The 72,089-nt window shown below is 39.0% G+C and overlaps 2 protein-coding genes across 2 annotated transcripts; one reads left to right on the top strand and one right to left on the bottom strand.

Annotated features, from left to right (window-relative positions):
• Positions 1-27,422: 27,422 nt before the first annotated feature.
• On the top strand, positions 27,423-27,848 carry LOC141620508 (uncharacterized). Its single transcript, XM_074437360.1, has one exon. It carries the CDS (start codon positions 27,423-27,425, stop codon positions 27,846-27,848), a length of 426 nt encoding a protein of 141 aa, XP_074293461.1.
• An 8,162-nt stretch (positions 27,849-36,010) lies between these two features.
• LOC141620506 (uncharacterized) lies at positions 36,011-42,885 on the bottom strand. Its single transcript, XM_074437359.1, has 9 exons — positions 42,765-42,885; positions 42,600-42,676; positions 41,150-42,224; positions 40,799-40,891; positions 40,635-40,701; positions 39,813-40,344; positions 39,300-39,515; positions 37,227-37,394; positions 36,011-36,250 (listed from the first exon to the last, which is right to left on the bottom strand). Exons 1-9 carry the CDS (start codon positions 42,883-42,885, stop codon positions 36,011-36,013), a joined length of 2,589 nt encoding a protein of 862 aa, XP_074293460.1.
• Between the last annotated feature and the right edge of the window lie 29,204 nt (positions 42,886-72,089).

Raw genomic sequence — 72,089 nt, 5'->3', positions numbered from 1 at the left:
GGTATATATATCGTTCTTGCATTAATCTTCTGCATCTTGCTTAATTTGGATCGAAAAAATTAGGGTTTTCAACCCAATTAATTCGAAAATTTGGGGCTTTTCCCCCAAATGGATTTGCCTTGTAAAATTGATATTAGAAATGGTTAATTGGTAACATAAGGATCATAACCATGTATTTGTTTCGAATTTTCGTTGAGTTTTGAGCATTTGAGTGAAATTGAGACGGTTTCACAGCTAAACCGTAAATTGCTTCGAAAATGGCCTTAGGATTGCCCATTTGCGATGAAACTTGATATTTGGGATCCTTGGATGATGGGTAAACTTCCTACCATCTCGGAATTTTGGTTTGTGACGGCTTTTTCAGGGCACTTTTCTAGGGCATAATCGCGTTTATAACGAAATGCTGCCGAAGTTTCGACTTGAACCCATGACTAGGCTTCAACTTAGGCTTGACTTGACCCTAACTACCACATGAGTGATCGGGTTTGTGAGAATATAGCCAAAGATGGCGAGAAAAGAGCAATTTCAGGGCTTCCGAAGGCTCGAAAATCCATAATCCAGGCTTGTCGTCACGTGACGCGGCCTAAATTTACTTTTACGTTACAGGTGATGAGGCTTCTACTTCTGGGAGAGCTACCATGGAGATAGACACTGATGTTGACCCTTCTCGTGTCATCGAGGAGGCTTTGGAGGAGGCTTTCACCGCCGCGGTGATGGTCGCCGGTGACGAGGTCCACGAGGAGGAGGTCATGAGGAGGAGGAGTCCCCGAGGCGGGCCAACGTGGGACGAGGAGGTCGTTAGCTGAGGGGAGCACCCGCGTGGGCTGAGACTTGGGACAGCAGGCACTTGCTTTGGGCTGCAGAGGGTCACCTGTCCTACAGGACGGTGAAGAGCTTGGTAATCTTGAATTCATCACTCATCACTCATCTTCTTTCATTTCACTTGCTCATATATTTTCCAATTTTCATTCAAAACTAAAGATAGCTTTTGTTTCAAATCACAATAGAGGCCGGAACATCGGTCGTTCTCGGGTTACACAACGGCGATGGAGTGCTACGAGAGGTCAGTTTACCGAGGAGCGCGCCATGATCGAGCGTGGAGCGTTTGGTGCCTTGGTTCGGCCTGGAGGGATATCGCGATGAGGAAGTCCGCGGCTAACCTTAGCCCGGTCCGCGCTTTCTTTGACCACTTCTGGGACACGACTTCCACTTTTCACATGCCTTTCGGTGAGGTGGGAGTCACTCTGGAGGACTACGGTATGATTTCTGGTCTGCCGTGTGGGACCGAGGCGGTGGAGTGGCCGGAAACCGCCATGAGGGCGGACTCGGCCGAGGCTAGGAGGTTGATCGGCTGGAACTTGTCGTCGAAGGTCACATTACGCCCGGTTTGGTGCCCGTTCCTCCTATGTCCGAGACTACTTTGCGGGGAAGACCCCGGCGCTGGTGGTGATTGACGGGATAGAGACGGCTCCTCCTCCTTGTACAGCTGAGCAGAGGGCCCGTTTGTGGCTTTGGTGGTTTTTGTCTTCGATCTACCTCGGAGACAAGGGAGAGAGGCTGTCGACGAAGCTTCTTCCCTTCCTTTCTGACCTGAGCTCCCTAGGACGTTGGGACTGGGTCACTGCTGGTTTTGCGGTCCTCATCCGCTTCATGAGGGCCATGGTTCGTCCAGAGTTGATGGAGAAGGGGACTTCTCCTTGCGCTGTCGGCCCTGGACTACTGCTGGAGGTATGAACCTTCATTTAGACTAAAATCAATTCTTTTCCTTATCAAATTACGAAAGAACGTTATTGACTATCTTGCTTCACAAGCGTGGGTGTACTCCTACTTTCCGAGCCTTTCGCCTAAAAAGACGGAGCCGAAAGAGAAGGCCTATCCCGTCGTGAGGGATTGGGTGATGTGTCGGACGAGGAGCAAGCGTTCCTTTCATGGTGTCTACAGGCGGGACGTGAACGCTCTTCAGCTGGACAGCGTGGGCATCTCACTTATATTTGTTTTGCTTCTTGACTACTTTTTAATCGATCATAAGAATGATTCCTTGTTTGTCTTTTCCAAGTGGGTGCCCAGGCCTTGGGCGGAGTACGCTGGAGCGCCTCCTTTCGTGGCTGAGGTCCTTCGTCCTAGGAGCTCGAGCCGGCTGCTGTTGAGGACGTCGATGGGTCATGTGTGGTACTTGGGCGAGCGCTTGGCTCGTCAGTGCTCTCGGGATGTCTTGACGGTTCCCATCGATCCTCCTAGGACTATGTTCAGGGAGCCTTCTGAGGCTGAGAGGGAGGCTGACTTGGCTGGCGTTGGTGGTGACGCCCTCCTTCTTCCTGGTGAGGACTACTCGACGTTCCTCTACGGGAGGTTGGCGTACTGGCCGGTTGTGGTAAGCATCTTTTTCCTTCTTTATTTTTTGATTTTGGGAGTACGATGAAAGATCATCAAATAACGAGAAACATTTGACTTTGCAGGAGGTTGAGGCGGCGGGCATCGAGCCTCCAGAGTACCCCGAGACCCTCGAGTACGCTGACGCGACTGGGAGGACGACGATCTCCAAGCTGCGTGACTTTGACGTAGCCGTGACGGATCTTTGGCCCGGACGATCGGCAAGATCCGATTCGAGGGTGAGCCTCTAATTTGCGTGATTTTTGTGTAAGAACACATTTGAATGAACTTATTCAATTATTGAGAACTTCTTTTTGAAAATGCAAGTTGCGCCGTCTCGGTTTGTGGCGTTATAGAGGGTGGCCAACCGGCTGCGAGCTACTGCCGTCGAGGCACTTGTCGGCGGTCGAGGTCGTCAGGTATGAACCTTTCGCCTATTTCATTTTTGAACTCTGGTTTTCCGACTTTTCTTGTAATTGCTTGAAATGATTGACATGAGCCAATTTTGTTGTTTGCAGGGGGATCGCGAGCTGGAGCGAGAGTTGGCCCAGTCTCGAGAGGAGACAGCTCGCCTGTTGAGGGAGCTCGAGGTTCGAGACGCCGAGGTTGCTGCTCTCGCGACAATAGTTGCGGAGCTAGAGGGCGACCGACAGTAGTTTTGTTTAGTTGTTGTTTGTATTTTCCACATTTGTACATTTTGGACCTTCGTTTTGAACATTTTGGACTTTGCTTGGAGCTCGAGCCCCCAGTTTGTTGTACATTTCCCTTTTTTAGTTGTATATATGATGTCCTGGGTGCCTTTGCTGCTGGGTTGCGTTGCTTGTATCTGCAGGTTAGCTTTGAACAGGTTTGGTAGATGACGGTTTATGCCGTCATGCTGCCGAAATTTACATAGGAATCACGCAAAACATACATTTGTGTATACATATGGCTTAAATTAGCGCAAAACGAGAGACTCAACAAGGATGCAAAAGTGCAAAAGTGTCAAAATGCAAAAGTGTCAAAATGCAAAACAATTGCTGAAAATGACCGGACGGTAGGGAGGGTTACCCCCCAAAAAATGAAAAAATATAAACCTATAAGTTAGAAATGAAAATGATTAAAAGAAATAAATAAATAAATATAAATGAAATATATATATGTTTTGAAATAAATGACATTAAAATGAAAATTATTTCCTAAAATGAAGATATACAAGTGTGTTAAAATGACGAAAATGCTGATATTGCCTTGAAATGCGTGCCCGCGGAATTAGGAAACACGAAATATGGCAATTTTCACGTATTTACCAAAACAATAACCCGTAGGAATAGGAAATTATTTGCCAAGGAATTTAGGAAAGATCCAACGTGGAAAATCACCGAAACCTTGCTGAGGAAGAGGCGCAGCATGAGCTGCGTCCCTTTGAAGAGGCGCAGCAGGTGCTGCGCCTGTTCCCATGCGTGTCTATTCTGGCAGATTTTAGGAAACAGAGTTTAGTATAAATAGAGACGTTGATAGAGGTTTTATTCACACAATTCTCCCGTCTCTTCTTTGTCTTATTACATAAAACTCTCAATACAATCACTCATCATGAATACTTTGGAAATTCGCCTAAAAGAGTGGACCAATGAGTTTTCCAACACGGAGAAACACAATATGGGTGCCTATAATCTTGGATCATTGTTGAGTTTGAAGCTTGTCAAGGTTTTCAAACCATTCTTAGATGCTTGTCTTGATTATTGGGACCCGAATTATCATGTTTTTGCGTTCCCCGGAGGCGACATTTGCCCATTTCCTGAAGAAATTGCTGCGATCGGTGGGTGGGACCCAGAACACTTGCCTGCCATTCCTTCTACTTCGCAAGGGTATAAGAGCAAATTTAGAGACTTGCTTGGGTTGACAAGACTTGAGGTGGACCGTTTAGTGACCTCAAAGGGAGTGCGAATGTTGGACTTTATTGACCGATTCATTAACAGGGCCGATCCCACCGTTTCTTATGTTGCTAGGCGAAGAGCCTTCGGATTTTGCTTGTTGCATGTATATGTCCTTCAAGGGCATGTTGATGAAGACTTGAGAGGTGATCCCCGTCTCCTGGGCCTAGTTGAGCAAATGGAGCTGCGCAGGAGCCCAGCTTGTTTATGCTTAGGAGAGATCCTTTTGGGCTTGGATAATAGGAAAGCCAACCGCGACCTACCGTACTTGGGAAGTCCCGTTATTTTGCAGGTAAAAGAACATTTTTCTCTTCTCTTTTCGTTTTTTTGCTTTTTTTTGTTCGTTTTTTTTTGTTGTTTTTTTGTTGTTTTGTTTTTTTTGTGATGTCTAATACCCGCTTTTGGTAGGTTTGGCTTATGGAGCGCCTTCGATTGATCGAGCCCCCAGTTCATGTTCCTTCTTATCATGCTCGTTCGATCGCAATGAGGACTAGGTTGTACATGGTGGACTTTACCCGAGTCTGCAATTATTGGGAGAACAAACTGAAGAGTGATGATGTCCCCTTGATTAGGTGGATTGTACCATGGTGGCACCTCAAATCTGTCACTGGAGTATCATCCTTGGATCCTACTCGATCTGTGCGCATTCCTGGCTTGGAATTCATGGTATGCATCTTCCAGGAAAGGTTGATGAGGCAAGTTGGAATGAAGCAGATGATCCCGAAGCTTGACACCGTCCCGCAGACTGCCTTGGCGCTTACTACTGAGAGCCGAAGGGAGTGGGCCATGAAATGGGCTCAAAGAAATGTATGGTTCTTGAACTCTTCTGTTAGCGCCTTATGGGTGTCGGATTCCTATCTGCGATGGTGGAAATCCACTACTCCGGAAGAACGCGAGAGATTGAGGAAACGCGAGCCTGTTGAATACAAGGTGCGCGAGGTGGAAAAGGAGAAGGAGAAGCATCTGACTGAGGGAGAGGAGGAAGCCGGGTTTCGAGTTGTTCATCCTTCGAAGAAACCGAAGACCTCTCCTGTCGTGGACAAAGTGATTGACAAGAATGGGAAGGCTAGGCCTTGAGAAAGACCGTTGGTTATTAAGTCTGAAGTAGCGCAAGAGCGTCCGGCTCGAGGTCGTGACAAGAAATATGACAAGAATGACAAGGGCAAAGAGAAGATGAAGGAATAGCCCAAGTCTTTATTATTATTATTTATTATTATTATTATTATTGTAATAAGAAGGTGGGGTTTTTAGAATCCTAGCCTATTTTATTTTTAATATGATTTTATTATGTGACGTATTATTATTATTAGAAAATGAATGAAATAAAAAAGGTTAGTTGGTTATGAAACCGTTGTGATTTTCTTATTTATTATTCTTGTCGAATTCTAAATGCAATGCAAATATCCTTCTATTTACATTTTGAAATTAATGGGTTGTATCCCGTGAAGGATTGCCTACGTATTCATTAAGAAAATGAAATCAAACCCTTGCGCGTAGTTCGAGTAAATATAAAAGAATAATTGTTCTAAGCAAGAGCTTGTAATGAACTTTAGAAAATAAGCATGAGCTTTTTACTTACTCTTAAGGTGCAAATTTAGTTTATTTGATGATATGAGGATGACAAATTTGTCAAAATGCAATAGCAGAGTGACATTGGCTTATTTTAGCTTGGCCAGGGGCCGTTTATTTAGTGCCACAAGAGCGACACGTGAGGTTACGCGAGGCGCGTTTTTGTTCCTATTCTAGGCATAATACCACTTTAGTTGGTCGAGGTTTGTTGGGTTGGAAAATTCATTCCCATCTAGGTCTGTGATCCTAACCGCACCCCCTGGAAGTATGGACTTGACTAGAAATGGCCCGGCCCAATTAGGTTTGAATTTTCCCCGTGGGTCGAGAGGTAAAAGAGCTCTAACCGATTTGAGTACTAAGTCTCCTTCCTTGATGTTCCTTGGCTTAACCCTTTTGTTGAAAGCTCGTTTGATACATGCTTGATATGTTTGGACATTGTGCAAGGCGCGTAGCCTACGTTCATCCAGGAGGATGAGTTCTTCATATCTATCCCTCTTCCAGCCGGCTTCCGGGATTTGACTTTCGAGTAAGATACGCAATGATGGTATCCTGCTTGGCCAATCTCGATAGTCCTAACTGATGTGCGATGATGCGTGTCTTTTATATAAGGTTTTCACCTCATTTTTACACGCATTTCTGTGCTTTTTATGTAGCATCTGGCTACAAATACCCCCGAATGTTCTACTTTGGTCCGTTTATTGTAATTTGTAGGAATCGACCGAAGAGGAGCTAAATCGAGCCTTAATTGTCCCAATTGTATGCATTCATGGAAAATAAGGAGCTGGAGCTTGGAAATCTAACACTTGGAAGACGCGTTAGCTGAGTTTTGGAAGCAATTCAAGTCCTAACGTACCTATGTAGCTCGATCGAGTGGTTTACTGCTCGATCGAATGCCTTATTTTACTCAAGATTGTTCGATCGAGCAGTTTGAATGGTCGATCGAGGAGTTTATGCAAGTGGTGCTCGATCGAGTGGGTCATTACTACTCGATCGAGTGGTTTGGTGATAATTTGCTCGATCGAGTGGATTACTTCTATTCGATCGAGCGGTTTCATGTGCTACTGTTAATTTCCGCCTAATTATTCATGGGCTTTTATAATTAGTCCATAGATTAGGTTTTAGAGTGGATTTTTAGTATAAGACTGAGGGAGAACACTACGTTACTCCTCTCTCTTCACTTCGTTATTTTTGGGGATCACACTTTGTCACTATTCTTGGATTTTACTCTTCCTCTACACTTTGTTACTCGGATTCGGTATTATCAATCTAGTCTATTTCTCAATTTTATTTACTGCTTAAAATCCTTCTTCTCTTGTTACTATAATTGCTTAATTGAGTTCTTATTAGTTTTATCATCATGTTTAGTCTTAATTATTTGGTTATTGTAATTGTTAATCCGATGATTATGAGTAGCTAATTTCCCTATGCTAAGACTATAGGGGATCCATAATTGAAGGGAGAGTAATCGATTTACTAGGTTAATGCTGGTACCGTTTTTGTTGTTTAAATGCTACAATTAATTGTAATTGCCTAATTGAGCTGACGCAGTTAGACCCTTATTCTTAGTGAACCTTGACCTGGACCGAAAGGTTGGAAGAGGCAGACTAGTGGCGAACAATAGAGTATTGCAGCGAGGACGAAAGTTAAACTGTTTACACTTTAGGGTGAATTAAGGACCGAAAGGTGACGTTCGCTACCCCTTAGACCGCATCTTGCATTGACTGGGACCTAGATTACTCGACCAGATGATTATGGTGAACCGTTTGTCTTAGCTGTTCTCCTTTATCTGTTAAACTCCTTCCTTTTGTTTCTCTTCTCCTTGTCCTCTTTAGTTTAGAAATCACATTTTATAAACCCCCAATTTGGTTACTTTGACGAACTTAAGTTCAGCCGACAAATTCCTACCTCTCTGTGGATTCGACCCGACTTCCCTAGCTATATTAGTTAGAGCCAGTTGGTTATTTTTGACAGGTACGCGACAGACGTGTCATGCGATATCCCCACAAAGCAAAGGGTATCTTGCTTGGCCAATCTCGATAGTTGTCAATCATTTTCTTGAGAATTGTGACAACGTTTTTGTTTGCTGCCTCTACCGCGCCATTAGTCTGTGGTCTATATGGCGAAGAGTGGTGATGCCTAATTTTGTACTTGGCTAGCAATTGCTCAGTCTCAGCTTGGAAATATGATCCATTATCACTAATGATCTCATGGGGGCAACCGTATCGACAGATGATGATGTTGTTCTGTATGAACTTTGCCACGTTTTTAGCCGTGAGGCTAGTGTAAGAAGTCGCTTCTACCCATTTGGTGAAATAGTCGATTGCCACTAGGATGAAACAATGACCTCCTATTCCGGCTGGGGTTATCTTCCCGATTATATCAATTCCCCAGGCAGAAAATGGCCAAGGAGATGTCATCGTATAGAGCAATGAAGGAGGGACATGTTGTACGTTCCCGAAGATTTGGCAGTTGTGGCAATGTCTTACATATTTGATGCAATCGGATTTCATTGTGGTCCAATAGTACCCCAAACGTGTGATTTTCTTTGCCATCATGGGCCCACTCATGTGAGGACCGCATTCTCCATCATGAACTTCTTCCATCACTTTCCGCACCTGTGAATGATCAAGGCAACGTAGGATTACACCAAGAGGTGTTCTTTTGTATAATTCTCCTTGCATGAGAACGTATTAGGAAGCCAGTAGGCGTATAGCACGTTGTCCCCTTTTGTCCATATCGGGTGGATAGGTACCGTTGAGCTTGAAATTTAGGATTGCTTGGAACCAGGGTTCCTGTGTGATTTCCTCTTTATTGGTGATTTGATGGACATAAGCCGGTTCTGACCGTCGTTCGATACATAAAGGCATTTCCACCATGTCATCTGGCATATTGATCAAGATGCGAGTTTTGCAAGAGCATCTGCAAATTGATTTTGTTCCCGAGGTAGGTGTAGATATGTCACGTGATCAAAGAATTGGGCAACTTGGTCTATTCTGGCTTGATAAGGTGCTAAGCTTTCGCTTCGGATTTTCCAAGATCCCGTAACTTGATTGATGATCAGGGATGAATCCCCATGTACTCGGAGGTTTTTAATGCCTAAGCTCACTGCCGCTTGTAGTCCAATGAGACAAGCTTCGTATTCTGCAGCATTGTTTGTCACCTCGAAGTCGAGTTTGACAGAGATTGGTGTATGCTCACCTTCAGGAGAAATGAGCAACACTCCTATTCCAAGTCCTCTTAAGTTTGATGCTCCATCAAAGTAAAGGTCCCAGGAGTCTACATTGGTTTGGAGTATATCCTTGTCTGGAAGTGACCAAGTGTCTATTGTTTGTGCATCATTGATGGGATTTTCTGCGAAGAATTCGGCAACGGCGCTCCCTTTTATAACTTTCAGCGGCACGTATTTGAGGTCGAACTCGGAGAGCATCAAAGTCCATCTCGCTAGACGTCCGTTGAGGACGGGTTTCTCGAAGAGGTATTTGACTGGATCCATTCTGGAGTATATTTTGACGGAGTAGCTAAGCATGTAATGGCGTAGCTTCTTCGTCGCCCACACAAGAGTGAGGCATGTCTTTTCGAGTTGTGAGTATTTGCACTCGTACTCCAAGAACTTCTTACTAAGGTAGTAGATAGACCTTTCTTCTTTTCCTACGGTTTGAGCTAGCATGGCACCCATGGCTGTTTCAGTCACTGTGAGATACATACCAAGAGGTTGATCTCGTTGAGGTGGCATGAGCACTAGTGGTTTAACCAATATCTCCTTGATTCGGTCAAATGCCTTCTGACAGTCATCATCCCACATGGTGTGATCCGTTTTCTTGAGCTTCTTGAAGATAGGTTCACAAATCATGGTAAATTTCGATATGAATTGACTTATATATTGTACTTTACCCAGGAATCCTATGGCTTCTTTTTCTGTTTGAGGTTGTGGCATTTCGATCAAGGCTTTGATTTTGGAAGGGTCTATTTCTATACCTCGTTGGCTAACTACGTATCCCAGGAGTTTGCCAGATGTTACTCCGAATGCGCACTTCTGAGGATTGAGTTTCATGTTGTACTTTCGTAGCCTTGCGAAAAATTTGCGAAGGTTCGCAATATGTCACTAATTTAACCCAAACGGCATGACCGTATAGCAATAGGTTTCCCATTGAGTGACAAAGGAGTGTCCGCCCTTCTCTATCCTTGGACTTGACAATCATGTCGTCTACGTATACCTCAACTTCTTTGTGCATCATGTCGTGTAAGAGTGTAGTTGCGGTGCGTTGATACGTAGCTCCGGCGTTGATTAACCCAAACGGCATGACCGTATAGAAATAGGTTCCCCATTGAGTGACAAAGGCGGTCTTATGCATGTCTTCTATAGCCATCTTGATTTGGTTGTAACCTGCATACCCATCCATGAAGGATAGTAACGCGTGGTCTGTGGTATTGTCCACCAATATGTCGATATGTGGTAGAGGAAAGTCATCTTTAGGACTTGCTTTGTTTAAGTCCCTAAAATCAACACAAACACGGATTCTCCCATCCTTTTTGGGTACAGGTACTATGTTAGCTACCCAGTCAGAATACTCGGAAACTTTGATGAACCCGGCTTTGAATTGCTTATCGACTTCTTCCTTAATCTTGAGAGCCCATTCTGTTCTCATTCGACGAAGCTTCTGTTTCACAGGCTTGAAACCTGGCTTAATTGGGATTCTATGTTCGGCGATATCCCTGTCGATCCCTGGCATGTCTTTGTAGGACCAAGCGAAGACGTCTTTGAACTCGTTTAGGAGGTCTATGAAATCGGCCCTTTCGGTAGAGCTCAAGGTAGTCCCTATCCTAAGTTCTTGGGGTTCTAGTTCGGTGTTCTCTACTACTGGTCCCCCTTCCCCTTCTTGTAGTATTTCTTTGGCTATGTAGGGAGGTATCTCAATTGAGTCTGGGTCTTGGTCATCCTCAGTATCATCGTAAATGACTGCACTCAAGATAACACAAAGAGTAAGCGTAACCCGATTTATTCATATTAAAGTTTGAGAAAAGTTAAAACAAAGAAGCCATCCGATCCGTGGTCGAGTCTTAGGTAAAGGGACAGTTGTTGGGACATTTCCCGAACTACATCACATTATTTTGAGGCTAAGCTAGGAGAAACAAAGGGAATGGGGATGACAACAGGAGGAGACTCCTTAGTGACTTCTCTAGACTCCGACTCTGACTCGAATTCATCGTCTTCTGGTTCTCCTTTGAACATCTCTCTATCTCCAGTGGTGAGCTTGAAGAGTCTTCCTTGATTGTTGGTCCACTTGATTGATTTTCTCCATCCTTTCTGCTGATTCGCGTTTTTTTCTGTGATTAACGCGGTAGGGTTGAAGTGATCGTCTTGAAGTATCATGGTAATGATCTCATCCTGCACGACTCTAACAAATCGATCTTCCCCAAACAATAGGCTAACAGCTTGTTCGTCTAAGCAAGGTGCTTGATGAGCTTTGACGGTAGGAACCGTTTCTGGAGGAATGAAGTAGTAATCGTGAAAGATCTCGATTCCGGCTAGCTTCCTTTCGAGATAGTGCCAAGGTTCGGGAAATCCGTGAAAGAGTTCTAGACTTCCTTCCTTAACGAAGTATCCGTTTAGGGTAGGGAGATAGGGTCGCATTTGGACTCCTACGTACTTACGGTTTTGAACTTGAGCAAGAATCTCGAGAACCTCCTCTTTAGTGGGTTTTTACCCTAGTCCAAGTGGTATTCTTTTTGAGTTGCCTTCCTTGTAGGGTGCGAAGGTGTTTCTTCGGATAGGGTTCAAAGGCATTCCAGGGAAGTATCCCTGGGATTTGAGTATGTGGTTGACCACCAAGTTGGAGTAGGGATCGTAGTATAAGGGTGCCAATTCACTTTCTATGACGCTTATGCTTTGGAAGCCCCCAAGCTCATATACTCGATCCGCAAGGATTTGATTGTTTGACTTCTTTTCGATTATTGCCTTGATGGGTGACGAAGTGATCGTCACCACTTTGCCATTTAGTGAGATCTTGATCTTTTGATGAAGGGTGGATGTCATCGCTTTGGAAGCGTGAATCCAAGGTCTTCCTAGAAGTATGTTGAAGGAAGCTTCAATGTCCACTATTTGGAAGCTAACCTTTCGTTCAATTGGCCCTGTGGCTACGGTTAGGTTAACGAGTCCTACTACCTTTCGTCGTGTACCATCATATGCGCGAACACCTTGATTGGTAGGGGTCCAATCCGACTCTTTCATGCCCAATTTGTATGCCGTTTTGAGGAGTATGACGTTGACCGCGGAGCCATCATCAACCAAGGTCATTGGCACATTCTTCTTTAGACAAATGACGGTGATGTAAAGAGCCAAGTTGTGACTAGCGCCAAAGGGTGGCAAATCTTCGTCTGTGAAAGTAATAGGATTACTTAGCTTCGGTGATTCTTGGAAGACCAAGTTGGCTACATCGTCGGGTGTGGAGTTATATGCTACACTTAGTTTGGCCAAAGTTTGCAGTAAAGCTTGGCGATGTGGGAATGAGCTTGCTACTAGTTGCCAGACTGAAAGATCAGCCTTTGTCTTCTGTAATTGCTTGAGCAAATGATCAATGGAGTCATCTTCGTTATCATTTGGTGTGACAATGTTGGTTGGACCGTTTTGAGTAGTACTTTGATATGGACGCCCTGAATGAGTTAGGTGATCCACATCTTGGTCTTCACCATTTTGGACTATTTCTTTGACAAGGGAGTTTTCAATGAGATACTCGTCCTCGTCATCATCGGCCCATACTCCATTGATTATAGCTAGTTTCCTCATTCTCATGATTTCGTCTTCTAGTTGTGTGATTTGGTCTACTAGTTTGTCAACCACGGCGACTATTTCTTGCATAGTGGCATTTTGAGAAAAGACTAGTGGCGCATGTTCTTTAGGTGCCGCATTGGGGTCATGTAAAGTTGTCACCACATTTTCTAATTCCCAAACTTGCCTATCCACACTCCTTGCCCATGTGATGAAGTCGGAAATGGTAGGGGAAATGGTAGAGTAGAACCCTTCATTCTCGATCGCGCATATCTCACCTTCAATTGGAGAAATGAGGTGTGAACAATCTAAGGTATATTCTTCACTTGTGATCACTAGAATCCCAAGAGGGTTCTGAGTGTTGTTGGGTTTGCCTCCCGGCGGTATTGGTAGTCGACCATCCTCTATCATGTCTTGAAGCACATTTTTCAATTTGTAGCATTTTTTTGTGTCGTGTCCCTTACCCCTATGGTAGTCACAATATGAGTTCTCGTCCCAGAACTTGGACTTCTTTTCAGGTTTGGGAGTAGGTCCTATGGGTTGGAGTTTGCCTTGCTTCATTAATCTTTTTAGAGCATTGGAGTAAGTGTCCCCAAGATTTGTGAATTTCCTTGGTGGGGTACTCTTCTTGGATGGCTCAAGAAGGTTAACTTCATCAGTCTTGCTAGTGGAGCCGTAAGAACGACTTGTTGAGCCTTGATATCCTCGACCTACCGTTTTGGACAAGAGCCCTTTACGGATGTCATCTTCAATCCTTGTTCTTAGTATGGTTAAGTCCTTGAAAGTTTTGATGTTTTGGTACCTCAAATGATTGGCATAGATGGGTTTGAGATTATCGACGAACTTCTCCATAAGGGTAGCCTCATCCGGGCGTTCAACTAGTTGGGTACTAGTCTTCCTTCACCTACTTAGGAAGTCGGTGAATCCTTCTTTGTCATTTTGGGTAAGAACCTCTAAAGTGCGCATGTTAACTTGGATCTCGGCATTATCCGCATATTGCTTAGAAAACTCGATTGTGGCATCTTCCCAAGTGGCGATCTCCTTGTGTTCTAAAGAGTAGAACCATTGCTTTGGGATGGTGTCAAGAGATGAAGGAAAGAGCGTTAAGAACATCTCCGGTTTGATGCCTTTGATAGACATGTAATCCTTGAAGGCACAGATGTGGTTTAAAGGGTTCTCATGCCCCTTGAATTTAGGGATATCCGTCATGTTGAAGTTGGTTGGCAATTTGGAATTGACGGCTTCATATTTGCGATTATTCTCCCTATAAATGTCATCCCCTTTAAGGTACGTCAATTGCTCCTCTAAGTATTGGAGCCTTTTCTCAGCTGCAGTCACACCCATGGGTGAGCTTTCTTCCCTGAAGTCATTCACGAAGTCATCAACAACTTCACTTTTCCGAGGAGGAATCCTCGTTTCTATGGCGTAGATCCGGCCTTCGATGGTGTCAAGGCGGTCATACACTTGGTCTTGGGTAACTTGGATTTGAGCTAGTGCGGCTAGGATTCGATCATTACCATCTTGAAGTTGATTGAAGTTCGCATCACTTGTTTCAGGCATCTTGGAAACTGGATAAGAGATCGACGACGAATCAAAACATGATCGACCATCCTAACACACTTACTAAAAGAATAAATGTTTTGACTTGTGAAGTGGGTGTGTGCCACTTGTGTCGAGTGAGTTTTGAAGAAAAGACAAAGGTTTGAAAATGTGTATCCTAGTCAACTATAATGTAGTTGTAGGAGTGGACTCGAAGTGAGATTTTGAAATGGGCTTGGGCCCGAATTTTGACTCGACAAACGGACAGAGTTTTGACTCGGTTTTGCGCTAATCACGGGCCTCTTTGAAATTTTCATTTAAAAAAAAGGGATTTTGATTTTTTTTTTTTACAAACATTGTCATGGTTTTGTTTAAAAATGGTGATCACGTAAGGTACAAACATTTATACAAGCATTATAACGGGATGCTGAGTGCATTTAAAAAGGTTTTGGTTTAAAGGGTGGGTTACCATACCGAACAATCAAACCCAAAGTCTGTGGAGAGGCTCGTACCAAACAAGAGTAAGGCCGATTCCTAGTCCATTTTCTCAAGTAGTGAAGGTCCTTGATACAAACAAGAGTAAGCATCATGGTATGGATGACGTCAATCGCTATCCATCCTTAGGCCCAAATAAGAATTAGGACCGTTTAGACGGGACGATTGGTCGAATGGGTTGGGTTGGGCCTAGGAAGGCCGAATGAAACGATCTAGGAAGACCGAGTAATGAAAACCGACAATTGTCTTGTACAAACTATTCCCTAACCTTATTCAAGTTTCACCCTTTTGGCTACACGTAAGCGTATTATCCCCAGCGGAGTCGCCAAACTGTGGACAATGGGCCACGGGGGCGCTTGGGAAACAAGCGTTTGCATTTGTGGAGTCGCCACCAATTTTTATGGGAAATTGGAACCGTTCGAATACCTCGTGTCATGTCAACACACAAAGTAGTGACATGAACAACAAGAACTCGTTACCCTTAGCATTCTATGTCTAGAATGACTCTCGTGGATGCCAATGAACACGGATGTTCACAGAGATCTGGAGTAAGGGGTGAGGGTACGTATTAGGAAACTCTTTTGATCGAACACCTAATCCTGCCCGCCTCGATAGCGGCCTCTACTAATGATTAGGGAAATCGTCTATACTTGATATATCGTCGATTATATGCATGCAATGCAACATCCAAGTTTTAATCCTAGCATGTGAAGATTTAACTAAGTCGGTTAACAATTAATTAGCAAACAATTGGGTCGAAGTAGGAATTTAAGATTCAATTACATGTGAAAACATACAAATGATACAAAATACAATAGGAAAATTACAATAATAAAAATTACAATAATTACAATGGATTTAGCGATTTATGTCGAAAATACCTTTAAAACGGATAAATTGAGAAAAAGAATAAAAGAATGAATTAACGAACAGATGATTAGGCGATAATACGGTTAATAGTTAATTATACATAGACTAATTAAACAGTCAAGGCGAACGGAAGTTCGAGACAGAAATCAACTCGAACAAAGCGCAAAGAGATCGCGCCCTTTGGAAGAGGCGCAGATTCTTTGCGTCTGTTCCCAAGGGTGAGTTCTCGGGCCGTGAAGAAGCCGAACCGCAAATTGTTAATATTAATTGGTGATTTTAAGGATTGATTACGATATTTACTCGGATGGAAGTGATTTAATGAATTAATTACATACGAATGAGTCATAAAAGCAATAAAACATGGATGAGACGGAATTAAGATGAATTATTTACATGAATGAAAGATTGATTAGTGACATAGGTGAATTAATTAGGTTAAACAAGATGAATTAATGACGAACTAATGACGAATATGATAATAAACAGATGAAAATATATCAAAGGTTGAATTCCAGAAATTTAATATGAACGAATTGAATTCCTACAACCCGGATTGATTTTAATGACGAAAACCCGCAAATATGAGATTATAAGGAATTTATGTCGGATTTAACGATGAATTATATACCAATGAACGATAAATGATACACGTGTGAGATGATTATGATTGTATGTCAAAGAATTAGCAAAAACAAACGAAACAAATAAAACGAACGAATTACAGAGGATGAAGGAAGAAAAAAGGAAGCAGGAACTGCGGCAGCCTCACGAAGAGGCACAACAGGCACTGCGCTCCTTCGAAGAGTTGCAGCAGTTGCTGCGTCCTTTCTCGACGGTTATCTTCTGGTAATCCGAAAAGAGGGTTTTAAACGAGGTTTTATAAATCGGTTTAAGAGATGCTTTCGACATAAATCTTACATTAATGATACAAAAAGTAAAGAACAATAAATAAAAGATAGATTATACACCCTCGGATTTACATGTTTGACGAAACAAGATGAACTAAGTTATCGATTAGTGATGCTCGACTCGAATGTAACGAAAGTGCCCTCGTAAGAGGAAAACGACTAAGATTAATTAAGTTGATTGATGTGGAGTTGGTCAAATTGGTCGGTCATGAAAACGAGGCTGGTACTCAGAAGGATCCGAGCTTACGTGGTCGAAAGTTCAAGCACGTAGACGCCAAATAGTAAGAACGTGGTCTAGAATGCAAAGGGAGAAGAGAAGGGCGGACACTCGCGTGAGAAATATGAGGAGCGAAGGCTCCTATTTATACTAATCACGTGAAGGAATAGGGTTTTCGAAGAGACTTTGGAAGTGAATCTCGAAAAGATATGAAAAAGATACCAAAAATACGCAGAAAAGGACCTGGGAAGAGGCGCAGCAGTTACTGCGTCTCTTGGAAGAGGCGCAGCACCTGCTGCGTCTGTTCCCAAGTGGTTTCCTCCTGCGGAAGAAAGATTTTCGCGTTTAAGTTATGGAATAATGGATTAATTTGGGTTTCCTTAATATTTGTATGAATATTACGGGAAATTGTTTGCCAAAGATTAAAAGATTGTGAAATATTTATAAAATATGGCATAGTTCCGGAACATTCCAGAACATTCTGACTCGGGATTTAACGGTTATCAGAAAATAAAGACGGTTTTAGGCCCGGACTCCAAATGTACTCTAATTACTGTCAAAATGACCGTATCGACACGTAGATGACAACTAAGAGGTAGAAATCAGTGTTTGAGCAATCACTTGACGATAAACTTACGAACTGTCACAAATCGTTCCGCGTACCAAACATGCGGCCCAATCATCACCGAGTGGTTTGCGGGAGGTGCAGAAATGAGGTATCTACAGTTTCATTCACCCGAGATATACATATTACTTAATTCTGTAACAAACATTATGCAAAACGATTTACTACGCCATTGGCTTATTCATGCATACATTCAACACATTATTTTACTCCTAATCATGCATTTGCAACTTTAACAATACAAGTTATAGTTATATCACTCTAAGCATTCATCTAACATTAAACCATCATTTATCATCCAAGTTTGTTAATAATTCGGTCATGTCACAACAAATTATCAACTAGATTACTCAACTTAACTATGCCATATCATAAAAGTACTCAACCATCCATTCATTGCAAATCTAATTATCACTTGACAAACTCTACCACTCAACATGAAACTTACCGTCCCTTGATGTTCTCACACGCATACCAAGACTTACAACTCCTTATTATCACACATTCAAGACTCGCAATTCCTTCATAAACCAGCACGCATAGAAAGATTTAGAAAACACTATTATCGCCACACCACACAACACTGTTACGTACTATAAACATTTCACCACTTCCACTACTTCTATACACACTTCTACTCAACCATAAACTCACACAGTTCCACATCACAGTTACACATACTAACAGACATTTCTGACGTAACCATTATACACACTAGGCACATAATTCTCAGCTTGATATCCTATAACCGGTGACTGGCTTAAGCATAATTGGGCCATGATTTTGAAATGAGGGCGCCTACTCACCCAAAATCAAGCATCAGCTGGGGTTCCCAATATACATACACCAGGTTCATTTTATTAGACTCACTAAGTTCATTAGGCTCATTTGTTACAGGTTCCAAAAGCGTCGCTCTAATACCACTTTGTAACACCCCAACATACCAGAGAGCCTTAATAAGACCTTCCCTAGTATATAGGGGCATTACCATCTCGGTTGCCCAAGGACAGTAATAATCAAATGTCGATAAAAGAATATTTAAGTTATATTACAAGCGATTAACAAAACTAACTATATAAAAGATATAACTCAAAACCACAATCAGCTATGTGAACTAGTTTTATCGCGACTTGTGATAGACTCATCCCGCCAAGCACCCAGCTAGGATCCAGACCACAACCTGCCAAGACCGACTGCTCACCATAGTGGATCACGGCAGATACAACAGAAAAAAATAACAAAACCAAACCCCACAAGGTCAGCAACTTAGGGAGCAAACATATAAAAATCACGACAACACAAGCACAACAACACACACACCACAACTCCTCCAACCAACCACCATCACCGACTGTCCACTGGACCAGCCCTGCCAGTGGCGGACCGCAGTCGTTCCCACCTAAGACCCGCTCATAAATATGAGCGATAAACCCATGTCCATTAATGTGCACATCCCCTCCCGTGGCGGGTTCCACGGAGGGCGAACTACGGGCGTAAAGCCACTCCCGCAAGTGACTCCACTCAGCCGAGAACGCACCTCGAGAACTAGATACAAACAATCACAATCAGCTGTACCACAATAACGATAATCAAAACAACATAAAACCAACCAACTACTACAATAAATCAACAATACCGTCACTAAATCAACCAGACCACACCAACAGACACTCTAGACAACCAACAGTACTGAGTAGGCGAACCTACCTTTAGAAAACTGCAGCGATTCCGCGTCCGATCACATGATACCATTCAACCAAGCAACACACCTATACAAAGAGTACAACCATCTATCACTACCACTACAAACCTAACTGAAAACAACAATGACGATGATGACGATGATAACATACCTATGCATAGCAATCTGGTGTCAAGACCGCTACCCGACTCAAGTATCCCATACCCATGGTGTAAGCATCCTCAAGGACCTCAAGAGAAAGGATTATGGTGAAGGATAAAGGAGGTGACGGCATCTAGGTTTAGGGAGAAGGAGCGGAAATGATTTGAGGTTTCACGATTATCGATTTATAAATCCTCGCTGCAAACTCGCTACTCGATCGAGTAAATAACTTACTCGATCGAGTGACCCCTACTCGATCGAGCTCCCAAGCCACTCGATTGAGTAGCCTCAGCTAGATCGAGTCCCACACAAATCACAGCTCACATCATCACAAGACATTGCCCGTAAGGTTTTCCAAGGTCAAGATCAGTGTCTAAGGTCAATCAACGTCGGTCAACGGGTCCCTAAAAGGACGGGCATTAAATACGTGTTCTTATCATGAGATTTAAACATGTGATCGCAGTATTGTTGAGGACACTTACGCCAACAATCTCCCACTTGTCCGAGATAAGTGTGCGTCACCAATTCTCTTGTCCTATTACAATCTCCACCTCAATGCAAGGTGTCTTGCAGGTCGTACTTGCATTTGATTATATCTTGAGTGGTTTCCTCGATCTGGAGAGTAACTGTCTGACCAGAATTATCTACCATAGATACCTTCCGATCGTGGCCACACATTTTTAGTTCACTACTCCTCGAGTGGCTCTGAGATTTCAAACAACCCTGACAAAGGGATGGACAATTCCTATCACACTATTCCCTTCATATAGCCACAGTTCATCATGACCCAAAATATACTCATTTGACTTTAGTTACGACAGTCGTAGAGTATAAATCAAAGCCAATCAGAAACTTGTGCCAACTTGGGCGAATAGTCTCAAGTCAAAAGAATTGACTCATAAGAATACTATAGTAGCTCTCACCACGACCAAGTTTTATGAATTTCCTGAACTTTGTAAGCGGTCAGTGCCCGACATAGTGTCTCATACAGTCTGTCTATATGATCGACTAGTCATCCCATATGGCCCTATGGCACTTGAACTTGCCATCAATCGCATCACACTCTAGTCACTTCGAGACGTCACCTCCTTTAAGTAACTACGGGCGAATACTATGTTAATCCAGTTCACTTTAATAGGGTTCAACATTGTCTTAACAACCTATTTGGATATAACAAAGTAGTAAATAAATGAGTTTACATAATGAAACTCAAACAATAAATGCGATTATCATATATGAACAAACCAAAAACAATGTTTTTTATTTCATATCTTATAATCTAATACAAACTTGGCATACGTATAAGACCCATGGAAATAACATGTTTGTCATTCTTAGCCTGTGATAAAGGCTTGGTTAAAGGATCAACGATGTTATCATATGTCCCAACCTTACAAATCGATATTTCCTTCCTTTCGATGAAATCTCTAATTACATGAAATTTTCTAAGTGCATGTCTAGACCTGTTACTAGACATGGGCTCTTTAGCTTGAAAGATAGCCCCACTATTATCACATAAGATCGTGATAGGATCTTTGGCGGTAGGAACTATCCTTAGTCCTTCCAAAAATTGCCTAATCTACACGGCTTCCTTGGCAGCTTCAGATGTTGCAATGTACTCAGCCTCCGTTGTAGAATCCGCAATGACCGTGCGGGTTTGGCCAGGACTTTCGTCAACTCACTCTTTGAAGCTTTTCCAGCTAACCACACCACCATTAATCATGAAAACAGAGCCAGCCTGGGATTTCAAAGCATCCCTATCAGTTTGAAAGCTCGAGTCGGTGTAACCCTTCACACTCAGCTCGGAATCTCTTCCAAACACTAAGAATAAATCCTTAGTCCTTCTCATGTACTTAAGGATATTATTGACAGCTATTTAATGTCTTTCACCTGGATTGGCTTGATATCTGCTTGCCATGCTCAAAGCATACGATACATCGGGACGAATGCATATCATGGCATACATGATTGATCCAACGGCGGAAGCATAAGGGATCAATTTCATGCGTTCAACATCTTCAGATTATGTGGGTGACTGAGACTTGCTCAATGTAATCCCACTACCCATTGGAATAAAACCCCTCTTGGATTTATTCATGTTAAAACGTCGAAGAACCTTATCAATATAAGACTCTTGACTTAGTGCCAATATCCTCTTAGATCTATCTCTATAGATTCGAATACCCAATATGCGTTGTGCCTCTCCTAAATCTTTCATCTGGAAGTGATTCCCTCGCTACCCCTTTACAGAGGTAAGCATTGGTATATCATTGCCAATGAGAAATATGTCATCTACATACAAGATTAGAAAGATGACTTTGCTCCCACTAAACTTCAATTATAAACATGGTTCTTCGACACTTTGAGTGAAACCATTCTCTTTTATTACATGATCAAAACGATGATTCCAACTTCTTGATGCTTGCTTAAGACCATAGATGGATCTCTTAAGTTTGCATACCTTGTTAGGATTTTTAGGATGTACAAAACCCTCAGGTTGTGTCATGTATACTTCCTCCTCTAAATACCCATTTAGGAAGGTGGTTTTGACATCCATTTGCCATATTTCATAATCATGAAATGTGGCAATCGCTAACATGATCCGAATAGATCTAAGCATGCCTACGAGGGAAAAGGTTTCGTCATAGGGTAAACCATGAACTTGGGTGAAACCTTTTGCAACTAGCCTCGCTTTGTAGACATCATCATGTCCTTCTATACCATTCTCTACCTTAAAGATCTTAAAGATCCATTTTCATTGAAGAGGTCTTACATCTTTAGGCAAATCAACCAAGTCCCACACTTGGTTCTCATGCATAGATTTTATTTCGGATTGCATGGCCTCTTACCATAAAGTTGAATTTGGACTAGAAATTGCAGCTTTGTAGGTTGCGGGTTCGTCACTTTCCAAAAGTAAGACGTCCAATTCGCCGCCTATCTCGATGATACCCACATATCGATCGGGTTGGCGACTAACTCTACCTGACCTCCTAGGTTCGGAAGGAACAATAACTTGATTAAACGATGAAGGAACATCTTCTTGCACCTCTTCTTCAGTTTGTGGTTCTTGAACTTCATGAAGTTCAAATTTTCTCCCACTCTGTCTTCTAGAAACGTAATCCAATTCTAGAAAGACAACCTTATAAGCCACAAACACTTTGTTTTCATGATGGTTGTAGAAGTAATATCCACAAGTGTTCTTTGGATAACCAACAAAGTAACACTTGTCAGATTTGGGTGCTAGCTTAACGGTAGACTTATTCTTGACATAAGCATCACAACCCCAAGTTTTAATATATGACAAGTTTGGGACTTTTCCCTTCCATATCTCATATGGTGTCTTATTTGTAGCTTTGGTTGGACATTGGTTTAATGATTTTATGGCCGTCTGAATTGCAAAACCCCAAAACGAATCTGGTAGATCCGTTTGACTCATCATAGATCGAACCATATCAAGTAGAGTTTGATTCCTCCTTTTAGCAACACCATTGAGTTGAGGTGTGCCAGGTGGAGTGAGTTGTGATATAATACCACAATCCTTTAAGTGAGAATCGAATTCATTGCTATGATATTCTCCACCAAGATCGGATCGAAGTACTTTAATCTTCTTGTTCAATTGGTTCTCTACTTCCTTTTGAAATTCTTTAAATTTCTCAAATGCTTCACTTTTATATTTGATTAAATAAATATACCCATATCTACTTAAATCATCGGTAAAAGTGACAAAGTAGTCATAATTCCCCCTTGCGGTGATACTCATTGGACCACATACATCGGTATGTATTAGTCCCAACAAATCACTTGGTTGTGCCCCTTTACCACTAAAGGGGGCACGAATCATTTTTTCAAGGAGACAAGATTCGCATACTCCATATGATTAGAACTCAAATGGCCTAATAATTCTAGTCGACACTAGCCTTTTAATGCGTTTCTCATTTATGTAACCTAATCGACAATGCCAAATGTACTATTCATTTGGGTCACTTGTTTTGAGTCTTTTGGATTGTATGTTATAGATATCTTTGCTTGAGTCAAAAGTTTCAAGAACATAAATGTCATTAATTGAAGTGCCTTGGCCTATGGCCAATTTATTTCTAGAAATTTCACAACAATTGTTCTTAATAGCAAAAGAAAATCCTTCCATGTCTAACATGGCAACAGAAACGATGTTCTTAGATAAAGAAGGTACAAAATAACAATTATGTAAGTATAACTCAAAGCCATTAGCCAAAACAAGTACATAAGTCCCTCTTGAAGTGGTGGCTACCCTAGCTCCATTTCCTACTCGAAGATCTACATCGCCCTTGTTTAGCTTTTCCACGTTTCTAAACCCCTGTAAACGATTACAAAGATGAGAACCACAACCGGTATCCAATACCCATGTTGAGGTGGAAGTATAATTTATATCAATAACAAAGATTTCGGAAGAAATATTATCAAGTGGAACGTCAAGTCCATGATTGATATCTCCCAAAAAGATGGGGCAATTTCTCACCCAATGGCCCATGCCATGACAATAAAGGCATATATGATTGGTAGTCCCACTAGACATAAAATCCCTATGGTTTGAATTAGACCTCTTACTTTTCTTCCTCCTTTTGAACTTTCTCTTCTTGATGGCAAGCTTTTTTCTAAGACTGCCACTAGCTTTATAATTTCTCCTTGCTTCCAAAGACAAGGATCCCATGGTTTTAGTGAGGTTGCCTTCACAAGACTTATCCACTAAGTTGCTATATATGATTGGAGGTGAGGAAGTAGTAATGAAGTTAAGACTACCATCAGAACCAATGCCAAAATGAATTTCTCTAGTCGTATCAAGGTTTTTTAGTGAGCAAATTTCGTCGAACGGTTTGTGACATAATTCAATAGTGATCGGTGTTAATGAGTTGGATGAATCCATTGCGGTAAAAGATAACTACAAAACGGATATGAAGGAAATTGATTAACATTTACCGTTATTATACTTGTAAACATTAGACAAGTATAACATTTATATAGTGACCTCTACCCAACTATAAAAATGATTCCGAGACCCAAAATTCATATTAACTTGGATGTGAGCCAACGGGCCCTCTACACCTTTACTAATATAACTTGGTAGGTTAACCCTTTTTAACCGATTCTACAATTAGAACTCGGGGTCGATGAATTTACGTTAAGTTCATCTTTAGCCCGAACCTATTGTGGCTATGGTCGCAAATACTTTCGTTGAGATCAACCAAATTTTCGAAGTGTAATAACTACTTGTTACCCCACTTACCCAACGTCAATTGAAGTACCCCGAAAAATCGTATTGTACCCCTAATGAAATTGAGATTCATGGGCTCCTACTATTTGGTAAGGCTAAGTCTCAATCTTTTAAAGTGGAGGTCTTGTCAATTTATTATCTATCAATTTTAAGTGAGCTAAAAGTCTAATTATCGATAATTATAATTGACATGGTCGAAGATTGGATATGATATGCATGTGTTGTTATGGCGATTTGACAATGCATGCAACATATTAAAAGAAATGCAAAGCAAATTAAAATTCCTAGTATGGCCTACCTAAAATAGAAAATCAAATAATCTATTACAAATTCGGAAACCAACTCCTTTGGTCCCTTGAATCTTCAAGTGGCACACCTCCCAAGAACACCGTCTTCGTCGAAACGCCTTTCCGAATGGCACCGTCTTGAAAGAACTCCTGAATTACAAATGATAATAAAATACATAGCTATTTCTATTATACATTTTTAATATGAAAAACTAGTAAAAATAAAAGTGATACGACATCACATTAAATTACAACCGAATCAATATCCCCTTACATTACAGGTAATATCGATTAAAACTAAGGTCATACTAAGATAAAGTTACATAATTCAAAATTAGATAAATGAAATATGACATTCAACAATGAAATATGCAGCATTAATATGTATCTAACATACCAAGTTATGTGCCAAATCGCCCTATTTAACTTATATCGTACATATAACCCGGTTTTATGGAAATTCACTATTTTAATTTATTAAAATCGCTAAATAATACTAAAATATAATTTTAGTCCAAGTTAATTACCCTAACTCTCTTAGGACTCAAAAATTAGTCATCACTCAATTTTTGACAATAATTCAACTTGATATAATATTTATGCTCATTTTTGACCCTAAAATCATAACTTTTATGAAATAAATCCAAATTAAATTATAATAATTTTAAAATTTGAATTTAATTTTTTTAACATTCTGGAATATATCTATGACACTCAAAGTGTCAAAAATTATGGTTTAAAATTTTCGAATTTTTTTCGAGAAAATGTAATTGCGATTTATCGGTTTTATCAAATAAAATATCTAAAGCATATGAAAATTAATCTAATCAATGTTTCAACTTTAGATCTGATAACTGAGATATTAATGCAACATAAAATAATTTTCTCATGCCATGTAATTCTTTTTAGCTATTTATGCTAAAATAGTCACTATTTATGTCATTTTTACACTAAAAATTTATAAATCATGCAAAATGAATTAAGTTCATCTTAAATTTTATACACAGTGAGTAAAATGTGCATTTGACAACATATTAAAATTTCATGGCCTGTTTCGAAGTTTAACTATTTTTAACCATTTTACCTCCGTTTATTCCATTTTTATCACATAAAAAATCATAAATCATGCAAAACAAAACAAAGTTATACGAAATTTTACATACAATAAGTAAAATATTCATGTGAGGTCATATATAAATTTCAAGTTCAGAAACTAAGTCTAACTATTTTTAGCATTTTAAAAACCATTTTACCCATTAAAATGTAATAAAATCACTAAAAATCATTAACACAAGCAATAAAATACCATAAATAATCAAAATGACCTAAATACATTTTAGGACCATAATATACAATATGCAATATAATTTCGTGATATTATCTAATAAATCACAAATTATTAGTTTTAATTAAGTTACTTATAACTTGAAAAAAACTATAAATCAATCATGCATGCAACATCTTATGCTCTGATACCAATTGTTAGGTTCAAACACCTACTATTAAATATTTCTTATAGTGATCTAATAAACATTTTAACTTAGTCGTGTAAGATCTAGTGCATGCATAACTAAAAAGAGATAAAAGAAAACAATGTTTCTTACATTATATTTGGTTCAAAAATTTTGGGCACAAATAAGGTCACCTTTCTTATTTGTTCTTGAGCTTAAATATTATGGATGATCCTCCAAAATCTCAAGTGTAGAGATTCTCCTCTTGTTGCACCCAAAACAAAATCCTTAATACTAATATACTAATTAACTAGATTAATATATTAGTGATCCTTAACAATTCTAATAATATTTATATTACTACACTAGTAATAATGTGATGTAATATTAGAATTTAGTTGAATAATTTTATAAGATCTAAAACTATTTTAGATAGAATAAGGAGAAGCATGTAAGAATGATAAAAAATGCATAAGAGAAAAATGAGAACATTTTTCACTCATTATAGAGGAGGAGGAGCCGGTTTTTGGGAGATGAAGAAGGTCAATGCATGGCCTTCACCTTTTCCTTTTTCTCTTCTCTAAAAACATAGGCATGTAAGGCTATATTTAGGTAATGATTATGTTTCATTTTAACAATTAAAATAAAACACCCATTAACCTTAAAAACCCTCTAATATTTCGGTCCATACATAAAATGGACATCCATTTTATGTTTGTGATTTTGTCAAATGTCATTTGTTAGGTCATGTGTCACACACCATGCCCATATCTATTTTTAATGCATATTTATCCAAATAAATATAATTTCACAATAAATTAATTACTTATGACAAATTAGCTAGTAATTCATGATCACAAGTATTTAAAATGGTTTATGTTAATATGTTCTACAGCAACAATGACTTTAAAACAACGAGAAATGACATAAAATGAAAAAATACAAAAAAAAAAATTGTTGAAAAATTTGTAGAGATGACATATTTTTTTAAATAAAAAAGTCACTAGGTCTATAATGTTCAAGATAATAATAAAAAAAATTTAAAATTGTAAATAATCACCAGAAAAAAGTATTTAAGATTAAAGAAACTATTAGAATAAAAAAAGGAGGGAAAGTCTAGTTTCATCGAAAAATAAAAGCGAGAAGAAGTATCAAACCGTGACCTCAGGTCCATACTTGAGAAAGTTGTTGCCAAATCAAGGAAAGATGGAGCATGAAGCTAGATGACACCCTATGGCCTTAGTGTACCGCGTTCAAGACATCTATTGGTACTTCACCATATAGGTTGGTCTATGGAAAATATTGCCATATATCGGTTGAGATGGAGCATAAGGCATATTGTGTGGTCAAGGAGCTAAATATGGATGCAAAACTAAGTGGAGAAAATCAGTTATTGCAACTCAATGAGCTTGATGAATTCCGCTTGCAAGCTTATGAAAATTCCCGTCTTTATAAGGAGAAGACAAAAAGATGGCATGATAAGAAGATTCTTAAGAAAGAATTCAAAATCGGTGATAAGGTATTGCTATTTAATTCCCGTTTCAAGCTATTTCCGGGAAAATTGCGATCAAGGTGGTCCGATCCGTTTACCGTCATTAAAGTCAACAAGTTCGGTTCCGTTGAAGTGATGACCACCAATGGAGAAAAATTCAAAGCTAATGGCCATCATTTGAATGTCTATCATGAGAATGTGATCGTTGGAGTTTTAGAGAAAGTCACCATGAATCCTCTTCCTATGGAAGCTTAACTCATTCAAGCTTCTTACGTCGTGCGGGACGTAAAATCAGTGCTTCTCGGGAGGAAACCCGTGTTTTTATTTGTTTTTGTGAATATTTTTCAATTAAAACACGAGAAATTGCACATTGAGTCACCCTCCCATTATAACCCCAAGAATACATGGAATGCCATTTATCGTTGCCCATTTGTTGATTGGAATCATGTACCTCACCAATACATTCACTACCCCACCATTCGTATATAGCAACGATTCATGGGTTGGACATTTTTGGGTAGAAATGAGCCTCACTTGGTGAGGATGTTGGAGGTAGAAAATTTGGGTGCATTTTTAAATGTTGATGGTGATGAGAAATGAGGGATTAATCTCCCTTACCACTTTGCGACTTGACAGGCTAAAACGCACACCTATCAAAGATAAACCAACTGGCCTAAACTAGTGCAGTAGAGGAAGTCAGGATCGTATCCACAGGGAGACAATTTGTTCTATTTGCTAAATCTAATCTATCTAAGTAACAAGTCTGGGGGTTTGATTTTGTTTGATTACTAAACTAATGTAACTAAAAGTAAAGTAGCAAAGTGTAGAAATCGAGTATAGAAATATAAGGGAAAAATAGCTAGGATTGTCGGTTCATCATGGTCTAATAACGGTCAAAGGTAGAGTCAAAGACTTAGTCAAACTACGGTCTGAAGAGCAGTGAAAAGGTCCTCTCGGTCCACTACTCACCCTAGAAACTTTGTAATATGCTCTCGCTCTATTTAAAGTATTCTATTATTCGTAGCAGATCTCACTCTTTCCAATCTCTCGATCTAGGTCGGCGTTTATCAGATTAAATAACTAGTCGCATGCATTCAACTAATTAAATAGGAATTAAATGCTACTATTAACAATTCAGACGAATAATTATACCAAATCTAAAACTAGTTAAAAACCGTCATACAACCATAGATCCCCTAAATCCCAGCATAAGAAATTTAGCTACGCATGATTGAACTAATAAAATTAGCAAGAATAATAACAACTAAATTAGACATGATAATAAGATGCAAATAACGATAAAGCATATGATAAAGGCGAAACAAGGAAAAGCAGAACGAATCTAGGGAAATAATAATTGAAGAATGAAAGGTTAATTAAATTACCGAAATAATGGAAGCAAGATTACAAGTTTTCCGATCCGAAAGTTCAAAGAAAGTAACGTGGGAAAGTGTTTAGTTTGTAAAAAAGATAATCTAATATTGTTCACTGCCTTCCTCTTAAATAATAAAAGTAAATTATTAAACACGAAACAAGATGGGCCGAGATAATTAACATAAAAATCTCGCCCAATGAACAGTGACAGTCGATCGACCAGATTAATAGTCGATCGACCACTTCAAGGAACAAGACCAGTCGATCGACCAATGTGGCAGTCGATCGACTTTTCAGCTATTAACAACGTGTAGCCTCTTCCTTACGCATTTTCATGTAGTCAACACGCAATCCAAGACGACCGCTTCCGAGCTCTAACTTCACTACTTATCCAAAATGCAACTCCGGGGACGGGTTTTGGCTCATTCTTCACCACTTGGGTCAGCAACCTGCAAAATGCATAGTCCGACCGAAGTAACCGAAAACAAGGGAGAATAGTAGCTTACGCTACCCAAAATAGCATAAAAATGCGTGAAAAAGAGTAGAGTAAACGTATGAAAAAGGCATGCATCAAACCTCCCCAAACCAAACCCTTGCTTGTCCCCAAGCAAGCTCTAGACTCTAGCTAAACTAACTAATGGGACGGGTTCAATCTCAGAGCTAACTATAAAGTGAAAACCCTAAACCAATTTAATGCAACAACCAACAATCAATTAGCAAGATGAGTCATGCAAACGAATTATGAAGATGTTAAAAACTGTTGAACCTTCGACCTTGCAAGACTTATCATAATGAACTCTCACGGGTCACTCAATCACTTATTTAAACACGTAGTAAGATATAATGTGAGATAGAAAGAATAAAGTACACTCACCTAATTGCGACCTATAAGAACATGCATGCAATCTAACATGAATAAAATCTCTACAACCGTACATATGCATTCCAACCATTCAAATGACCAAGACACATGCCGAGGACTTCCATTTGGGGTAAGTGAGGTAATGGGTAAGAAGGAGCTAAAATGAATTTGGGAAAATGGAGTTAAAAATCAAGCTAGTAACAACCGAATACCAAATTTAATCACATTCCAACTTCATACTCAATTTAATAATACAAAACAGTGCAAATTAGATGCACAGAGCTCGCAATCCACCATAAAATTGTCAACTCCCCAAAGGGTATGGATAAAACGTGGGAGTATAAACCATCACAATACCTTCCATTTTTCTGCATATGATTTTTCTAACTTTCTCTTTTTTTTCTTTTTTTTTCAGCCTTATTTTTTTCAATTTTTCAATATTATTTTTCTTCTTCTTTTCCATCCCTTCAACTTTTCCACCAACTTCTCAAAACAGATATAACCGCATTGCAGTGAAACATTCCCAACAGGCTACCATTACTAGCTCGGCTAGGGTAGACAAAATTATAGATTGTAGCTATATGGGACAAAACATGCAATTTGGCTATGTGGATCTCATGGGTAGAAAGAAATAAAGAGGATTGCCTCTCCTAACGTGTGTCACCAACCACAGACCGAATGCATACAGGTACTAAGTAGATTGAATTCATGCTTATGAAATTTTGATGTGACATGCCTTATAAGGAGTAACTACTCACATTCCTACATGAACTGGTCATGAATGTCACCAGTTTTTAAGCTCTAGACCTTAGAAATTATAGGTAGCTTGCCAAAATTCAAAGTCAAGTCTAATGTTCAGCAAGAATTTTAACAAAAACTCATGGACCATGCATATAAGACTCTACTAATAACATGTCAATTATGCAAGGCTTAGGCAAAAAAAAATGTAGCGCAAAATCATCATTGAAATACTACCGTTTCGACTCGGCCTAATATGCAAAAGAAATGCATGTTTTTGTACTTCTTTCAAATTTTTCAATTTTTTTTTTGTGATTGATTTATATTTTTTTTAGGGATTTTCTACAAGGTAACCCTTAGTTTTTTCGAATCCTATAAGGTAACCCTCTATTTAATGAATCCTACACTAATAACCCTATACTCTATATAAACTAATGAACATAACCTTAAATTTGCAATCAGTCAATTTTTTCTGTTAAGTTAGTGATGTGGCTGTTAAGTTGATGACATGGACTACCTTATTAGTTTCCCTCCTTTTGGCTGTTATTTGGCAAATGAAGTGTTCATCAATTTCCCTCCACTTCTTTTACAGCTCCTTTCTCCTTTTAGATTCTCTCAACTTTACTTTAATTTTCCTCTACTTATTTTACATCAATTTTTTTTGTTTCACTTTTTTTCCTAAACAGGCCAACAAAAAATATGAAATAAAAGAGGACAACAAAAGTTAGCATTTAACCCCTTTATATATATTGGCAAACTTACCATTATGTTTTCCATTACAAAAAAAAAGCAAGGTATCTTTCTTCTTGCCAAAACAAAAAAGGCCATAACATTCAGAGGTTTACATAAGGCCATTAAGGCAGCAAATAAGTCATTACAGTTTCACCGGGTTGCAAAATACGGCCACTATAACCAGCAAAAAAGCCATCAGAGGCAGCAAAAAAAGTCGTCACTTGCATATTTCTTCTTTAACATCCATTAAGTAGTAGCCTTCCTCTTCCTTCCTCTCCTTACCTGTGGTTGAGTTGATGTTGATGCACTTCCCATAATTATTGTATCTTCAACTATTACTTCAACAAAGTTAGCCCTAAAATGAAGCTTTAATAAGACGTTCTCCATACTGCATCCAAACATTACCACTATCAAATTATGAGTTTCAAAACATGAACTCAAACTTGGCCAAAGATTAAAATTCTTAAGTAATTAACTACTGATTATTTGAAAAGTAATAATCTTTACACCTAAAAGTTTTCAACTTAGACAAAGATTTAAAGAATTAACAAAGAACAATATCAGATTTTACAAATTGTATAGATTGATCATAATATGCAGGCTAGCTATACTTGGGACACCATTCTCTAAATTGTTGAACAAATGACTCCAAATAAGAAAAGTGAGAAGCTGAACAAATGACTCCAAATTGCCTGCAAAGGTTCTGTAACAAAGATTCTCACCTAGCCAAACTAAACGGTGCTTTACCAGCTAGCTATACTTGGGACCAAGATTTAAAATAGTAGGAAAAAAAGGGAATCAATCTTTACTTTTCAATTGAAGATAAAAGTTACAGTACATTCATTTCACTTTCTTTTCCTTCCAACTTGAAAAAATAAGCCATATTTAAACAGATAAACAAGCAACAACTTAAATTAAACAGGAAAAATGCAACATGGGCAATAAGATCATGAAGGCTCGGCCAAAATAGAAGTATACAAGTACTTCTATTTGATTTTGTCATACTAGTCCATATTGCGTCTATCTCGGTTGTCTCGACGAATTTTTCAACTTAACACACTAAATTCTACCGAAATTACAGAGAGTGAAGGTGGAAATACACAAGTTTTCATTTAAGACGAAAACTATCCGTCTTAAACTTTAGACGGGTCAATAGTATACCAAACTGCCTCACTTTACTGCATCCAAGCATACTGATTATGTGAAAAGTAAGCATCTTTATACCAAATTACCGAGAACTTCATCTATCTATGCTACTTCCCCAATCAAATTATGAATTTCAAAGCATGAACTCAAGTAATTAACTACTGGTTATTTGAAAAGTAAGCATCTTTATACTTAAAAGTTCTCAACTTGGCCAAATATTTAAACAAATAACCAAAAACAACATCAGATTATACAAAATTAAACAATATTGTGTTAATAACAAACAAAAATAAAGGGAGAAAGATGAATACCTGAAAACCCACAAATAAATGATGAAAAATGCAAGTTATTGATGAAAGATAATCGATAAATTTTGGGTTTGATTAGACGATGAATTGTGGGTTCATCAGAAACCCTAGTTTGGCAGATTAAGGGTGAATGGTTTTGTAAATGAAACAGGGGAATGGGGTATGTGAAAGGGTTTTTGGGTTTCTGAATGATCGATTGATCATAAATCTTAGTTTAGGGAGTTTGAGTTTTGTTTTAATTTTATTTCCATGTCTAATGCTTAGTCATCAGTGATTCATCACCCTATTGCCATGTCAGCGTACTATATCAGCATTTAACGTTAAAACTTAACGGAATTAAACCTTAATGTCACGCTAATTACTTTTTAGGATGTAGAGGGTTATTAGTGTGGGATTCATTAAATAGAGGGTTACCTTATAGGATTCTTATAAACTAAGGGTTACCTTGTAGAAAATCCCTTTTTTTTATATATGGAAAAGGAAAAACAATGCAAACGGAAATGCAATAAACATGTAAACAAAAATGCAACAAAAATGCAGATGGATGCAAACAAACAGATGCATACCTTCCTCAAACCATATTACACAATGCCCCCATTGTGATCAACAAACACCAGCAACATCAAAATATATGGGAGAAATGGGTACACAAAACGAGATGAAATACAAATAAAGCAAAGAAGGAAAAAAAAAGGACTCACAAGATAGGGCACGTAAAAGACCTCCCCAAACCAGCCAACAACAAGGGAGGTCGTAGCTGTGGACATGGCCCACCTGCAGCCAGCCAATCTGTGGACATACAGCGGTCTTTTGAAAGCCACGCTCGGCGGCGTAAAAATGCTTTCGACCGGATCATTTTAGATCGGTCGGTTTCGTCTCGGCAAGGATCTCGAAACGATTAGAGATGTTCAGAGTCGCCACCAAGCATTTTTGGGATGCTTGGAACCCGTTCGAATCCACTTTATACCTCGGTCAAACGAAGCACAAAGGAGTGTTTGACATAGGTACTAAAGATAAAGAATCGTCCCTCTTTAGCATCCTATCTCTAGAATAACTCTCGTACGCCCTGGATAAGGTCGTCCACTATCCAAAGTTTCTGAGTAAGAGGTGAAGGTACGTATTGGGAAGCCCTTTAATCAGACACCCAATCCCGCTCGCGGTAGCAGCCTCTACTGACCGATCTTGGTTGGTTGAATGTAAAAGTTGATAAAACGGTTTAAATGCATGAATGCGCATCCAATAGTTTAAACCTAACATGTGAGAGCTTTCTAAGTCGGTTGATTTAATCCAAATATCAAGTATAAGATGTTGAGTTGGATTTATGATTGATTTGCATGTAAGATAGAAATTAAACATCCATTTACCGAATTAGGTTTATGGTGCATAACGTGATCCATTTGTCTTAGTAAGACATTTTGCAAATACGGTATTTGAATGAGCAAATTAGTCATCTGATCCTTCCTATATCCGGGTTAGCCAGAGTCGGGATTGTCCTGGACCAATGCTGGAAAGGGAACAGACCCTACATCAGGCAGCCAGAAGAGGCGCGAGCCTATTGGCGATGCAAGAGGGTCTCCCCTGGTTTGAAAATAGAAAAAAGAAGTGGCATGTTTAGACGCGGGTCAGTCAACGATGCATGACGTGTTATGACCATTGAAAAATGTTTGTAAAATGTGTTGAAAAATGGGTATTTAAACCCGTTTTGGTTTGAAAAGGCCGTTTAGGCCGCTTTTGTGTTGATTTGAAGAACGAGACTTGAATAACCGTCATTATTTTGGCGGCATTCGATGTCGGGTTTGACTTTACAAGCTTGACATTAATAGTTTTGAAAATGGATATGAACTAATTGTTTTAAGTTCAATATAATTAGTCACTATTCATCATCGTACTCGGGTTAAAATCCGACATGGTATGTAGAACCAAGATGACTTTGTATTGGTGACTAACACATTAATTTTGAAAATAAAAGAAATGATGAAAGACTTTAAAATGTCTTCCAAAATGTAAAGAAATGAAATAAAAGGCTTTAAAATATCTTTTAAATGTAATTAACCAAATATTATCACCAAAACACGGATTAAACCATCATGGTATTAAGAACCAAGGGTGAAAAATGTTTTATGGTTAAAAACTTGTAAAAATAAAAAGGGGTTGGAAAATACTTGAAATGGTAAAAACCGTTTACAAATATGAAAATAAGGGAGATGAAGAGACCAAACACAGATTGGACTTAAGGCTGGGCAGGGTCCTTTAAGCGCGAGCCCATGTGCTACGTAAGTAGCCTCTGCCTCAACCAAAAGTCCGGTTTTGGCTCATTCTTCCCATGTTTTGGGCCATGTTATGCATAATTTAGCATGTTATAGTCATAAAACAAGTAAAGACATGATAAAAAGAGGTTTTTTACACCCTCATACTTACATGCTAGGTTATGGCGAGAAATCGATGTAAGTGTATCAACTCGTTTGGTCGGAAAACTCGGTTTAAAACCGTTTTAGTAAGTAAAAAGAGAGTTTTGTTAAGTTTAGTGATGGTGTAGTGGTCGAGATAGTCGGTCAAGTGATTTAATGCACGATAACGGTACCAAACAATGTGTAAGGCTTGTGTTCACGATCGGTAGGTCGTAAACACGTGTCGGATTGTGACTTAGGAAGTCGAGTCGAGAATTTTAAGGGATAAAAGAGGGGCCGGACACTCGCGTAACTCTCAAATGGTAGCATTTGAGGGGTATTTATAGGAAAATGAGTGGTTGTGTGAGTTTTGAACGACGTGGCCACCTGGGCTGCTCAAAGAGGCGCGAGCCATGTCGCACGTCTTCGAGGTGTCTTGTCGCTTTCACAAAAGTGAAATCATGATTTGTTCTATCCTAGGATTTGGATGCACATGTTTGGTACTTGACTATGTAAGATTCCAGGAAACCTTAACATAGAAACTTTTGAATGGTTTTGCTTTTTGTGTTTCACTCGGTTTGACTCGTTGTTGGAGTCGGGATTTGAATTTTGAGTCGGTTTTTGGCCCGGTGTCGGTTTTAACTCTAGTTAGTGTCATTGTGACCCCGTCGTCATGCATTAAACACTCCAAGTACTTTTGAAAAGTTTTGAAATGTTTTATTTTTGAAATCGTTCTAAGTTTTCCGATGTAAAGTTGTACACAAACTGTTGATCAAACGCTGCGATTCCTAAGCATGTTGTAGTTCGATAATCATCGGGTGTTCGTTGGAGTCTCAGCAGATACTGGGTATCTACAGTAGCCAGCTGCTACTAATCGTCGCCTGCCTTGTAGTCGGAGTCCTCCTCCATCTCAACTGTGTCCTCCGTAGTAGCAGGGCGAGGGTAGCCGTCAGCAGGGTAGCGGTAGTAGGACGGATGTGGCCACCCAGCTGGTGGCAACCATCTGGCACGAGCATAGCGGTCATATACAGGAAAGTCGACTAAGGCCTGGTTCAGCTCCATCCTAGCTGTACGCCTGTACAAGTCCAACAAAAGGTAATCCCGCCCCTCCTGATCCATGACCGGAGGGGTGATAAAAGGAGGTGGACAAATGAAGTGGGCTGGGTAAACCGGCTGAGTCTCAGCCGTAAAAGGTGTAGTGCGTGGGGAAGTATGTGGGCCCTGAGAAGACTGGCCCTGCTCCTTAGCACTGGGAGCACTCTACTGCTGCCTATACACCATAAGATATGAGGGGATAGGTGGACGACGTCCTCTGCCACTTGACTGACTCCATGTACGGTATGTCCATGTAACTGCAGCTGTCAGGACCACCGGTGAGCTCATGTCCTATAGGGACCATGCCACGAGGGAAATCGGGGATAAGCTGGGGGCAATATGAGAAACTAGTCCGCCAGCCACTAAGGTAGCTAAAGAGCCCGTCCCAAGTGTGTGAAAGTGTGTGGCGGTCAAATAAGCAATGTTCAGCATATACGGGGTACCACTGTCAATGTTCAAATACCCCGCCAAGATAGACATCTCAATTGTGTTAATATTATTGGACTCATTTCGGCCAAAGATAGTGTTGCCCACTAAATGGAGCCAAAACCGAATAGGGGGAAGGTGGACAAAGGCGTCGCGTCTCTTTCCGTCTGTACAATCGGAAATAGCGGACCATGGCATGCACCAACTTCTTAGGAGGAGTGGCGTGCCCGTCACTAGTCATCCCTAGAAGGGCCCCAAAAGCAGCCAAGGTCAAAGAGAACCCTTGGTTAAAAATTCAAAAATGAATACAAGGGGCCAAAGGGTTGGTCTCATAGGCAACCGCACCGAAGACGTAGGAGCTGAAAAACTCGAGGGTCGGGACTAAATAAGTGTATTCGTGCATATCTACCAAACCTGGCATCCCTGTGTGGCGTAAAAGGTCAATTACAGGTTCATAGAAACCTAGTGTCTCCAGACTAGGTCGATGTAGAAAACAGGTCGAAAAGATACTACCCTCTAATAAACTGAGAAATCTAGTCCGTTGAGCAAGAGTGCAAAATGTTACCTCTGGATAGTCAGGTAGACTATCTCTAGGCTCCCGTAGTACGAGAGCAGATGGTGGAATATCAGGAGTCGCACTCGATCCCTCACCCGTCTCCATAGGTGTGTCTGCCACAGCTGCCCGGCGTCGAGACATCTGACCCGCCACTCGTCTTCTCTTTCTGTCTTCCATCTGAAATTTAGCACGGATAAGAAATACGCATAAAATCAGAAAGTTATTGTTGGAAGTTGCAAAAAAAAAAATTGATCGACCAACAGTACTAGTCGATCGACCAACAGTTCCAGTCGATCGATCAACAGTACTAGTCGATCGACTAAAAATGCAATTCCAGATTTTCCTCGACACTAGTTTTTTTGAAAAACTGACCCTAATTTCAAATTAAAACATTAAAATTGAAAAAGCAAGGGCAAAGAGGAAAACTAATATCCAATCCTATGCTATAGACATCAATTGAGACACGAAAATCCCCCACAATAACCATATTACACATGATTTGAACAAAAACAGTTGAGATCCCAAATTTTAAACCCTAATATTGAAAATTAACAATGGCAAAGAGGGTTATTAAGGAAGAAAGACGTGAATAAATCAAAAGAATCAAAAACCCCCAAATTGTAGAACCCTAATTTCGAAAATTGACATTCGAAATTGGCTATAAAACAGCTAAAAACATGGGTAAATGAAACATACATGAAAGGGGGGAACTTACTTGTGTGAAGAATAGACGGAAAACAGAAGGGATTAACACCAAAAACCAGTAAGAAAAATGAAGAAGAGAGGAATGAAAGAGACGACGTTGGTGTTGTCGCTGCTGCTGGCTTCAGACGGTTCCTCTTATTTTTTTTCTTTTGTCTTTGAGTTTGAATGAATGAAAAATTGGTGAAAAAAAAACTTCCTTCTATCATTAAGTCATGCACAAAAAGCAACTTAGTCGATTGACCAACATGTCCCAGTCGATCGACTTTTTTTTTTCAATTTTGGCCATCAAGAATTTGGTCGATCGACTACCTTATCAGTCGATCGACTTTTTCGCTTGTTCCGCTTCTGTTTTCAGTCGATCGACTACTCAGTTCAGTCGATCGACTTTTTCTTACCTGATCAGCGACGTGATTTCCTCCTTTCATGACCGTCCACTATAGGCAGAATCGCACGCATAAACTGTAAGAGCACTCGTTGACGGAACTTGAACTAAAAAGCAATAAAAACACACACACGCGAAAATTAAAAGAGTTCAAAACAAAATTACAAGAATGTGTATAATCCGGGTTGCCTCCCGGTCAGCGCTGGTTTTTAAGGTCCCGCTCAACCTTTGTTACCTCAGTCTTTAGGTTCATAAATTGGGTCGAAATACAGCAATTCGACCACTCCAACAAAATTCTTAGCACCATAATAATGCTTCACTTGGTGACCATTTACCTTAAATTTCTCTCCCGCGGAGTTCTTTAGCTCGACTGACCCGAATTTGGAAACATTTGTTACCGTGTAGGGTCCGCTCCACCTGGACTTCAGCTTACCAGGAAATAGACGAAGTCGTGGGTTGAATAGCAGCACTTGCTCCCCAACCTGAAACTAACGTTGTAGGATCTTCTTATCGTGCCACCTCTTGGTTTTCTCCTTGTAGATGTGGGCGCTGTCATAGGCATTCAGCCTAAACTCCTCTAGCTCATCTAGCTGCAATAAGCGTTTCTCACCACACAAATTAGCATCAAAATTCAATTCACAAATTGTCCACCATGCCTTATGCTCCAACTCTACAGGCAAATGACAAGACTTACCATAGACTAATCGATACGGTGATGCACCAATTGGTGTCTTATAAGCAATCCTATATCCCCATAAAGTGTAATCTAATTTCATACTCCAATATTTTCGTGATTTAGAAATGACTTTTGCTAAAATTTATTTTAGCTCCCGATTATAGACCTCTACTTGACCACTAGTTTGAGGATGATACTCCAAACCTCTACAATGTTCAACACCATATTTAGACAGTAAAGTAGTAAGTTGTTTCTCTTTAAAAAGCATACCTCCATCACTAATGATAACCCGAGGGACACCAAAACGAGAAAAAATCACCTTTTTGAAAAGTTGGATGACAGTCTTTGCATCACAATGGACCGAAGCAACGGCCTCTACCCACTTAGACACGTAATCAACAGCTACTAGAATATACCTGTTACCCTTGCTAGACGGAAATGGACCTTGATAATCAATGCCCCAGACATCAAAAATCCCGACCTCTAAAATGCCAACTTGAGGCAACTCATCTCTCCTTGAAATGTTTCCCGTCCGCTATCACGCATCACAAGCTACAACAAAATGTTTAGCATCTTTGAACATGGATGGCCAATAAAAACCAGACTGAAGTACCTTAGCCACGGTCCTAGAGGGACCGTGGTGACCGCCATAGGACGAAGAATGACATGCTTATAGGATAGCTTCGGTCTCCCACTGCGGTATACACCGCTTATAAAGACCATCAACACATTCCTTGAACAGATAAGGGTCATCCCATAAATACTGCTTCACATCGTGAAGGAACCGCTTCCTCTGCTGATATAACATATCAGGAGGTAATCAATTACCTACAATAACATTAGCATAATCAGCATACCAAGGAGTTTCAGCATTAGAAATAGCTAATAAAATATCATCGGGAAATGAGTCATTAATAGGGAGAATATCTCCCTCATTTTGCAGCTCTAGTCGAGATAAATGGTCAGCAACAAAGTTTTCAGATCCCTTCTTATCTCGAATCTCCAAATCAAACTCCTGAATTGGGAGTATCCATCTCAATAGTCGCGGCTTGGCGTCCTTCTTAACAAGAAGCTGCCTCAAAGTCGTATGATCGGTAAAAACAATCACCTTGGACCCGAGCAGATATGACCTAAACTTTTCTAGTGCATATACTACTGCCAGCATCTCCTTCTCAGTAGTAGCATAATTAACCTGAGTCCCATCCAATGTTCGGCTAGCATAGTAAATAGCACTCAAAACCTTGTCTTTCCTTTGGCTTAACACCGCGCCAACTGCATAATCGCTGGCATCACACATTATCTCGAATGGCAGCTCCCAATCTGGAGCTTGAATAATAGATGCTGTGATCAAGGCCCGCTTTAACCTGTTAAAAGCAGAAAGAAAATCATCAAAAAAATTCAAAAGAACATCTTTAATTAGCAATCGTGTAAGTGGTTTAGCAATTTTAGAAAAGTCCTTGATGAACCGGCGATAAAAGCCAGCGTGACCAAGGAAACTCCTAACTCCTTTGACATTAACAGGAGGTGGTAATTGCTCAATCACTTGCACTTTTGCTCTGTCAACCTGTATACCCTTATCAGAAACTAAGTGACCAAGGACAACTCCCTCTTTGACCATAAAATGGCACTTTTCCCAGTTCAACATCATATTAACCTCAATACATCTCTGCAAAATCTTATCAAGGTTAGATAAACAAGAAGATAAATCAAACCCATAGACGCTGAAATCGTCCATAAAAACCTCCATAATAGACTCTATATACTCGGAAAATATCCCCATCATGCACTTTTTAAAGGTAGCTGGGGCATTACACAAACCAAATGGCATCCTGCGATCTGCATAAACACCATAGGGACAAGTAAAAGTCGTTTTCTCCTGATCATCCGGATGGATAGGGATCTGAAAGAAACCTGAGTATCCATCTAGATAACAGAAAAACTTATGGGAAGATAATCTCTCTAACAGCTGGTCATTAAAGGGAAGGGGGAAATGATCTTTTTTAGTTGCGATGTTTAATTGTCTATAATCTATGCACATCCGCCAACCAGTCATAGTTCTAATCGGTATTAATTCATTCTTATCATTTTTCATCACTGTAGTCCCTCCTTTCTTCGGAACTACATGAACTGGACTCACCCACTTAGAGTCAGAGATAGAATAAATTATACCTGCATCAAGAAGTTTCATTACCTCTTTCCTTACCACATCCGGCATGTTTTGATTCAACCTGCATAAACCCTGTGCACGAGGTTTATGACCTTCCTCCAGGTTGATACGGTGCATACAGAAATCTGGACTAATACCTGTCAAGTCATCTAAACTGTATCCCATAGCCTTCTTATTCTTTATCAGAACACCCAAAAAATCGGCGAGTTGGCTATCATCAAGCTTGGAACTAACAATAACTGAATATTGTTCATGGTCATCGAGAAAGACATACGTAAGGTGGGAGGGGAGAGGTTTGAGCTCCGGTTTCTTTACCTCAATAGCATAAGAGGTTTCCATTATCGCATTTACCATCTCTCCTTTCTCAATAGTGAACTCTTTACCTTTCAGAGCAGCTTTCATTGTCTTGTAATCAATCTGCTCATCTTCTGCAAAATCATCAATAGCTATCAAAGCTTCTAACGGGTCCCCAATGAGGGATCTCGTCCAATAATCAAACATAGATTCATCTACAATGTCTACAGCATAACATGTATCCTCTATCATAGGCTTAGCCAGCGTGCTAGCCAAACTAAAAGTAACCTTGTCATCCCCTACCTCGAGAGTCAAACGTCCCTGTTTGACATCAATAATGGCTCCTGTAGTATGCAGAAATGGCCTACCCAAGATTATGGGGATCTGAGTGTCCTCGTCCATATCTAATACAATGAAATCAACAGGTATAAAAAATTTGCCTATCCTAACAGGGACATCCTCTAATACACCTAGAGGTCGCTTAACTGTTCTGTCGGCCATTTGTAGGGTAACTTTGGTAACTTTAAGATGCCCTATATTCAGTTTCCCGCAAACCGAATAGGGCATGACACTGACACTGGCACCCAAATCACATAAATCTTTATCTATTACATGAGTGCCTATTGTACAGGGAATTGAAAAACTACCAGGATCCTTCAATTTTGGTGGAGACTTGCTTTGTAGGAGCGCACTACACTCTTCAGTAAAAGCAATGGTCACTACCTCGTTAAAGCTTCTCTTACGGGTCAAGATGACCTTCATAAAATTAGCATAAGAGGGTACCTGGGTAATTAGTTCGGTAAAAGGTACAGTTACCTGAAGATTTTTGACGACCTCCAAGAATTTACCGAATTGTCGCTCGACTTTTATGTTCTTTAGGCGCCCTGGAAAAGGAACCTTGATAACAATTGGCGAGTCAGCAACTTTACTCTTCCCTTGGTCAGAAATAGACGCCTTATTAGTAGTAGAAGGCGTTCCAATAACAATAGATGACGGGTCAACAACCTCGTTTGGCGAAAAAGTCGATCGACCAACAGGACTGGTCGATCGACCAACAGTACCAGTCGATCAACCACTTTCATCAGTCGATCGACCAGTTTCAATTTTACCAATTTCAGTTTCCGCAGTTTTAGTCGATCGACTTTTTTCATGTGGTACATCAACTTCGTCCGCTGCTTCTTCTTCCGCATCTACATCTAACTCCTCAATTATGACCTCTTCAACATTCTCAGGCACTACGGGTGCATCATAAGTAAGACTGCTTCGAAGATGAAGTGGATTTTTTCGTGTCATGCGGCTTCACAGGCTGAGATGGTAATTTACCTGGTTGTCTACTTGAAGTGGATAGTTGGGCAATTTGATTGTCCAACATCTTGTTATGTGACATCAACTGAGTGATAAGTGCCTCTTGCTTTTGTGAAGCGGCCATCTGTTGCTGAAGCATGGCCTTTATGTCAGATAGGTCATTGTTTGGATGTTGTTGACCTCCTTAATTGTTCCTATGATAACCACCTTGTGGTTGATTTCCCCGATTATGAGGAATAGTATATGTCTGATTCGGACCTTGTGGCGGTGGTGGAGTTGGGTTAAGAACATTCTGACTTCAATAGAAGAAATTAGGATGCTCTCTAGTCCTTGCATTGTAGAAATTGGAGTATGGTGTACCTTGTTCTAAGGACTGGAAGGCGTGAACCTGCTCCAAGGGACTCAGGCACTCAACTGCACCATGTCCTGCAATACCACATCGCTCACAAGGTGTTTCCTGCTGGGTCATGGCATGAACTGTCTGCTGGTTTCCCAAAGACTGGGCTGTCTTTAAGTTCGGCAAGCTGAGCAATTAATGTCTCTAGATGAGCTGCAACAGCTCCATCAGATGAACTTCCTCCTCTCGTACTACCTATGGGGTTCCCATATTTAGCAGTATGGGTAGCTATTTGGTCAATTAGTTTCCAGGCATTATTATCATTTGTGTTGTCTTGGAATCTCTCGTTAGCTGAGGAATCAAGTAATACCTGATGGTCATCATATAGTCCATTGTAGAACTGGTTGCAGAGAAAACACTTCTCAATCCCATGGTGAGGAACTGAACGAACCAATCTATTAAAACGAATCCATGCCTCGTTTAAGTCTTCAGTTGGGCCTTTCTTGAAGCTAGTAATTTGATTTCTCAAGGCATTCATCTTCTGGGGCGGAAAATCTCTCTTGTAGAAGGCAAGAGCTAAATTGCTCCTGTCGGTGACCCCCTGATCTTCCATATCAAAATCACGCAACCACTCTACAGCACCGTCTCGCAGAGAGAATGGAAAGAGCGCCTGTTTTACTTAATCCTGGGTCACCTCAGCAGTCAAGGGTATGGAGCTGCAGTAAGTAACGAATCTCTCCATATGTGTAGCAAGGTCTTCCGTGGCTCCCCCTCCAAACAGATTTCTCTCTACTAAGTTAATGTAGGATGGCTTTATCTCGAAAGTCCCGTTATCTGTTGTAGGGAGTTTTAATCCCTTAGGAATGGATGCAAGGGTAGGCTCTGAGTGACTTGCTAATATAAGCATGATTGTAGCAGCTGCAGAAGTAGAAGTGTCTTCTTGAAAAGACTGATTTTCTGCAATAAAACTGGCCTAAGCGGCTTCAAGCGTACTCAAGTCTTCTGCTTGGCGGACTTCCTTCCAAAAATTTCGTCTAGCTCGAAATGTCTTTTCTGGTTCAGAATCGTATGGTACGAGTTCAGACTTGTGAGACCTGGGCATAAACGAAACACTAAAGAAAGGAATGAGAATGGTCTCAAGGAACTAATGTCCCCTAAGACAAGACAAAATAAATAAGTAAACAGAGAAATGTTGCCTCCCCGACAACGGCGCCAAAATTTGACAGGCTAAATTGCACACCTATCAAAGATAAACCAACTGGCCTAAACTAGTGCAGTAGAGGAAGTCGGGATTGTATCCACAGGGAGACAATTTGTTCTATTTGCTAAATCTAATCTGTCTAAGTAATAAGTCTGGGGGTTTGATTTTGTTTGATTACTAAACTAATGTAACTAATAGTAAAGTAGCAAAGTGTAGAAATCGAGTATAGAAATATAAGGGAGAAATAGCTAGGATTGTCGGTTCACCATGGTCTAGTAACGGTCAAAGATAGGGTCAAAGACTTAGTCAAACTACGGTCTGAAGGGTAGTGAAAAGGTCATCTCGGTCCACTAATCACCCTAGAAACTTTCTAATATGCTCTCGCTCTATTTAAAGTATTCTATTGTTCATAGCAGATGTCACTCTTTCCAATCTCTCGATCTAGGTCGGAGTTTATCAGATTAAATAACTAGTCGCATGCATTCAACTAATTAAATAGGAATTAAATGCTACGATTAACAATTCACACAAATAATTATACCAAATCTAAAACCTAGTTAAAAACCATCATACAACCATGGATCCCCTAAATCCCAGCATAAGAAATTTAGCTAAATAAGGAAAAGCAGAATGAATCTAGAGAAATAATAATTGAAGATTGAAAGGTTAATTAAATTACTGAAATAATGGAAGCAAGATTACAAGTTTTCCGATCCGAAAGTTCAAAGAAAGTAACGTAGGAAAGTGTTTAGTGTGTAAAAAGATAACCTAATATTGTTCACTGCCTTCCTCTTAAATAATAAAAGTAAATTCTTAAACACGAAACAAGATAGGCCGAGATAATTAACATAAAAATCTCGCCCAACGAACAGTGACATTCGATCGACCAGATTAATAGTCGATCGACCACTTCAAGGAACAAGACCAGTCGATCGACCAATGTGGCAGTCGATCGACTTTTCAGCTATTAGCAAAGTGTAGCCTCTTCCTTACGCATTTCCATGTAGTCAACACGCAATCCAAGACGACTGCTTCCGAGCTCTAACTTCACTAATTATCTAAAATGCAACTCCGGGGACGGGTTTTGGCTCATTTTTCACCACTTGGGTCAGCAACCTGCAAAATGCATAGTCCGACCGAAGTAACCGAAAACAAGGGAGAATAGTAGCTTACGCTACCCAAAATAGCATAAAAATGCGTGCAAAAGAGTAGAGTAAACGTATAAAAAAAGCACGTATCACGACTCATTTGACTAAACAATGTAACCCATCTACTAGTAAGATAGTCTTGGGTAGGTAGGTAACTAGGATTTCTAACAAGGTATGCCACTTTAACCAAGAGACCACACATTTGCAATCTTTGCTTTCATCGGGGGAGGCGGGTGACGGACTTGATTATGAATATTTTCTATCTTTTAATTGGTTTAGAAATTCTCACCCGGATATGATTTGGAAAATTGGTAAGAATGACTCAATTAGTCTTCCGGGTGAGATTTTCGAATTCAAAGCACTTGGCCACACCAAACCCCGCTGAGCGGGTGCCCCCTTTTAAAGTCCTACTTTTCTCTTGAAATTAGGTGCGGAGACACCTAATCCACCCACTATTGTGAGACGAGAAAGAGATCAATCCTCTAATGTTCCTCCTTCCACCTCTAACAATGAATTAATGGATATGATGTGTGACTTAAGCCTTAACATGATCACCATGAAAAATGACCAAAGACTTGCTTTGCACCCCATTTATGATCAGGAAACAACACAACGGTCTATATGCCCTGACCGACACTGACAAGAAATAACAGTAAACAAACAAAGATCTATGACAACACGAAAATACTCGTATCACAACACGAATTACCGTGCACAGTGCACAAAAACCACATCGATATCCATCACAACTTTTACAATCTCATAACACTGACTCAGCACAACTTCCTTGACCACAAGACTTTTTTAAAACTGCTCCCCAGATCACGACACAGCATATTAGACGGGATCACAAATACCAACCTTAAGAATATTATCCATACCATGACTCTTGAGGCTGGAACCTCACGCCATCTCTTACAGATATCAGACATACACATATAAGTATAACATATGACGCTGAACACACATATAACGACTCGTAACTATCACGTCACACCATTACTCATGAGGCCAGGACCTCATACGAAGTTTTACATACCTAATGGACCCATAATCGAATCTAACTAGCCAATCCTGATCATGTAAGTTACAACTTGACAATGGACACCTCTCATCCGGACTTAACTCAGGTACCTTTCATAACATATCCCTTCATACACTCAATTATCACCATCCGGCGAACGTAGCCATATCATCAGTACCCAATTACCAGTGAATACCTCATATATCCACATCTTATACTCCCTCACATCCACACGTATTAATCAAGCTTCTACTGAAACAATCTCTTTAGAGCAGCTCCCTTCCCTATTTAACACCATTCTTAACCACTAGTGACAACGCTACGACACCACCCTCCTTCATGTAACTACTCTCTTACGATTGCCTCTAAATTTAATCATTCATTTCCTCTCCTGGTTATCACCCCAAATAACGAACATTAAATCCATCAATAAAATTTACCTCAATATTATTTCCAATTCTATCCTTTATCGCGTCGTAACCTAACCCTCCACCAAAATCTCATAACGTATAAACACTCTGCCAGCTCCTTACTCCCTTAATACATCAAAACCGACGGCTAACATGTCGTCCTGAATTCCCAGATAACTATTAACTCACATCCTTTCATAATGCTATCGTGCCTTTCCATGATTCCTTATTTTCGTGTCCCATAACTTTGATCAACGTTCTCCTAACTTACTTCCATCCAATAATACTAATTAATAATTCATCTCCTTTCTCTTTCTACCTAACTCTTTAGTAATTTGTTTATTTTCCCATAGCTCCACAACTCTAATTCCATTAATTCATATCAATATCTTATCATTCTTCTTATCATTTATCCTCTCTCATCTTGCTTCTCACTCACCCTTGTCACCATCAAGTCCACACTCTAACAGTTACTCTTCAATTAGTCGTATCTCCCTCTCGTATCTCTAGAAAACAAAAAATTCACCTCATACCGTTAATTGTCCAAAGAATTACACGCTAGGCTCACCTCTAGATATTCCAAATTCCCAAACTCAGTCACTATCTACAAATCCACGTCGCGACATAACTCCATCCACGTTCACTATATACCCCTCTACTTCATCCCTCTAAAGCAACCTTTAATTACATATATCCTTAAGCAACACAATCCTAACCGTCTCCCTCCATAAACCCTTACACATCCCAATTTGCCACTATTCGCATCCCTCATCTCGATCTTTCATCCTCACATTTCTTTACACTTATATCACTCTTGCCCATAAACACTGACTTTTATATTACTCAACACACGACTATATCACTTACCATATCTTCACCAACATGTTCCTTACCTTGATTAGCTCATCATTCCTCCCTTTCCTTTTCTACTATCCCTCACAACCATATTAACACATGTCTTCCTTACCCACCACATGTCCTTCATAAGCCGGAATTCTCCTTGTCATAGCCTTTGGTAACTTACGTATCCAGACCGTCACATATATAAAAGAACGCTTTAAGACCCAAAACATACGTGTGCACATACCCCACGACTCAAAACAAATATAAGAACATAGCCACCGACTCAAAAAGGAGGTAAGAACATAACCACCGACTCAAAATGGCCGCCCACTGAGGTACTCGATCGAGTACATAGCATACTAGGTGGAGTACAGGGTACTCGGTCGAGTAATGAGACTACTCGGCCGAGTTCACGACTCCATAAGATAAACAGAATTATCACAGAGAGATTACTCGGCCGAATATGGAATACTCGGTCGAGTACTTAGCTTAAGAAATCCGTAGTATTACAGTCTTCCCCCCTTAAAAATAACTTCGTCCCCGAAGTTCCAACCCAACCTATAAAACATGGACACCTAACATTAACTCCACCAACCACGCTTACTAATTAACATATCCTCTCGATATTGACTCAATAATATTATCGAATAACCACAATATAATGTTGCCAACCTTGTCTCACTTCCATAACACTCACTAGCAACTCAATACCAAGACAATCCACAAAAAAAGATCAACCATCAAAACGGAATGTTACATTATTCCCCAAGAGGGCCCTCGCCCTTCATTCTATACTTAGCCCGAAGGTGGGTTTCTGCCTTCTTCTGGTTTTGATGCAGGTACTTATGAGCCTGGTCCAAATTATTATGGTTCATATTATGGAGTGGAGGCTATAGGTGATGATTATGGTGGATATGTAGGCTATGGTAGCTATGGAGGAGGGCTTTGTGGTGAGAGAGATATTTATGGGTATGCTAATCCTTTCCAATGTGCTGAACCGAGTGGTAGTTCTCAAGATAGTGCGTCGGGATCCGGTAGAGGTCAAGCACCAAGTGGTAAGACGGGCTTTAGCTTTTGGCCCTTTTCTTGATGTGTTGATCAATGGAAGAGTCCCCCGTATACATACTAGCTTGGGGGGAGGCTAGCTAGTCTAGTAAGTATGCTTTCCATTGCATTATAGTTATATTTCCCGCATTCTATTAGATATAACTATGGGAAATAATCTGTATACTTCCCTTATTATTAAGGATTATAACGAATTTATAATGATGAATGCTAGTCATAAAATAAATTACATAAACAAAAAGGTAGAGAATGAAGAAACAACCTTCGGTCCTAGCAAAATCGGCCTAAGAACAATATCGCAATGATATTCACCTATCAGTTGCACCCAAGATGATATGAGATATGCCCTTTGCTTCTTGCTAGAATCGGTCCCCAATTTTCTGTAAATTGTTTTAGGGTTTTTCGGTTTTTTTGTGTTTAGATGAGAGGCAAGAATAGGTTAGAAAATTAGGTTAGAAAAACTCCCGTTCATCTCCCTATAAACCATGTATGTGGGATGATTAGGGTAGTTTTTTTCTTTTTAATTTTCGGCCCATATCCGAAATTAAGAGAATTATTTTCTCTTTTTTTCGGATTTTCTACCTACCCAAAAATAAGGAGATTAAATCTTCTTATTTTGGTAGTATACAATATGTATAAAATGTATTATTTATAAATTGTCATTTATATCATTCCGTATTAATAAGTCTACACACAACAGCTTGCAGTGGATTTATTAATGCCGGTGCACATACAATATCGTATAATATATACTTTAACTTGCTAATTAAATATAACTGATTAAATTTAATTACGAATTAACATATTAATTCGTCCAAGCTAACATTATATACATTAATTAAATATAACTTATTATATTTCAATTTACGAATTGACAGTTAATTCGTCTCAGCTAATATTATTTAATCAGCATTAAATAATCGTCTCATCAACACGTTGACTAACTGTTTAGTCATATAAGGCATCAATGTGATTATATTTTCATACAATCACATCTCTCAAACACATCCTTTAGGTGTGACTTTTAGGGACCAGTTGATCACCGCCATCAGTATGATAATAACGTCAAACTTTCTAGCAAGCCAACCGTTATTAGGTAATCGTTAATCAACTGATAAAATACGAAATATACCCTTGTGAACCTATAAGAGATTTATAAATGTTATCGCACTAATTTGTGGAGGACACGAGCTCCAACAAACTCCCACTTGTCCTCACAAGTGTATGTGCGATAACCGATTCTCATATCCTAAAATTTCTCCCACTCAATGTAAAACAATTTGCAAAATCTGTATTCACAAAGGTCGTATTTTACAAGTGATCATTATCAAGAGTGGTTTCCCCGACTAGAGAGTAACTTAACTGATAAACGAATCATCATTCGAGCATGGCCATGCATTTCAGTTACAACTCCTCGAGTGACCTGAGAAATAACTATACCTGATAAAGGTTGGATATTTTCCTCAACTCGAATCCTGCAGATATAAGCACAGTATGAAATGACCCAGAAAAAATCTACTTAGCCTCCGATTCTGCAGACCGTGAGAAAGAAACCAAAGTCACCCAAAAACTGCCTTAATCTCAAGAGACAGTCGATAGTCAAAAGAATCGACTCTAGGAACACAATGGATGTCCTATCCACGACCTGGCATCGAATGTTGTTAAATATTTAGGACTCCATTACGTTGTCACAAAAATTTGTCCTACGAGGTATCGTTATAATCTCGCATTTGTGATCGATCAGTCAACCGTTTGACTTATGGCTCGTTGAACCCACCATCAATCGATTGCACAATATAATAGCTAGAGTTATCAGCTCATATGGGCGATTACGGACCAAACAAAATATAATGTAATTCAGTTCACTTTGTGGCGTTCAATGTTGTCAGTACAATCCACATGAAAAACAAAATATTATATTAAAACGATGAAGTTATAAATAGTATATGAAAAAGATAATGTATCAAATCCATAATCAACTACTACAACTCAGGAACACGTTTAATTCCCATGGAAATAACGTGCCCTTCATGCTTATCAAAATTCAACGGTTTAGTGAGAGGGTCCGCGATGTTATCATCCGAAGCTATCTTGTCAATCACTATCTCTTCTTGCTCCACGTAATCACGGATCAGGTGAGCTTTCCGATGTACATGTCTAGATTTGTTGCTAGACTTTGGCTCCTTAGCCTGGAAGATGGCACCTCTATTGTCACAATAGATGGTGATCGGGTCATTCGAACTAGGAACTATCGTAAGTCCTTGTAAGAATTGACGCATCCATATCGCTTCCTTTGCTGCCTCCGAAGCGGCATAGTACTCGGATTCAGTGGTAGAATCTGCTACAACACTCTGTTTGGAACTCTTCCAGGTGACCGCAGCACCATTAAGAGTGAAGACGAACCCGGACTGAGATTTTGAATCATCTCGATCCGTTTGGAAGCTAGCATCTGCGTAACCGATTGCGCATAGCTTAGTATCGCCTCCATAAGTCAATACCCTATCATTAGTCCTCCGTAGGTACTTGAGGATATTTTTAACAGCTATCCAGTGTGTTTCACCTGGATTCTTTTGGTACCGACTCATCATACTCAATGCATATGCCACGTCTGGACGTGTGCATATCATGGCATACATGATTGATCCTATTGCAGATGCATAAGGAACACGACTTATGCGCTCAATCCCTTCAGGCGTCGTGGGTGACTGAGACTTGCTCAACTGCATCCCAGACGTCATTGGAAGGTTCTCTTTCTTGGAGTTGGTCATGGTGAACTTATCAAGAATCTTATCCAAATAAGACTCCTGACTAAGTGATAACATCCGTCGTGATCTATCTCGGTAGATACGGATTCCCAAAATACGTTGTGCCTCACCCAGATCTTTCATCTGGAAATAGTTCTTCAACCATCCTTTAACCGAAGATAAGAGAGGAATGTCATTCCCAATCAAGAGTACGTCATCGACATACAATATCAAGAATACAATCTTGCTCCCACTCGACTTGATATATAAGCATGGTTCCTCGACCGATCGAGTGAAACCATACTCTTTTATCACCTGGTCGAAACGATGATTCCAACTCCGAGAAGCTTGCTTAAGTCCATAAATGGAGCGCTTAAGCTTGCATACTTTCTTAGGATGTTCAGGATCTATGAAACCTTCGGGTTGCACCATGTACAACTCTTCCTCCAAATAACCGTTTAAGAAGGCGGTTTTCACATCCATTTGCCAAATTTCATAGTCATGAAATGCGGCAATCGCTAAGATTATCCGAATGGAACGTAGCATGACTACAGGTGCAAAAATCTCATCATAATGCAATCCGTGCACTTGAGTGAAACCTTTTGCCACTAGTCGTGCCTTATAGGTATCTGGTTGCACGTCTACAGAACGCTTTATATTGTAAAGCCATTTGCACTGTAGAGGTTTTACCTTATTAGGTAAATCAACAAGATCCCATACGTCATTCTCATACATGGAGTCCATCTCGGATTGCATGGCTTCGAGCCATAGCTTTGAGTCAGAACAGGCCATAGCACCTTTATAGGTAGCGGGTTCATTACTCTCTAGGAGCAAAACGTCATTCTCCTCGACCATACCAATGTATCTGTCCGGAGGATTAGAGACTCTACCCGACCTCCTAGGTTCCTCAAGAATATTAACCGTATCATCAGTTGGAGGAACAACTTCCTCCATCTGTTCCTCGGTTGTTGGTTCTGGTATCTCCGACAGCTCGAAGGTTCTATTACTTGTCTTGTTCTCGAGAAATTCTTTCTCTAAGAACGTCGCACTAGCCGCAACAAAAACTCGATGTTCGGTAGGCGAATAGAAGTAATGACCAAACGTTCCTTTTGGATAACCTATAAAGTATGTCTTGACCGATCGCGGGCCGAGCTTATCCTCGTGTCTCCACTTGACATAAGCCTCGCAGCCCCAAACCCGAATAAAGGACAAGTTAGGGACCGTTACCTTCCACATTTCATATGGAGTCTTGTCGACAGCTTTAGTCGGATTTCGGTTAAGTATAAGAGCAGCTGACAAAAGAGCATAACCCCATAATGAATCAGGCACTACTGTGTGACTCATCATGGATCGAACCATATCAAGTAAGGTTCGATTTCTCCGTTCGGACACACCATTTAATTGAGGTGTTCCAGGTGGAGTTAACTGCAAAATGATTCCACAGTCTTTAAGGTGTTTATCAAACTCATTTGAAAGATATTCGCCACCCCGATCTGAACGGAGTGCTTTAATCTTTCTACCCAGTTGGTTCTCAACCCTGTTCTGGTATTCCTTGAATTTCTCAAAGGACTCACTTTTAAGCTTCATCAAGTAGACATATCCGTATCTACTCAAATCGTCCGTGAAAGTGATAAAATATCTATAGCCATCTCTAGCGGTAATTGACATAGGTCCACAAACATCAGTATGTATGAGTCCTAATAGGTCACTAGCGCGCATTCCAACACCTTTGAAGGAAATTCGAGTCATTTTGCTAATGAGACATGATTCACACGTGCCATATGTAGAAAATTCGAATGCGGGAATAGTCCCATTATCGACGAGTTTCTTTACACGTTTCTCATTTATGTCTCCCATTCGACAATGCCATAGATAGGTTTGATCTTTGTCACCAACCTTTAATTTCTTATAATTCACGTGTAATACTTCCGTGGTTAGATCTAAGATGTAAATTCCATTCATGGAAACTGCTTTGCCATAAATCATTTCATTTAAAGAGAAAATACAGCTATTATCCTTTATTAAAAATGAAAATCCGTCTTTATCAAGTACGAAAACTGAAATAATGTTCTTAGACAAACTGGGTACATAGTAACAGTTATTTAAAAATAACTCAAAACCACTAGGGAGTTGGATTACATATATTCCCTTCGAGACAGCAGCAACTCTAGCTCCATTCCCGACTCACAGGTCCACATCACCCTTTCCGAGAGGTGTGACGTTTCTTAGACCCTGCAAATGATTACACAGATGAGAACCACAACCAGTATCAAGTACCCAAGTTCCGAAACTTGCATGGTTAATCTCTATCATATGAATATAAGATGACATACCAACAGGAACGACACGGCCTGCTTTAATGTCCTCACGGTACACGGGACAGTTCCTCCTCCAATGTCCAGTCTTGTGACAATGGTGGCACTCAATGTCACCGCCCTTGCTCTTTGCCTTGCCCTGTGAGCCACTAGTCTCACCAGGCCCACTCTTACCGTTTTCTGGCTTCTTGAATTTTGGCTTACCTACAGTTAGGTCGCCTGGAGCTTTGCCCTTACCTTTACCCTTGTTGGAAATCGTGAGAACATCCTGCTTCATGCTCCCACTCAATTTCATATCCTTCTCGGTCTGTACGAGAAGTGAGTGTATCTCATGAGGACTTTTCTTTAAGTCATTCATGTAGTAGTTCGCCCTGAAAAGAGCAAAACCATCGTGAAGAGAATGAAGCATACGGTCAATGACTATGCTCTCACTGATTTTACAATCAAGTGCCTCTAATTTCTCGACATTCTCAATCATGTTAAGAATGTGTGGGCTAACCGGTTGGCCTTTTTGGAGTTTCGCATCAAAGAAGCGACAGGTATGCTCATAAGTAACGATTCTCGGTGCTTTTGAGAACTCGTTAGTGAGCGTGGTGAAAATCTTGTTCGCACCTTGGGCAATGAAGCGTCTCTGCAAATTGGTTTCCATTGCAAAGATGAGTACGTTCTTTATCGCACCCGCTTCCATGACGAAATCACTATAAGCAAGTGATTCGTTAACTCCTGCATTGGGGGCTGGTTTGACCGGTATTGGCTCAGTTAAGTACTTGAGCTTACCGTCAGCAATGGCAGCATTCCGTAGTGCTGCCTCCCAGTCCGCAAAATTGGACCCATCATTCTTCAGTCGCGTGTACTGATTCATGTTGTCCATAAAAACTTTCAGCCAGGACTCGCGTCCAAGTGTGGCACTCGGCATTGGGATTTCGTTATTTCCAGCCATTTGTTGAAACAGTATTATCAAAATAAATGAATTCTACACTGCGAAAAGAAGAATAAAAATAATAAGCATATGCATCGTTTTAATTTAAGTCTAATGCAATACTGTTATAACGCGAAGACTCGTGCATTTATACAATTGACCTTCCTCAAGAATTATATAAATGATCCCAAGACTCAATTATCTGTAAATTGATAAGCCAACCTTTTGGCTAATTCTACTGTTAGAAATCTTGGTCGATAAATTTCTGTAAATTCTATCTTTAGTCCATCATAATCACGAGAAACTCTTCGGACTATAATGTTGAGATAAACTAAGTCAACACAAACTACTTACCCAACGTAGAAGGGGTCATATTATGCCTACCGACGAAGAAGGGATTCATAGTTGTTTACCCTTATAAAGACTAATCTCAATTTCCGTTTTAGAGGAAGATCCCATCAACTTTATTTTAATTCATTTTAAGTGAACTAATATCTAGCATGCGTGAATGAATAAACTAAGGTGATGGCTTAATAAACATGTGACATCTGTATGTCTATGAAAACTAACATACAACCTATATGTGTCAATTTTCATGCATATTAGTAGGTGGTTTGGTTTTAGGCGGAAAATGATGCACTAACTAGCATGTGAATGAAAAGCAATAAGAACGGTAAAACGTAAAACAAAAATAAAGTCCTAGTGTGGCCTATCCTATCAAAATGAACATAAATACAACTTTGGAATCCATCCTTGGACCCGAGAAGCTTGTCTCGATGTTCCATCTTGATCCATGTAGCGGGAGTGAGCTCCAATCTCCATCTTTAGTCTTCTCAAAAACTACAATTTAAAATTACATAATAAACCTATTTACATTCTAATTTCAAAACCGTAATAAAAAAAAACCAAACGGAGATACGAGATCTCAAATTACATTAAAAATTATGTTCCCATCATTACGAAAACATAATTTGACTAAGGCCACACTAGGTATTACAAATTACAACCGATTGCAAAAATACGTAAATAAAACCATTCAACGATTCTTTCAACTAAAATAAAAAGCATCAACTAAAAATTAAATATGCAAGACATAATTCTTTAATTATGTAGATTAATTTTCCAAACCACCTATTTAATTGATCAAATTAAGTGACAATTCCTCAATTAATCACATTAATTTTAATCTTAATTCACATTAAACTTGTAATATGAATTTAATCCAATCATTATTTTAAACCTCTTTAAAATAATTAGGTATCTATGAATTATGAACCGCTTCACAATAATTAATTGGCCAAAATCAAAACAAAAATTTCCTTTTTTTTTTGTTCACGGCTGAAAACAAAGCAGCCCTTTTTTTTTCTTTTCGGTATTTCAGCAAAACCGAATCAAAACAATTTTTTTTTTTCCAGCTCGGCTGAAATAAAAACAGAAAACCAAAAAAAAATTTCCTCCCTCGGCAATTCTTCAAAAAACCGAAAGGAAACACGGTTTAAGCCAAATAAAAAAAACAGAAAATATATATTTTTTTTTTCGGCAAACCCTAAAAAAACAGAAACCCTTTTTTCTATATGTCACGGCTGAAAAAAAAATTAAAACAGCCCTAAGTTTCAAAAACATGATATTGATGAACAAAATTGTTTATTTTTGCTATTAACAATGTGACACCCCGCGATAAAGCGGAAAATATAACTAAATAAAATGCGGAATTTTAGGGAATTTTTGAAACTTTTAAAATTTAAAGCGCGGGTTCACCAAAATCTAAAACATAAATAAAGAGTGCGGAAATAAAAATTTTAAATTATACAAACGTGATAGTCGAGGTGAGGGAAAATATATCCCTTGAATGACAATACAATAAAAGGTAGGACTAAACAATCCTAATAAACCAACTATTAGGCCGAAGTGCTCGCTAGCTCACACATGTCTTCACCCCATGAATGCACCACTAATACCTGTCATTCATGTAAACATGAACGCCACAGTCAGTGGGGAGTAACTCAAGGTTCTCTCAGCCACAAAATGTCGAAACGAACATAACATAGAACTAAAACAGGTAAGTCATGTAAGACTCTTACAAAAATATGGATATCAAAATTTATGTTTAAACATGATAATTAAATGAGATGGAACAAGATAGATCAACATTAGCATGATAACGGTTAAACTATTCATGTGAGACAATTAAATAATATGAAAGACAAGAATACGGTCATTTATACAAGGGCACGCATTTCAAGGAAACACAACATAAATATGAGTTTAGAATCCGAATCATGTGAAGCAGTCAAGTAAGGGATCAAATAGAAACTGTAGCCGTTACATTTAAAACCTCTTAACAAACAAGCACATAGAACGGGATTATTAATGTCACACTCATACTTATGGCTTGCATCTCACCATAAGTACGGATGGGAACATCAATCCCGACGACCTTATCGCCATTAGAGGGCCTATGGCTCACCCCTAGTATCCGATAGGACCGTGACTCAGGGACGGGATGATTAATGTTACATTCATACTTATGGCCTGCATCACCATAAGTACGGATGGGAACATCACTCCCGACGTTTATACCGCAACTAGAGGGCCTCTGGCTCACCCCTAGTATCCGGTAGAACCAAGACTAACAATACAAGGCATAAAAGATGAATACCAATATCTGGAACCAAGCAAAACATTTACTACTCATATAAGACATCCAACTCTCGGCAGGACGGCCAACGAGAGAGGTGTCGAAAGGGTATAGTAACCAACTCTCGGCAGTACGGCCAACGAGAGCGGCGTAAATAAAGTAAGATATCCAACTCTCGGCAGTGCGGCCAACGAGAGAGGTATCGAAATAGTATGGTAACCAGCTCTCGGCAGTACGGCCAACGAGAGCGGCGTAGATAAAATAAGATATCCAACTCTCGGCAGTGCGGCCAACGAGAGAGGTATCAAAAGGGCATCGTAACCAACTCTCGGCAGTACGGCCAACGAGAGCAGCGTAAAGATATATCGTAAGAATATGACTCAACCAAGCGATACAAATCAACTTGGAATGAGACTAGTAATGTAATGAGACGATGATAATTCAAGTCAAACATGTCATTCCAAAATCATATTCATGAATGTGAATAAGTACCCTTTTTCTTTAATATTTGCCAATTGAATAAGAAATGTAAACAAACGGAAATGAACCATTTATAATAAGCAAAACAAGCATCCAATCATAAATGACTCAATTTAATTAAATAAGTAGAATAATTCACTCATATTCGAGATACGATAAATAAATGAGTGAACGGATTAAAAATTCATATTATAGGCAAATGAGACATTTCATCAAATTTTGACTTGAATAAATAATAAATTCCACATTTATGATTAATGTGAGAAAAATATGTGAATGAACGATATTTAACGAATTAAGTTATAATTTAGTATGAGACCAAATGTAAATGACCCACATTCTCACCATTTCTAAGCACACATTACGATTTATAGATGAACCAAGAGCTACTAGGCATGTTCAAGGCATATAATAAGAGTATAAGACATTAGAAAGCATAGAACAAGGAGGAGAGGGGGGTAGCGGACTGCACAAGCTGTGCTTAGCTCCACATGTGACCAACCCGTGATCAACTAGGCTGCGACCAACCTACCCAGCTCACGGCCAGCCACTGCCTAGGCAGCCGTGACCACCCCCACCGAGCCACACTACCCAGCCCAGGCAACTCCAAAACAGGCCAACACAGGCCACCACAAGCAGGTTAAACAGACCATCAAAACAGGCCACAACCGGGTACCAAAACAGGCCGTGGCCGATTCACAAACTGACCACCCAATAAGCCCAAACCAGACAACAAAGCAGGCCAAATAAACTGTCAAAACAGGCCATACTGCAGGCTGTATAGGCCACCAAAAAAGTCCCCCAAAGCGGTCCTAGAAATGCGTACAAAGGTACCACAACTATCACGAAAATAGTCCCAAAAAAACGCAGAAAAACCCGTCCCTCAACAATCACTCTTACGCCCCAAACACAGTCCTTAAAGATACCATTTTATCCGTCCCAAAACTGAGCCAAAGCAGCCACAACCACCCTTCTATATGGGTCAGAAACCCGAGCTGCAAAAATACATGCGGACGGTTTTACAAAAGTAAACAAATCAATCCCAAAATACGACTGTTCAAAGCTCATTCCAGGAACGGGGTCTCTGTATATTTTTTTTTATTCCACAAAGAGAGTGCTCTAGGAATGCACAGCTAATCAATAATCGCATATAGAGTTCACGAGAGAATACGGGCTCGAAACAGTCCAAAACAGAGGAGAAAACCGCTCCAAAACAGTCCATACCAGCTAAGTTTCCAGACGGAAAAATAAAGTGGGATTGAGACGGAAATAAAACGCAGTTAAACAAGAATAACACCCAACAAACTTAACATAACCCAGCTCGAAATTCGTGTAAAAGAGTCTGATTCAAGCGTTATTTTAAGATGGAACCTCGACACAATATCTTCACGAACACAACCAGCGAATCCGAGCATAAAGACAGAAATAGCGAGGTAAAAATTGAGCATACAAATGAGGAAGGGTGTAAAGAATGGAACTTTATCAAACAAAGACACATAACACGACACTTAAGACGGAATTTCGACGTCTTGTCGAGTAACCTATCACCGTTACCTGTTTTTGATCTCTGAAAGTCCAAGGAATCGCCCAAGGATGATCTTAACCCAAAAATAGCACAGAATAGCTCGAAAACCGCATCCTTTGAAAGACGGACGAAATGAAACATGACGAAAGTCTGGCTCTTTCTTACATACAGAGAAGGAGGGCGAGATGAGGAAGCTATTGGTGTAAAATTTATCGAATTTGGTTGAGAATGGAGGCGGGATCTGAGGTTTTTATGTCACGAAAATGGAGTTGTTGGTCTGGCTTTGTTGTTGTTGCAGGGAATTGTTGTTGATGCTGGTGATTCACGAAAGAGAAAGGGAAAGCAGGGGGTGGGGACGGGTATTATTATTATTATTATTATTATTATTATTATTATTATTATTATTATTATTAATATATGAAGTTAGAGATAAGGTGAGTGAGTAGGTGTAGTAGGGATCGGATTGGTCCGAATAAATTAGCCTCATATATGAAAATGTGACGGTCTTATGCTACACGGATTAAGGTTTCGAGTCTATATTAACCTAAGACGGAAACTAATATTATTAATGTCACTATTATTATTGTCCGACCAAAAATACGTATACATTCATTCTTATATAAATTATCCCTCAAGAATATATTTTAATAATACGTATTTTTATAAAAATGAGCTTTTATGTAATACGTTCATGAAAATCGTGTTTGACATAAAATTAATTAAATTGAATAATTCAAAAATATAAAATAAAGTAATTAAATGGTTTAATAAATTTTAAATGTCAAAATGGGAAATTCGCGGGTGTTACAATCACCCCACCTTTTAAAAAGTTTCGCCCTCGAAACTTGAAAGTAGAAATGAAAGGTTATAAAAAAAATAAAATTGGACCTTTTGAAATCGGCAACCAAAACGTTAAAAGGTTACTTATCGTAAGTATTAAAATTCTTTCGAAAGTTTCAAATAGAATTTTCTGACAGAACCAGGTCGAAAGGCAAATCCCTTGTATAAATCAAAATCAAACACTTTCAAAAACATTAACGGAGAGTTTTCAAAAGTATAAGTCTCATTCATGGAACGAAATTGCTCTTGTCGTGCACACAAGAACGCTAACTTTCCAAGTAAAAGACAGATTTAAAATAAAATCAATTCGCCGACAAGCGTGGAACAAGTTATCTAACGTCTCCAATAACGAGTCCTAACATCCGATCAGAGTTAAAATCAAAAGAAAAAGGTAATTTACTCAAATTTTCTTTTGCAAAAGCCAAAATAGAAATAGAGGTTTCACTTTTGAACAAAACAATTAAAAAAAGGTCAAGTTCGTGAAAATGTAACATCAAACTTTGACAAATAAATCATAAATAGATCAAAGTTAGTTAGAATTTGAGCAAAATTAAAAAAAAAAAAAAAGCAACTCGGGTATGGCAATCAAAATCATGATAAAGAAGTCTATACTCAAGGAACAAATAAAGAACTAAATCAAACTTTCATTTTCAAACCTTTAAAATAGGTAAGGTCTTGTAAAAGTAAATAAACTTTTAACAACGAATCAAAATGGTAGCTTGAAATGTTTAGAAATTTTATGAAATAAAAAGTAACTTAGACATCATAACTATAAAGTACGCTAGGAGGATCCGAACTTAACCAACAAAAGATCTATGATAACTTTCTAGGGTAAGAATTGAAGTCAAATTTACAAGGATGTCAAAAATAGAGTTTTATAGGTTACCAACATCAAAATTAAAGGAGGAGTATGATGAAGCGAGAAAGAGAGGTACGAACGGTAACACTTATGGTCAAGGAGAAGGAAATTAGACAAGGAGGAAACGCCAAGTACTTAAATCTCAAACAACCACATCATCCTAAACGGTTCAAAAACTTCCTAACAACAAAACTTATAACTACAACACTTCTAAGGATTTCCTCAAAACACTTATGTTACATCATCTTAAGCTATTCTTTGGAACAAGGTACTTCACTATAAGTGTGATTTCACCACTCTAAATCCTCAAACATCCACAAACAACCTCCACGAGATCAAGGTCAAAGCTTCTAACAAAGCTATACTCATATTCAACTAGTGTCAACCATGGGTTTCTCAAAAAGTAAAACCCTCAATCAAAAAAAATCCCAATACCAAGCTCTAAATTCCCAGAAAAGGTTCCTCAAATATTCCACAAGGTTCTCATTTCAAAACAAGGTAGTAGCATGCCAACCCAAAGTCTGAAAAATCAATAGAATATCGAGCCCTTCTATCCTTTTACTTATTAAGGATTCCAAAAAACAGAACTACACTCATCTACAACATCATCCCATCATCTCGAGTACTCAATACAACCTCAAAGTTTCTAAAACCATAAATTAAAACTATGTCCTTTAACCTAACCATTGGTGCCAACCATTCCTTTATCCTTCCTAGTTACTAAAACATGTGCTAAGACTTCCCAACAATGTAGCTTACTCTCACTCTCATGCCATACTTCAAGTAGTAATCAATATCACTCACTTAAACCAACCAATAATCCCACATTTAACATTTCTCACATGGTGACACAAACATTAAACCCTCATATCCAAAGCAACTACCAAAGTTAATCACAAACTTGACTTAGTCAATCCTATATCCTCAATTTCACCATTCAATTTCATCCACCTTAGGTCAAGTACTAAGCACTAGTATCCCAAACATAAACACAAAGCCAGGTTCTATAACCTTAGTAATCAACGCAACTCACACTTGACACACAAAATCCATCAATCAAATATACTCACTCTATCAAGGATCTAGGTATAAGAACCGTCAAGTATGTCTCATCACACTACCTAAGTTTTTCCAACATCAAATCCTCTCAAACCAGGATTAAGGGTCAAACACAAACAATCTCCTCAAAAGTCAAAATTTCCAACCAAGGTCAACATTCCTCAAAAGAGGGAGTACTATAAAAAGGCGTTAAGGAAGGATAAGTAAGGAACAAAGGACAAGTTAGGAAATGCAAGAGTGACTTACAAGGAATGAGAAAAGAGGATTTAGAAGAAGGAATAAGCATTAAGAAGTAAAGAACAGGGCAAAGTACGCAAAGAATGAGAAACATCTTCGAGGAAGTAGAAGCATTCTTCAAAGGTTGAACAAATCTTCAATTCTCAGCAATAGGCACCAAATCTTGATCACCACATTCTAAGTTCACGGTCATGATCCAAAGGCACAACAGATATTAAATGACAATCAACAAACATGTTAGAACCTAACAAGGAGCAAACACATAACAGACTACCACCTTAGGTCCTTAAGTCTACCCATCTCTCATTCATTATTCAAGGTCAAGTTCTAATTTAAACTTGGGGTACACGAGTGTGCGTCGGGAGCAACATAGGCTCTGATACCAACTGTGACACCCCGCGATAAAGCGGAAAATATAACTAAATAAAATGCGGAATTTTAGGGAATTTTTGAAACTTTTAAAATTTAAAGCGCGGGTTCACCAAAATCTAAAACATAAATAAAGAGTGCGGAAATAAAGATTTTAAATTATACAAACGTGATAGTCGAGGTGAGGGAAAATATATCCCTCGAATGACAATACAATAAAAGGTAGGACTAAACAATCCTAATAAACCAACTATTAGGCCGAAGTGCTCGCTAGCTCACACATGTCTTCACCCCATGAATGCACCACTAATACCTGTCATTCATGTAAACATGAACGTCACAGTCAGTGGGGAGTAACTCAAGGTTCTCCCAGCCACAAAATGTCGAAACGAACATAACATAGAACTAAAACAGGTAAGTCATGTGAAACTCTTACAAAAATATGGATATCAAAATTTATGTTTAAACATGATAATTAAATGAGATGGAACAAGATAGATCAACATTAGCATGATAACGGTTAAACTATTCATGTGAGACAATTAAATAATATGAAAGACAAGAATACGGTCATTTATACAAGGGCACGCATTTCAAGGAAACACAACATAAATATGAGTTTAGAATCCGAATCATGTGAAGCAGTCAAGTAAGGGATCAAATAGAAACTGTAGCCGTTACATTTAAAACCTCTTAACAAACAAGCACATAGAACGGGATTATTAATGTCACACTCATACTTATGGCTTGCATCTCACCAAAAGTACGGATGGGAACATCAATCCCGGCGACCTTATCGCCACTAGAGGGCCTATGGCTCACCCCTAGTATCCGATAGGACCGTGACTCAGGGACGGGATGATTAATGTTACATTCATACTTATGGCCTGCATCACCATAAGTACGGATGGGAACATCACTCCCGACGTTCATACCGCAACTAGAGGGCCTCTGGCTCACCCCTAGTATCCGGTAGAACCAAGACTAACAATACAAGGCATAAAAGATGGATACCAATATCTGTAACCAAGCAAAACATTTACTACTCATATAAGACATCCAACTCTCGGCAGGACGGCCAACGAGAGAGGTGTCGAAAGGGTATAGTAACCAACTCTCGGCAGTACGGCCAACGAGAGCGGCGTAAATAAAGTAAGATATCCAACTCTCGGCAGTGCGGCCAACGAGAGAGGTATCGAAAGAGTATGGTAACCAGCTCTCGGCAGTACGGCCAACGAGAGCGGCGTAGATAAAATAAGATATCCAACTCTCGGCAGTGCGGCCAACGAGAGAGGTATCAAAAGGGCATCATAACCAACTCTCGCGAAGACGGCCAACGAGAGCGGCGTAAAGATATATCGTAAGAATACGACTCAACCAAGCGATACGAATCAACTTGGAATGAGACTAGTAATGTAATGAGCCGATGATAATCCAAGTCAAACATGTCATGCCAAAATCATATTCATGAATGTGAATAAGTACCCTTTTTCTTTAATATTTGCCAATTGAATAAGAAATGTAAACAAACGGAAATGAACCATTTATAATAGGCAAAACAAGCATCCAATCATAAATGACTCAATTTAATTAAATAAGTAGAATAATTCACTCATATTCGAGATACGATAAATAAATGAGAATGAACGGATTAAAAATTCATATTATAGGCAAATGAGACATTTCATCAAATTTTGACTTGAATAAATAATAAATTCCACATTTATGATTAATGTGAGAAAAATATATGAATGAACGATATTTAACGAATTAAGTTATAATAAAGTATCAGACCAAATGTAAATGACCCACATTCTCACCATTTCTAAGCACACATTATGATTTATAGATGAACCAAGAGCTACTAGGCATGTTCAAGGCATATAATAAGAGTATAATACATTAGAAAGCATAGAACAAGGAGGAGAGGGGGTAGCGGACTGCACAAGCTGTGCTTAGCTCCACATGTGACCAACCCGTGATCAACTAGGCTGCGACCAACCTGCCCAGCTCACGGCCAGCCACTGCCTAGGCACCCGTGACCACCCCCACCGAGCCACACTACCCAGCCCAGGCAACCCCAAAACAGGCCAACACAGGCCACCACAAGCAGGTTAAACAGACCATCAAAACAGGCCACAACCGGGTACCAAAACAGTAGTGACCGATTCACAAACTGACCACCCAATAAGCCCAAACCAGACAACAAAGCAGGCCAAATAAACTGTCAAAACAGGCCATACTGCAGGCTATACAGGCCACCAAAACAGTCCCCCAAAGCGGTCCTAGAAATGCGTACAAAGGTACCACAACTATCACGAAAATAGTCCAAAAAATAAACGCAGAAAAACCCGTCCCTCAACAATCACTCTTACGCCCCAAACACAGTCCTTAAAGATACCATTTTATCCGTCCCAAAACTGAGCCAAAGCAGCCACAACCACCCTTCTATATGGGTCGAAACCCGAGCCGCAAAAATACATGCGGACGGTTTTACAAAAGTAAACAAATCAATCCCAAAATACGATTGTTCAAAGCTCATTCCAGAACGGGTCTCGTATATTTTTTTTTATTCCACAAAGAGAGTGCTCTAGGAATGCACAGCTAATTAATAATCGCATATAGAGTTCACGAGAGAATACGGGCTCGAAAATGCAGTCCAAAAACGAGAGGAGAAAACCGCTCCAAAACATCCATACCGCTAAGTTTCCAGACGGAAAAATAAAGTGGGATTGAGACGGAAATAAAATGCAGTTAAACAAGAATAACACCCAACAAACTTAACATAACCCAGCTCGAAATTCGTGTAAAAGAGTCTGATTCAAGCGTTATTTTAAGATGGAACCTCGACACAATATCTTCACGAACACAACCAGCGAATCCGAGCATAAAGACAGAAATAGCGAGGTAAAAATTGAGCATACAAATGAGGAAGGGTGTAAAGAATGGAACTTTATCAAACAAAGACACATAACACGACACTTAAGACGGAATTTCGACGTCTTGTCGAGTAACCTATCACCGTTACCTGTTTTTGATCTCTGAAAGTCCAAGGAATCGCCCAAGGATGATCTTAACCCAAAAATAGCACAGAATAGCTCGAAAACCGCATCCTTTGAAAGACGGACGAAATGAAACATGACGAAAGTCTGGCTCTTTCTTACATACAGAGAAGGAGGGCGAGATGAGGAAGCTATTGGTGTAAAATTTATCGAATTTGGTTGAGAATGGAGGCGGGATCTGAGGTTTTTATGTCACGAAAATGGAGTTGTTGGTCTGGGTTTGTTGTTGTTGCAGGGAATTGTTGTTGATGCTGGTGATTCACGAAAGAGAAAGGGAAAGCAGGGGGTGGGGACGGGTATTATTATTACTCCCTCCTATTCACTATTTTCTTCCCTATTTCCTTAAACGGATTATTTAGGTTTTCTTCCCCTTTCTTATTTTGGAAACTTTTACTCTTATTTTATTCATCCATCTCTCCTATCACCAAACCCCACCTAACTCACAATTCCTTATTTAATTCCTAATTATTCATTCCTCTCTCCAATTCACAAACCCCACCATCTTCCTTTATTCATTCTTTAATCATCTCCTAAAATTTTGTGCCCACATCAAAGGGGAAGAAAACCCCGAATAGGAGGGAGTATTATTATTATTATTATTATTATTAATAATAATAGTATATGAAGTTAGAGATAAGGTGAGTGAGTAGGTGTAGTAGGGATCGGATTGGTCCGAATAAATTAGCCTCATATATGAAAATGTGACGGTCTTATGCTACACGGATTAAGGTTTCGAGTCTATATTAACTTAAGACGGAAACTAATATTATTACTGTCACTATTATTATTGTCCGACCAAAAATACGTATACATTCATTCTTATATAAATTATCCCTCAAGAATATATTTTAATAATACGTATTTTTATAAAAATGAGCTTTTATGTAATACGTTCATGAAAATCGTGTTTGACATAAAATTAATTAAATTGAATAATTCAAAAATATAAAATAAAGTAATTAAATGGTTTAATAAATTTTAAATGTCAAAATGGGAAATTCGCGGGTGTTACAAACAAGATTGGCATATTCACCTTATAATTTAAACATGTAAATTTATGAAACATGATTCTAATCAATAATTTAGAACCATTTATGTCAAAAACAATATAGCAAAAAACAATTTATCATCAACAACTAGACGATTTCCATTTACATTACAACTTAATCTTCATTAAATCAAACATCTACCAATTCTTCATATAATTATTTTAATTGATTAAAAAGACAATATGAAAAATAAAAATGGAAATATAGCATCAAAAAATAACAAAAAACTGGTTGCCAAAAAAATTTTCAATCGGCATAAAAAAATTTTTTCCAGCCGTTCGTCTTTTTTTGATTCAAACAATTTTGTTTAATTCAAATTATGAAAATCATCAAAATAAAATTCGTGGCCTTGGCTCTGATACCACTTGTGGGAAATAATCTGTATACTTCCCTTATTATTAAGGATTATAACGAATTTATAATGATGAATGCTAGTCATAAAATAAATTACATAAACAAAAAGGTAGAGAATGAAGAAACAACCTTCGGTCCTAGCAAAATCGGCCTAAGAACAATATCGCAATGATATTCACCTATCAGTTGTACCCAAGATGATATGAGATATGCCCTTTGCTTCTTGCTAGAATCGATCCCCAATTTTCTGTAAATTATTTTAGGGTTTTTTGGTTTTTTTGTGTTTAGATGAGAGGCAAGAATAGGTTAGAAAATTAGGTTAGAAAAAGCTCCCCTTCATCTCCCTATAAACCGTGTATGTGGGATGATTAGGGTAGTTTTTTTCTTTTTAATTTTCGGCCCATATCCGAAATTAAGAGAATTATTTTCTCTTTTTTTCGGATTTTCTACCTACCCAAAAATAAGGAGATTAAATCTTCTTATTTTGGTAGTATACAAAATTTATAAAATGTATTATTTATAAATTGTCATTTATATCATTCCGTATTAATAAGTCTACACACAACGACTTGCGGGGATTTATTAATGCCTATTCATGACAATATCGTATAATATATACTTTAACTTGCTAATTAAATATAACCGATTACATTTAATTACGAATTAACATATTAATTCGTCCAAGCTAACATTATATACATTAATTAAATATAACTTATTATATTTCAATTTACGAATTGACAGTTAAATTCGTCTCGCTAATATTATTTAATCGGCATTAAATAATCGTCTCATCAACACGTTGACTAACTGTTTAGTCATATAAGGCATCAATGTGATTATATTTTCATACAATCACATCTCTCAAACACATCCTTTAGGTGTGACTTTTAGGACTAGTTGATCACCGCCATCAGTATGATAATAACGTCAAACTTTCTAGCAAGCCAACCGTTATTAGGTATTCGTTAATCAACTGATAAAATACGAAGTATACCCTTGTGAACCTATAAGAGATTTATAAATGTTATCACACTAATTTGTGGAGGACACAAGCTCCAACAATAACCTCTTTTATTGCTTGTTTATATGCTTTGAGCCATTTTTACGGTTAGTTTGGATGCTTTATATGTTGGCACATTAAGGAAAATGTTATGTTTAGCTTGGGGGGGGGGGGGGGGTGCATTTGCATTTTAGTTAACTTGCATTGTAGAAAATTATGAAACTTTTTTAAAATTGTGTTGCTTTTGCTTCTTCTGCTTTGTTTAGCCTATTTTTTGTCGTGGCAAATGTGTTTATGCCCTCTTGCTTATCTCAATGATAGATTAATAACTAATGACTCTTTATTATTGATGGGATAATTGCTTTCATGGGGTTGTTTTGACATAGTAGGTGGAAGATGAAATTTGAACCAAATAGGCTTGATCGACTTTTAGCAAGCCACAAAATGGTAAGGTAGAGCCTCCTTGGACCGATACATCTATATCAGGTCTCACTTAAGTGAATGTAGATCTCCTTAAGGAATGTGTTATATCAATAACGCACAAGTATGGTTTTTGTTTCATCTCTTTATAAGCATTACTTTCATAATATGTTATGCATTTGAAGCCATTCACATTGACTATGTTGCCCATTTATAGCCCTTTTTACACATATTCACAACTTATCTAGCTATATTATATACTTGTCTACCTTGTTAAGCTAGTAGCTATGTCATTGGTGTTAGGGTGCTCATTTAGGATATGCTTAAATTGCGTCATTGTGAGTTTGGTTATGCCAGAATTGTTATTTTCCGGAAGTTGATTATGAAAGAGAAGCAAGAAGTGGAAAAAAAAGTTGGAAAAAAAAAAAGAATGAAAGAAATTGAAAGAAAAAAATGTGAAAACGAGAAAAAAGAGACATGAATTGATATGAAAAAAAAAAAGTTCAGTTAAGAAACTCTCATGTTTTTATCATGAATTTTTGGAGAGCATTGTTATGATTTGTATTGAAAGAAGTCATTATGTTGTTGTTTTTGGCTTCTAACATTAGGTTTAATTTGGGATTGAGCATCCTTTCACTTGATTGTTGCTAACTTGACTTAGCTCCACATACCATAATTCAAATGATCCCCTCTTATTACCCATTACATATTGCCTTCTTCTTACCCATTGGCTTCTTAGTCATGCTTGCATTTGATTGTTTTGACTTATGATTTGAAATGACTACCATATTAGATTACGGGCACACTCTCATGAGTCGAGGATAGGTGAGTGCTACTCACATAAAAAAAATCACATTTAAATGAGTATTGAGTTAATCGTGAGAGTAAAAAGTCAAAAGATCATGCAAGGGCCGAAAAGTTCATTTGAAGTCATTCATGCTACGCTACCATGTAAATATCATCCATGTTTATACATTATCCTTTTGGCCCATGTTGTTTCGTGATTTGAATCATTATGCTTATTGCTTATATTGGGATTTTGCAATTGATAAGATATGTTTGCTGGCTAGAGGACAAGCAAGGGTTTAGCTTGAGGGAGTTTGATGTGTCTAATTTATATACGATTTTAGCCCCTATTTTAGCTCGGTTTCATTTGATTATTGCACTTTTATTAGTGTATTTGTGAGATAATTCCGTGTTCTAGGCGTCTTTGTTTGTATTCATTGTATTTTGTAGGAAATTAAGAATTTGTTGCTTTTTCCCGTCAAATTTGCAAGCAATAAGGTTCACGAGGCTAAAAGAAATAAGATCATGCAAATGGAAGGGCGTTTTAGGAAATTCCGAGCAAAGAAATCCCGAGCATGAAGGAAATGACATGGGTTGATACACAAGTAAAGAAATGGAAGTAAAGCCTAAACAAAGTCCAAAAGGCCAAGTCAAATTGCAAGCTTATGATCCTAAAATGATGCTCTAACTCGAGAAATTAAGAAAATTTTGAGTCGGAGTTTTGAATATCATTTGATAATTAATCAAGGATTTAAAGCATTAAACGTAGAATACCACGTCCCCGATCGGGGTCACCTTAGCCTAGGATTTTTACGTTTCACACTTTATTCCTATATAAAGGGTGTTTAATCCATCATTAAGGATATCCTCTATCATCTTTCATATCTTTCTATACTCTTAAGCACACAAATTCTCTTAGTTTTCATAATTAGTTTACATTTCATTAAGCATTTCCTTTGTTATAAACAATTTACTTAAGCATTTTGTTCTTTATAATACACCCATTGAAGTTATTTGGGTTGATCACTTGTGTTCTTGTTCAAAGTTCTATTTTCTCTTATTACGGTAATTTCATTACTAGCTTTACTTCGTTAAATCATTCGTCTTTTCCTTTATTATATATTTTTCATTATCGTTACTAGAATTTTACATATTGTTATTAGTTTGTTACAATTCGTTATCAAGTTATTATCATCGTAATTCATTCTAGCATTTTCATTTACATTTCATCATAGTTATTCTATCAATCATATGTTATCATCATCTATTTATTTTAGTGTAAATTGATAAATAGTACCAATATAAGGACTCTTTTTGATGGATAGTACCAACAAAAAAATTAATTTGTAAACAATACCAGAATATTTACTCCGATCTACCAATAGTACCAAGTCACCGGAAAGTCGTACTTTTTAGGTGTTTTTGAATTTTCCCGCCTAATGTTTGTTTTTTATACCTATTATACCCCTCCCCTATTTTCTAAACACTTACCCACCAAATACCACCTCACCACCCTTACCCTCAACCACTAGTATGGTGACCATCACCACCAGTGACGCCCCCCAACCATAGTGTCTCTCTTCACCGGCGACCCTTCTTCCTGCGCTCCCTTATCTCGATGCGGAAAACTACCCCTCCCCCTCCCCTTGGCAAGCCTACCACCCTTTACCCCTTACACCAGACAACAACGACGAGATGGTGCGTCGTGGTAGGTGATGATGAGGTGAGGATGTGAGCACGGTGGTTGTAGCTGTGGTGGCAGATTTATGTAGAGCCTGGTTGTACGACTGGTATTGGTGCTCGATTCCGAGATGAGTGGTGGTGATTGGTACTAGGCTGCTGCGACGGGTTGCTGCTGGGTGAATTAGGCGAGGAGGCAGAGAATGGACCATGGTGGTTTCATTTCGTGCTCGCGTATTGGCGTCGGGTTCGCTGCATCAAAACGTGGAGGTAGCACGACGGCGCTCGAGATGGTATGAAGGAGTAGAGGTGGTCTTCTCGTGGTGGTCTCGGGGCTGCTCGGTGACGGCGGTTTGGCATCTCGGTGGCTGAAATAGTCATATATGAAGGGTGAAGGAAATATGAGAGAATAATTAATTAATAATAAGGGTATTTAGGTCATTTCATGTCATTTTTGGCCGGAAAGTGTAAGTTGGTACTATTACTAGATCGGAGTAAATATTCTGGTACTGTTTACAAATTATTTTTTATGTTGGTACTATCCATTAAAAAGGATCTGTATATTGGTACTGTTTATCAATTTACACTTTATTTTATAGAATATTGTTTCTAATTCTTATGTTTTTATCATTTAACATAATTCTAATTCTCTTTTATTCATTTAGTTATATTTCTATTATCACCATGTTTACTAATTCACATGTCATTAGTTTAATTTCCAATATGAGTGAGTAGTCCATTTTGTCTAGGGAATAAGGAAGCCATGCATAATTAGTAATTGTAATTGTTGAAAATAGGATGTTTGATATCGTTTAATCATTTCTATCACATGGTTGTATAGTTTGCTAATCTTTGGTAATTGATCACTATCTTTGATTAAATATGTTAATTCACTTTTATAAGTCGAGAGGCACGAAAATGAATTAGACTAAGTATGTTTTAGTAGACCGATCTAGTCATAGCGAGAGCTCACTAG

The sequence above is a fragment of the Silene latifolia genome, chromosome X, assembly GCF_048544455.1.
Source record: "Silene latifolia isolate original U9 population chromosome X, ASM4854445v1, whole genome shotgun sequence".
In the NCBI taxonomy this organism is placed as follows: domain Eukaryota; kingdom Viridiplantae; phylum Streptophyta; class Magnoliopsida; order Caryophyllales; family Caryophyllaceae; genus Silene; species Silene latifolia.
Note: the sequence above shows the minus strand (reverse complement) of the source record. Positions and strands in the feature narration are given on the sequence as shown.

Excerpts from the sequence above, each read along its gene's own strand:
- LOC141620506 (XM_074437359.1), bottom strand. The coding sequence starts at position 42,885 with ATGCTTCAGCAACAGATGGCCGCTTCACAAAAGCAAGAGGCACTTATC. Across the intron at positions 40,702-40,798 it reads AGATCGCAGGATGCCATTTG|CGTCTATGGGTTTGATTTAT; the intron begins GTTTGTGTAATG and ends GGACGATTTCAG. Across the intron at positions 37,395-39,299 it reads TCATCCAACTTTTCAAAAAG|ATGGAAGACAGAAAGAGAAG; the intron begins GTGATTTTTTCT and ends GCTAAATTTCAG.
- LOC141620508 (XM_074437360.1), top strand. The coding sequence starts at position 27,423 with ATGGAGCATAAGGCATATTGTGTGGTCAAGGAGCTAAATATGGATGCA.